Consider the following 68,205-nt stretch of genomic DNA (forward strand, 5'->3'; position numbering starts at 1 on the left):
ACTATAGCTTGCATTTTCATAGCTACACAGATGATACTCAGCTTTAATTATCAATGAAGACAAGTGATACAAATCCATTAATTAAACCATAAACATGTCTTAAAGACACAAAAGTGTAGATGAGCTTTGATTTCATAATTCTAAATATAGACAACACTGAGATTATTATATTCAGAACTAAATATCATAAAAGATCATGTTAGATACTGTGCTTTGAAGAAACACAGTATCTAAGGAGATACTTACTCTAAATCACATTTCCTTATCTGCCATAGTATCACTGTGAGAAATCTTGGAGTTTGGTGTGCATTCAATCTGAAAAAGATATCCTTCTGTCTGCACAATAAACCTGTTATGGCAGCAAAGGCCAGTGTGTGAAAATGGACCAAAATGCAGATGCAGGCAGAGGCAAAAACTGGTAGGTTTTCAATTAGACTTTATTTATAGAAACACAGCCTTTTTGAGTGCTAAAAAGAAACTTGGTAAGAAAACTGGGGTTCCTATTTTCTTCAGTCACTGATGAATAGTAAGATGACCTAGCTTTACGGAGCTTTTTATAGTGTAATAAACTCTTTACAGGTTGCAATGAAAATCTCCCAAATTAGCTAGATACATTTTTGTGAATAATTAGTTAATTTGGAAGCTCTGGCACTGTGCTTAAAACTATACGCAATGTTCATCATTCCGACTTTCCAAATAAATTAACAGTTGTAGCAGTATCTTTGCAATCTGTTTTAATACTCTGGTTCAAACATGTTGCTAGAAATCCGCTACCTGGTACATGTCTTGCCAAAAAGGGTCGAACCTACAGTATTTACTTATTTAATTAGAGGTGGAAAAACTCCATGTGCTGACAGGTAGGCAAGAATAAATAGTTATTAGTGTTAAAACTGGTCTTAATTACCAGCTATACAAACAGTGCTCCCTGCCTCCAGAATACAATTTTATTCAACTATGCAATCAGGAGATTATTAACAGCAGATACCCAATTTATACATTTTCTATATTGTTTCTTGAGATTGTGCATCAATTGTGGAAAGCCTCAGTCTGCCAGACAGAAGATTGGCTTGAGTGAGTCCTGCAGAAGCACAGACTGCAACTGAGCAGGCTGTTATGATAGGCTAGAAAGAGGCTAGCCAGACCACGGAGACAAAGGGTGCCACTGAGGCGCACCCAACACCCACTCCCAGAACAAGAATCTTGATGCCATACTCAGGCAGTAGCCCTGAGAGGGCTCCTGCTCCTTCATGAGCGAAGCAAGTGAGTGGAGGCAGCCAGTAACTCGAGAGGACCAAAATGGATGACAGATTGGGTAGAAGGCCTGAGTAGATATGGCCCTGTGCAACCTAGCCAGAAGCAAATCTTAGAGTCCCTGTGGATGCAGCATCTTGAACACTGTGATTCAAACATGTAAACAAATCTAACCAGGCAAATCCCACAGGATGGAGCTAAATGAAAATCAAGGACAATTTCTTTATAATTTTTTTTTTTTTTAATTATTGTTAGAGAGAGGGATTTTTACCAACCCTCTGAGGGTGGTGATTTCAGCAGCGAGTGTTTCTGCCTGCTTCTGACTAAATCTTTCTAAAGAATTTCCAAGAGTGTCGGGTACAGGTTTTTAAGGATTTTAGGGATTACCAAATCCAGATTATTAGGGTTTTAAATAGTAAGGATGGTAAAATGAAGCTTTATGAAGCACTGAAATGTGTAATGAAAAACTGTTCATTAATCAAGGTTTTCAACACAGTCGTCTTTAGTGCCATCTTGTGACCAAAAAGACAAAGAGCAGTTTGAATCTACAAATGAAAAAGGACTGCTTCATTGTGGTTGGTAACTCTACCAACAGCTACTGTTTAATATCATGTGACAATTCTGTGTGATATCCAGTGTTGGGACTAACGCGTTATTGAGTAACGCATTACAGTAACTACGTTATTATTGCGGTAACGAGCACGGTAACTAGTTATTATGCCAAAATCAGGAACGCGTTACTCGTTACTGGGATTTAGATAGGGTCGTTATTCGTTACTTTGTGTGTTGCGTTTGACTTACCTCGGAAACGGAACACGAACCTGGGAATAATGTCACACTCGAGTGAACGGCGTTCTGGTTAGCCTCGTTGGAGAAGTCTGGATTCCAATATGGCGACACCCTCAAAAATGCTTGTTTTGCTAGCCCTCTACAAAAACAAATTACTACTAAACACATATGCAGCTCATCTGCAGTCCCGAATTTCCGAGTCCCAAGTACAAAGGAAAGCACCACGACTGCAGTTTCCGTGTTGGACGTAAAAAGGGCATGTGACACTGTGACGTAAGCTACAATCATGGCGGCAGTCGAAGATGGTCCAGGCATGGGTTTTCTGTCCTGGAAATATTCACATTATTTCTCCTTTCTGGTGGTAAAAGACAGGAATATTGTCGTAAACTGTACTCTCTGTGGAGGTTCTAAAACTCTTTCGACATCAAAGACTAGCAATTCTAATCTGATGAAACATCTTCAGAAACAACATGCATCTACCAACTTAGTTGGAAAAGAACCCGAAGGCAACGTCGGTGACTCTAGCTCTGTTGACGCTATTCCAGCAAAACAACGAAAGCTTGATTTTGGACAGCCTGCTGCACAGTCCATCACCCAGCCCCAGCTACACAGGCTGATTGTCAGGTATGTTGTGGAAGACATGAAACCCATCTCAACGGTTGAGTCCCATGCTTTCAGACAACTGATTAGTCATATACCTGTGCGAGGGAGAGCTGGGAAGGCACCATCCAGAAAGACATTTTCCAGTTTCCTAGACCAAGAATATGCCAACATGGAGTCAGAGCTCAAAAATACACTTGACATGGTAGAATACATCTCCACAACAGCAGACATTTGGACTGTGCATAATAAAAGTTTTCTTGGTGTGACCGCGCATTGGATAAATGCACAAAACATGAAATGTGAGAAAGCAGCGCTGGCATGCAGGCGATTTCTGGGTCGACATACGTATGACAGTATTGCATCTGAGCTGGACAACATTAACTCATCTCATGGCCTATCGTTTAAAATCACATCAACTGTAACGGATAATGGCTCCAATTTTGTCAAGGCTTTTAAAGTGTACCAGCCACCACCTGAGTCAGATGACTCTGAATATGAGGAGGATGAGGTGACTTTTGTTTCGATTGGGGATGTGCTGCAGAATGGTGCTGATGATGCTGATGATGCAATTTCTTTACCGCCACATCAGAGATGTGCATCGCACACAATGAATCTTATCTCTTGCACTGATGTGGAGAAGTGGCTATTGTCTGAAGCTGCAACAAAAACCATCTACAGAAGTGCCACCACAAAATGTGCAGGGCTGTGGAACATGGCCAGTCGTTCCACAGTGGCTGCTGAGATTGTGGAAGGCATTATTGCAAAGAAGCTACTAGTACCTTGCACAACAAGGTGGAACTCGTTCTATTATGCTCTGGAGAGAATTTCAAAGATACCTGTGGTGGAGCTGAACACAATCTCATCCACATTACAGTTGAAATGTTTCAATGAGAGGGAGCATCAGTGTATCAGAGAGTACTGTGCAGTCATGAAACCACTTACTGTGGCACTGGACATTCTTCAAGGAGAAGACCATTGTTTTTATGCCACACTCCTACCCACACTGGAATCGCTGATGACCAAGACTCTGGCTATAAAAAATGGTCTGCAAATTCTTGTTGGGCTACCAGATACAGTTGTCCAGGTAAGAGATGATATTTTCATTTGTGTTTATCTTTAATGAAATGTTTTACTCAATTGCTTTTTATATTGTGCTGTGCTGTTCACATGCAAGTGAATGCTGTTACAGTTACAGATACTTAACCCCAATAAATAAATAAAATAAATACAGCGTAGTAAAATACACACTATTTACAAATTAAAATACATTCTATATAAAACTACAGCATGCTGTTAATGTTTAATTAATTTAATGTTGAAACAATGCATACTTTCTCATGCAAAAATGTTTTTTGCACTTTTACTGTGTCGTTATTACTGGCAGTCAAAACAAGGTTTGCACATGTCCTTGGAAGTGAAGATGCTTTGCTGGCTGCTGTGACACTACCAAAATTTAAGCTTCGTTGGCTACATGACCAGGCGCGGAAGGACCTCGCAAAGGCACGTCTGCTGGTAGAGTGTCGAAAACCTCTCCCTGAAAGCTCATCAATGTGGCTGAAGTAAAAGAAAGAAGAGTGGGCCAAAATTCCTCCACGCCAATATAAAAGACTCAGAAGATTGCTGTTCTTGCTCCCAAGGGTGGCACAACCAGTTATTACATTTAGGGCTCAATTGCTTTTTCACACAGGGCCAGGTAGGTTTGGATAACTTTGTTCCCTTACTAAAAGAAATCATTATTTAAAACTGTATTTTGTATTTACTTTATTTTTGCAGGAAAGAGGGAAATACATATTGGTAAGGTTCTCTTAGGGAGCCTCTGATGGCGCTAGACCAGCTGTTTCTAGTTTTTGTTTCAAGAAACATTTTTTAAGAAACATTTTTGCTGAGAAAAAACAGTCCATTTTAAGTCTAAGAAGAAAGAAAACAGCATTACTTTCCAAAATACCAGTATATTTTCCTTAATTATTACGCAGCACAGCTGTGTTAGCTCACCTTCAAGCAATTCATAATGTCAGGTGGTTTAAAGTTCACATACACATAGAACAGAACACATACATGCCTACAAGCAATGTGAAGGAGAGGGGTTCATACTGTGAATTACTTTACTGCTCAGCAAACATAACAAAACTCGTAAACTTCAATATGCACACACACTCATGAAGTCTAAACACTGTAAATTAACCTTTAAAAGGCCAATTCTAGCCCCATAGCTATTAGACCTTTAAACACTGCTACCCAAGCAATACACACACGCACACCCACCCGCGCACACACTCACACGCACACAAACATGAATAAACATAAACACAGAAAAGCCATGATTGCGAGTGAAATTCTATTTATGTAACACACACACACATGCACAACCACACTATGTTGTGTAATGGAAATATTCTTTCTGCAAAATTGGGTAATTAACTGTAAAATGAACTGATGTGGATAAAGAAGGTTACTGACTACTTCACTCTGAAACTTACCTTCAATATGGCACACTCCTGCTCCGGGCCATCTCTAAGTGAATGTGTGTGCATGTGTGCATTATTGTATTTATAATGAAATTCAGTGTTGGGGAGTAACGGAATACATGTACCGCCGTTACGTATTTAAAATACAAAATATGAGTAACTGTATTCCGTTACAGTTACCGTTTAAAAAGGTGGTATTCAGAATACAGTTACTTTGTTGAAATAAATGGATTACACTGCGGTACTTTCCTGTTTCATTTTGTCGCGGGTCAGGACTGTTTGGGTTTTGTTTGACAGCTACGTTCTGTTGTTCCAGGCGGCAGCTCTACGGTTGCCATGGTTACAGGGCGACGCTCTCTCTCTCTCTGCGACTGTGTGTTTCCTAGGTGAGAGAGCGCCTTTTCGTTGTTGTTGTTGTTGTTGTTGTTGTTGTTGTTGTTGTTGTTGTGCTAAGCTAACAGGCAGAATGCTACAAGCATAGCTCTAAAGAATGTAGCATCATGGGCAGTGTAGTCCGTGTTGCAGAGAGAATGGACTGCCATACACGTTATGGGTCTGTGAGCGCGAGGAGGGAGAGAGAAAAAGGGGAGTGGAAAGGTAGGAGTTGTCATCGAGGAAAAACGGGAGCTGGAAGCAGGTAAATATAATAATAACCACTTCAGCCAAGCTATCAAGACTCGACTGTACGTTCGTTTTTTCCTCCGAAAACAATAAGTTCCGTTGGAGCAGTCTTTCAACGCCTCTCTCTGTCTCTCGCAAGAAAAGTTGACCCACACAACAAAGTAAAGCTAGTTTTCGGCTACGAGCCGACAGGGACCCCGCCGTATTAGTCAGAGGTCCCTTTACTACAGTTCGGAGTCGCGGACCTTCAGTAATAGTAATAAATCACACGGCAATAGTACATTCACGTTGTTGTAAAAAGCATGATAATATATTAAGTAATCCAAAGTATTCAGAATACGTTACTGTCATTGAGTAACGTAACGGAATACGTTACAGAATACATTTTGGGGCATGTATTCTGTATTCTGTAATGGAATACATTTTAAAAGTAACCTTCCCAACACTGATGAAATTAAAAAACACTGTGGTAGGAGTAAGAAAAAGGTAAAAAAAAAAAAAAAAAAAAAAAGGAAGCCTAGAGTAATTTGGGAATAGTTTTAACCTGTACTCATTTATATACTGTAATGCCAAGTATTCACAAGTCTGCCTTTACACACATATGAACATGAGTGAAATCCCATTCTTAATGCATTTGGTTCAGTATGATGCTGGCCCACCCTTTGTAGCTCTAACAGCTTCAACTCGACCATTCTTCCAGAAGTGCATTTGTGGGGTTGAACACTGATGTTGGACGAGAAGGTTTAGCCCACAAATTCCACTGTAACTCATCCCAAAGGTGTTCTGTTGGGCTGAGGTCAGGACTCTGTGCAGGCCAGTCAAGTTTTTCCACAGCAAACTCGCTCATCCATGTCTTTATGGACCTTACTTTGCGCACTTGTGCACAGTTCTGTTTCAACAGAAAGGGACCATCCTCAAACTGTTCCCACAAAGTCAGAAGCATGAAATTGTCCAAAATGTCTTGCTATGATCAAGCATTAAGAGTTCTTTTCACTGGTACTAAGGGGCTGAGCCCAGCTCCTGAAAAACAACCCCACACAATAATCTCCCCTCCTTTACACATGACACAGTGCAGTCTGAAAAGTACCGTTCTCCTGGCAACTGCCAAACCCAGACTCGTCCACCGGATTGCAAGCCACAGAAGTGTTATTCGTCAAAAAAAAAAAAAAAAAAAAAAAAAAAGAAAACCTCTCCCTGAGCAAGATCAGCTACAACCAGGTACCAGCGCCACCAACACAACACAGCACGCGGATTCTAGCAAAGAGGATGAGTTCTTCTCCTTTGAAGAAAATGAGGACATATATGCCACTGCTGAAGGTGAGGTAGCCGAGTACCTCAAATCAGGAGCAACAGGGTTAGACTCTCTGAATCATTGATAAAGAAACTCTCTCTTAAACTTAATGCAGCTACTCCTTCAAGTGCCCCAGTTGAAAGGCTTGTCAGCCTGGGAAACCTGATTCTCACTCCAAAGAGGAACAAGTTGTCTGATCAGAAGTTTGAGAAGCTTCTCCTCTTGAGGTACAATCGTTGGTTTGATGGAACCAAAGTTGAGTAGTGCTCATATGATGATGATGTGTTGCCTTCAGTGGTGCTCTACAAGGTAAATTATTTCCAAGTGAAACTTGGGCTTCTGAAGCACTTAAAATACCATTATATTTTATTTATCTACATGGCCTGTATGGAGGCAATATTATTTTGGTTTGACTGTTTATGAAGCTGAAAATACTTATTATTTATTTTATTTCTGTTTGTGGGGCTGAACATACTTGTAATTAATTTTATTTCTCTTCTCTTTCTCTGAAAATACTTTTATTACTGAACATGAGGTCTCCAGTTGGTGCAATTCAGCAGTTAAGTTTACAAAGAATGGACAAACCTCACCGTGTTTATGTTAAATCATTTTTTGCACTACATGTTTTTGCACTTTGATACCTACTTTGATACCTACAGGTCCTAAATTGTCTGAGGTACAGTTTAATGTTGGCACTGCTAAAAGCATACTTTCTGTCCATTTAAATGGCAAAAATAAATATCTTTCAAAAGTTTCAACACACTGTATGTTGTGTTTTGTGATCCACTGCTTCTTCCTAGTGATACTACGTACAATGATTAGACACTGCTGTAACAACCCCAGAATGATGAGTTTGCATTTGTAGAGGGTTGAAACAATTGAAATAGATTAAAACAAACAGATACAAAAATGACACATAAAACAAACTTTGTTAATTTCTAATTTAGTTTCATTCATTTCATCATTAACTTGCACTCGCACTACTACACTGCCATTTTAACCATTTTAGGTTCAGGCCATTAGGTGGCACAGTGTACTTGTGGCAGGATAGTGCTAACATGTAAGCAAGCTAGAAGACTGGCATCCTTGCTGGGTATCCAGTTAGGGAAGCAACACATTAATAAGAGAATTCTGGGTAAAACCAAAGTTACTTTCCCTAGTAACTAGTTACTTTGAAAGTAATGAGTAACTTGAAGTAACTGAGTTACTTTTGATAGGAGTAACTAGTAATGTAACTAAGTTACTAATTTAAAGTAACTTACCCAACACTGGTGATATCGGACTACTATTAGGGTGCTTTGAACAGCAATCAGTCAATCAATCAATCAATTTATAAGCACATTTATAAACTACACAAGTTGACCAAATTGCTGTACAGAGTAAAAAGTAAAACAAACACAAACAAAGAGAACAAAACAAAACTCAGTCACAATTAAAAGCTAGGGAGTGAAGATGTTTTCAGACAGGATTTAAAAATGTCAAGTGTTGGAGAGGTCCTAATTTGAAGAGGCAGACTGTTCCAAAGTCATTTTTAAAAGTAAAAAGACCACTTTTGAGCCGTGTCTTTCTTGGCCCTAAAGAATCCAAAGAACCGGAACTTAATAGGACATAAGGCTTACCCATCTTTACCAGCAAAATGAGGTGGTCTATGTGCACTAGTGAATTTGTCTGATCATGTTTTCTTCATGGAGAGAATTAAACACCATCCAGGATCAAAGACAAAGAGAGACATACAGAGTGCAAGCACAGGGCTCACGGATTTGAGCGAGGTCTATGGGCAGAAATCTGTGCCATCAGAAACTGAATTTGAATAAGTTAAATTTGAATTTGAATTGCTCAGATTGAATCTGAATTGTAACTTGAATAAATGCTTTTGAAAACCAAATTTGAATTAGTCTAATTTGAAATTGAATTTATGGTTTGAAAATGATCATCACTAAATTGAAATTGAATTTTATATTTTGAAAATGAATTGATTTGCTTTGAAACTGCATTTTATCCTTTAAAAATTCAGCTCTCGAATAATTTCAGTTTCACTTCTCACCATTCAGTTTCAGTTCTACAATTCAATTTCAGTTCCAAAATTCAGTTTTTTGGAACTTACATCCGGTTCCGGTTCAAGCGCAGATTAATAGAACTACATTTTACTAGCGGACCGAAAGTGTTACCGACGGGAATCTACAGCGTCTTGAGCTGAATTAAGACTTCAGAAGTCATTCGTCATGTCGAATGACCAGCGGATGAACTCTCAGGTTGGTAATAAATGTACTACATGTATAAGAACAAGTAGAGCAGGGCGATATGGCCAAAAATATTTATCACGATATATATTTGAAAATTTGCGATAACGATATAACCGACGATATAATTGATGCGAGACAAAATACAACTCCACAACATTACTAGCGCAAAAAGACAACCTTCCATTTATTTTCACTTAAACAAGAAGCTGGTTTTTATGTACATTAAAGCTTTATAAAAATGTAACAGTGCAAATGCAAATTCCTTGCTGAAAGTTTAACCAAAAGGCATTTCCAGTAGAAATGGGCTGACATATCCTGAGCATAACCATGTATAATATCCACTGAAGTTAAAAAGAGGTGCTTTGCAACATTAAACTGCAGTGTGCAGTACGTATTTTTCGGACCATAAGGTGCATGGGATTATAAGGCACATTAAGCGAAACAAAGCAGTCAGACAAATCAAACTTTATTAAACTCATTCTTCTTGCTTCCTCCACTTCTGTAACATTGATTCATTAATGTTGAATTCTCTGCAGCTGCTCTATTCCCATGTTGTTGCAGTATATTAATAACTAACCTCGTATTGTGGATGGATTATCTCAGTTGTTCTCCTGACTGAAGTTTGGTCCGTTTACAGCATCCTGCCATGCGATTGCATTTGTCTCTAACCATGAAGAACCTTCACATTAACTTTTATAAGTGGAAAAGTGTTAGTGTTCGTCCTCCAGCTTCACTGTTTATGTTATGCTAACATAGCTGTGTCGCTAGCGATCACGTAGCACATCATTATATACCAGCTAGCCCAACTTCAGTAACCCTACAAACGTCACTGCTGTTTAGTTTCCTGTCTTCATTTATGTTGGAAGTGATAGCAGAGCTGTACGTTTGATTTTTTTCAGAAATCTCTCTGTCAGAACATGCTATATCATGCTTAGGTAACTAGCGAAACTAGCGAGCTAACTTCCGCTAGCTTCCTGCTAACTTCTAACTCCGTTAAATGTAATAACTTTTGTTTTCATGGATGCCTGGAAGTTAAACTTTATAGTTACACCTGGTAAAGCAGCAATGCTGATCGTTTTATTAAAGATGAAAGAATTTAGACAGTTTTTAACTCTAAGTGATGCTGCAGTGTTGTTTGACCTGAAGCATACGGAGTTTAGGACCCAGATTACTCCCAGATTTAAGAGCATCTTAGTCCGACAAATACGACAATAACAACGGCCGCTTGCATGTTCTGCAAAAAAATGTGCTTTGTTGTGTATCTGACGGACAAACACCAAACCAGTTCCACATCACTGAAGTTGCACCATTTTTACAAACCAATTCTGGTTCATCTGTTTCACTCAACGACCGGCCATGTGCGTATGAAAACAAAGGCACTGCGCATGCGCGTTTTACTCCCATTCTATCGCGATATTTCATTTTCCTATCGTTGCCTAACATTATACCGGTATTATCGTGAACGGTATAATATGGCCCAGCCCTAAGAACAAGCGTCATGTTAACAAATGATAGCCGTACGGTAACTTTTATGCTTATTGTAGCTCCTAGCTAAAAACGCTAATTTAGCGTAGTTTGCCCTGAATTCAGCTTTGACAACAAATATGATCGACTGTTTCTAGTAGAATTCCAAAGTTGTCATCTTGGACCCTCTCAGAGTACCCCCTCTGTATGCTTGCAGAGACCCCTACAGTAGGGAAATATGCAAAACGGTGTCCAAACCTTTGTATTTTAGCTTTATTTATGTCTTACACAGCATCCCAACTCTTTAGCTAACTTAATAACTTTAGCTAAAGTGAATAGTTAGTCTAATTCATTAGTGCAGCATTACTGGATCACCTCTGTTTGAAGTGATATAATATGATATACAACTATCACTGTGTTTAACTACCATAATAATTCTACTTAATTAGATTATTATTATTTTTTTTAACATACTGCTCCATTAATATGTTTGACAGGCTGAAGTTGTCGGGTCACCTCCTAAATCGACCATCTTTTAACTCTCCTGGTTTTAATGGCACTTTGGATTTCCTTACTTTCTGTTCCACTCCCAACCCCAAATAGATGCTGACAAGCTGCCACAGTAACATGGAAGAGGGAAAGAAGTTGGAAAGGACTACTACAAATAAACCTAATGCCTAACAATGTAAAATAAGAACAATAATAAAGATAAGATGAAGTAACAAGTTTTTAGTATTTTGTTTATTCCAAATGATCATCCAGATGTCTGTGACATGTGATGACAAACACCATAATGGAAGGCCTTAGTCATCACATGCTTAAACTCATATATTTTTGCATATGCTGAACAGGCAGTCAGACATGCTGTAACTGTGGGGTAGAAAACAGCATAAATACCATACGGCAGGGGTCTCAAGCTCCAGTCCTCGAGGGCATGGAAAAGTTGCATGACACTGGCCCTTGAGGACTGGAGTTTGAGACCCCTGTCATATGGAATATGACAGGTGTGGTTGAACTGCATGAAGACTCTGAAGCTTCTCTTCTCTTCTGGCAGGACAGGAATGTAGCCTTGTCCTGTGAGCCACTGTAAGGATGTACTTAGAGTGGAACTGGACTGTCACCGGCCTCAGGCTCTTCACCCTTTTCAAAGACAAAGCAGTCAGATAAAATATTAGATATTGTTTACACTGAAAAAAATATGTTGTTGGATTTACTTAATTCAATGGTGGACATTTGTTGCACACAGATGTTTTGCTTTGGCAGCAACTTAAACAATTGAGTTAAATTAACACAATTTATTCATGTTCAATAAACCTGTGCAATTTGTGTTGATAAAATGTGACTTAAACATGTTTTGATGAAGTAATTTGAGCTCTTGGAATATTTTAATCCTTCACAATTTTTTCACTTTATCCCAACACCATTCAATAACTTTTACCCAATACTACTTGGTCACTTAAATACTACATGTTATCTTCAAATTACATTTTGCTATTATATTCTAGTATCAAATACACAATTTTCAAATGGAGGCCTTATAACAGATTGTATTGTTCTCTTCCAAGATGGTTGCTGGCATCCACCAGTAACCTTTAAAAACAAAATGTCTAATTTCACTGCATTGACAGTAGGTAAAGAATTAAACTGACATTACTCCTCCACTGAATCTATATAAATCAACAGTTAAATAATGTCAGTTCTTCCGTGTTCTCTGGAATCAATCACAGCAAAGAAATTAGACTGTTTCTTTTGAAAAATGTTACAGGACAATACAAAACATTCTATTTAAGGCCTCTGACGTCAAGATTCAGTTAAACAACAATTATAACTAAACAATTTGAGGAAATGTTAGTTTCCATTAACATTAAATTAGGTTACTGAATTGGCAAACACCTTCCTATTAACATTACCCATTTTACCCCAATAACTAAAGAAATTAGCACTTGCAGGTCAAAAACTTTATTCAAGAGACGCAAAAATAACATTGATACAGTGACTGTCAAAAATTACAGCACTGATCATACTGTGACATCTTGGTTCAAAACAGCATACTTAGAAATATTCAACGTTCTTTACTTCAACTGAATGAAACTGAAAATACCATTTCACACGACCCATATGGGATATTTAGACTGTATAACTGTTCACGCTACATCTCTTCACTAGTAAAAAAAAAGAAAAAATACAAACAGAAATTGAAAAATGCTGCCAAACAGACAAACAGAGAACTTGTACAGAGCAAAAGGAAAAACAAACAACAACAACAAAAACAGCTTGTCCTCATGGCAGTTGCAGAGTATATAAAAATGAACCCTGCGATCTGCTCCTGGAATTGAGCTTCAAAAATGCAGCAGAACAAGTGTGAGATTTAAATGTCCTCTCACCTAGAGCTGATCACCTTGCATGCATAACAGTGAGCTTTCCTTGCAGGAGCAGTTTTGTCTTAGTTGTGAGCTTTTCTTGAGAGCTGAGTTGCATCCAACTCCATTACCACCCATTGAATCACCTCAAAAGTGTAGCAGAGCTGTGATGGGTAACTCATATTGAAGGAATAAAAAAGGTCCAAACAGCATGGCTACTGCAAAGGTCACGTTATCCAGATCTTGAAGAACTACTATACCCTCGATGATGATGCCAACATCAGAAAAGTCATTGCCTGGCGCATCTCTGGAGACAGATGTTCATTGTGGTTTTCTCAATCTGTGCAGTGGCCTCAGTCAAGTCCTGGTTAAACACAAAACATTTTTTTAAGATTCCCTTTTAAACTCATCTCTTTTGAATCTACCAGTTCTAATGTTAGAGTAATTTAAACCATAGTAAATAGCTATAGCCAAAGAGTTGCCTGCCATGCTGCCATTCATGGTCTAACAGAGTTTCTAAGAGAGAGTGAAAAACATAATAATTTCAAATGCTTTACATTAGTTTTTGTTAGAAAGACACCGGCCCATCAGAAATCCAGGTTATGTCACTCAGAAGATGTTAGAATTTAGACTTTCAGCCCCACAATTTGGTTAGCTGTTGGTCAGTTGGTCTTTTTTTTTTTTTTTTCCAAACAAAAGCTAATGTAAATATTGGGGGGATTTTTCTTTGTTCACTAGAATGACAAATTTAAAGTTTTTTCACACTGATGTGACCCCTAATACAGGGGTAGGGGTGGGGCCTCAAGGGCCGGCGGCCGAGTTCACTACTAGGCCTCATGTGAACTTCAAATTATTAAAGAGGACTACTGGTCCTAACCAGTCCAATGAGGATCAAGTGGATAACTAAATGCATTTTTAAATGTTGCAAAGCCACAATCTACTCATAAAACACTCACCATGAACTCCTGCACCAAGATGTTGCAATTGTCTTTCACACAGATGCGGAGCACTTTGATGAGACTCCCTTTGAGCATTAATGTCATCCTAAAGTATTATAACAAAGAAAACAGAGATTTGTGAACTTTTCAGTAGCACAGAAGAAAATGATCCCAGACAAAAACTTGACTTTTTAAACCAGTCAACATGCAACACCAGCATCTACAAAGCAATATCAAAAGTTCCTGTTTGACATCAACTTTATGGATATATAGTTTCCAGAACATATATTTTTAAAAAAAGATAATTTTTTCTCAGTGGGCCAGTAAATGCATGACAAAAAAGAATGGCATCCTTTCAGTGGAATCAGTACTCACAGGTAATAGTTGACTGTTTCAATGGATGCAGCATAAAAATCTTTTACTGACCTAATGCAATACATATACACTTTGTAGTTAAAGAATTTTAAAGTTCTTACTGTCATCATGGCAGCTACATCCTTTAGCTTTGTGCACTGTTCCCCCGATCACTTTGCAAACACTTTCAGCAGACTGTCAGAGAGAAACTCAGCTCCGTCAGAAACCTTGACTGTAAAGGCATGGTTGGGATGCACTGGAATGCTGCATTTTATCTGAAATAACATTTTGAAATTTTGAAATAACAGCAGGCACTGTGCTTGGTTAATCAGTAATGTTTTGTTGAATAAAAACTGTGTTTCCAGATCTTATGGGATTAAAAAAATCCAAAGATGTTTGTTTCTGATTTGCAACCCAAGAACCCACAAGTTACAACCTCATTTTAGTTCAAGTGTGCATTAATGTGAGTCCAGTAATCACCTTTCTGACAATACATACAGGTATAAGTTAAACCTATGGCAGATTTTGGATTTCTCAGTTGTTTTAATAGGGTGGTCTATTTGTGTATGCATGCACCTAATAATTATACAAAACCTATTATAATTAAGTTACAGAAACCTTAAGCGAAAATAGAATATACTTTCTTACCATAACACCTTGAACCCACAATCCATCAGCTGACTCCTGGTGAAATGCAGAATAGATGTGGTCTCTCAATGTGCAGCAAAAAAAACAAAAAGAAAAGGACAGCAGGTGAGGGCAGGAGGGGTAGGGATGTAAGCTAGCATAATGCCGCTAATGATATTAGCTAAAGCTGTTCAATGTCCAAAATCTCACTAACACCACGGTGCAGTAAATACACAATGTAACTGAAGAGTCAGTTGGCAAATCTATTCACACAGAAAACCAAATTATGTTATGAGTGCCTCATAATTAGGTTTAATGTGATATTACGGCTCTTGTGCCAAAGACAAATTCAAATGAAAAAGCGCCAATTCTTTGACAACAGATAAAACAGCAAATAAGCTAATGGCTCTTTTTTAGCATGTTACATGGCGACACTCTAGACGTTTAACTACATTTGGCTGAAATATGGTAAATATTAATTCAAAAAATCAAGACATACCAAAAACGTAGAGTTGGCTGCTCGACTTGACTGAGATGGATGCCTTTTTTGAACCACGATCCAAAGCCCGCGAGATGAAATCACGCGTGGTTTCACGAGATTTAACGTTGCTATCTTATTGACTTACTTCACCTGAACATGATATGAACAATTTAATACACCCTTTCTGCATATCATGTAGTTTTTACACTATATAGTTACATTTATCTTTAAAACATGAGGTAATTGTGTTAAATACATGCAAGATGCTTACATAAATCCAAGAGATGGCCAGTCCCTTTTTTTCAGTGTACCTGTAAATGCACAAAGTAAATTTAGAAATGTAATTATTGTTAAGAGTGAACAAGCACTGATAGTGTAATCTACAGCTGTGGCCAAACGTTTAGAGAATGAGAAGTGTTGTTTGCTTATTTACAAAGTTTGCTGTTTCAGTGATAGTTGTATATCATATTATATCACTTCAAACAGAGGTGATCCAGTAATGCTGCACTAATGAATTAGACTAACTATTCACTTTAGCTAAAGTTATTAAGTTAGCTAAAGAGTTGAGATGCTGTGTAAGACATAAATAAAGCTAAAATACAAAGGTTTGGACACCGTTTTGCATGTTTCCCTACTGTAGGGGTCTCTGCAAGCATACAGAGGGGGTGCTCTGAGAGGGTCCAAGATGACAACTTTGGAATTCTACTAGAAACAGTCGATCATATTTGTTGTCAAAGCTGAATTCAGGGCAAACTACGCTAAATTAGCGTTTTTAGCTAGGAGCTACAATAAGCATAAAAGTTACCGTACGGCTATCATTTGTTAACATGACGCTTGTTCTTATACATGTAGTACATTTATTACCAACCTGAGAGTTCATCCGCTGGTCATTCGACATGACGAATGACTTCTGAAGTCTTAATTCAGCTCAAGACGCTGTAGATTCCCGTCGGTAACACTTTCGGTCCACTAGTAAAACGTAGTTCTATTAATCTGCGCTTGAACCGGAACCGGATGTAAGTTCCAAAAAACTGAATTTTGGAACTGAAATTGAATTGTAGAACTGAAACTGAATGGTGAGAAGTGAAACTGAAATTATTCGAGAGCTGAATTTTTAAAGGATAAAATGCAGTTTCAAAGCAAATCAATTCATTTTCAAAATATAAAATTCAATTTCAATTTAGTGATGATCATTTTCAAACCATAAATTCAATTTCAAATTAGACTAATTCAAATTTGGTTTTCAAAAGCATTTATTCAAGTTACAATTCAGATTCAGTCTGAGCAATTCAAATTCAAATTTAACTTATTCAAATTCAGTTTCTGATGGCACAGATTTCTGCCCATAGAGGTCCCCTGGGAGTTTCGAATCTGGGGACCCAGAGCCAAGTTCCTACAAGGATTGTTCCCATGGATTGGGGTCGGGAAAGTTGGAACTCATGTAGAAATCAACAGATATGCACTACTGAGACATAAATTGGACCCAGACCCTTGGGACAGCCTTAGCAGAGGAGCAAAGGGCCATAAGGACAATGGTATTGCAAAACAGACTGACTTTGGACTTGATAACTGCATCGCACGGAGGAGTATGCAAATTGATAGGAGAAACATGTTGTATGTTCATACCAGATAGATATACAAGTGAAGGAGACATTTATGAAGCACTGCAGAATTTAACCACATTGCAGAAATACATGATGAATCGCACACCAGGAGGAGATACACCACAAAGCTGGATAGCTTGGTTAATGTCTGGTCCTTGGTGGCATCTTCTTTTGAAAATATTAACTCCTGTTTTTGGACTGTTGACATTGATTTGTTTATGTATATGATGCATTTTACCTTGTATAAGATCAATGCTAACTAAAATGATTTCTAATACATTTGTTAATTATGTACTTTTGCAACAATTTGAAATTAATGAAATTAATGACATGACAGAAGCCTGTGTATAAATGACGCCTGCGCTGAAAATGTCAAGCAAGTGGTGCATGGCTGAGAACATACTACACGGGAATAATTTGGAGCATAAAAATAACAAAACAGGAGGGAAATGTTAAAGTGAATTGTTAAATGTCATTTTTATGCTTACCATCTCTACATTGTTTCAAACTCTGTGATCAAAGGCATTCCTTTGGCCCCCTCCCCAGCGCGTCGAGATTGCGAGGGAGGCTGTAGTGTTTTATCACAAGCACATCCTGTCATGGTCCTGGGCCATGTGGGCCCAGTATTCTTAGTTTTCATGTATTTTTGTATTTTGTTCTTTATTTAGGCCATGCTTCCTGGGTTGATCTGTTACGTTGTTCCTTATGTGTTTTCCCTTCGTGACTCTTACCCCCTGTGTGCCCCTCTGTGTATTTATGAGCCCTCGTCTCTCTTTGTGCTTTATTCTATGTTTTCCCCAGCCCGTTATGTCTGCGTTCTCCCCGTGCTCTCTCTCCTCCTGTTTGAACCTCTGTGTACTTCCTGCTTTACTTTGCCCATCTCCCATCAGTGTTACGTTCACTCCTGCCGTGTCTTGTTATGATTATCAGTGTCACCTGTGTTACCCGTGTGCATCCACTTCCCCTGATCATCCCTCATGTGTATTTAGTCTCTGTGTTTCGTACAGTCTGTGTCGCGTTGTCTGTGTTCCCACCCTCCGTGTTTCCATGCCTGGTCTGTTGTCTTCCAAGCCATAGCCTCACCATAGTTTGTTCTCAGTTTAGGTTTTTGTTTAGCCACACCATCCCTGCTGTATTTGCACACCTTGTTTTCAGCCATATTAAAGGCTCGCCTTTTGTTAAAACTCACTCCCGTCTGCTCACTTGTGTACGCACCTGGGTCCATTACACGCATTCTCCACTCGGTCCGTCACAGCGGACTGTGACACATCCCTTGTGAAGGTTTGTTTGATGTTTGGTAAGCTTCCTGCCCTTTTATGACTTCACTGTGTTGTGTATGGTGAACCAATACAGGAATTGAACCATATTTTGGGTGTGGGGGAGATTACCCCTTTATGACTAAGGATGTTGTGATCAGGAAGTCACGCACACAGAGAGAGACACCCCCACACACACCACCACATACACACACATTCTTGCACACATGCTTACACGTGCGCACACACACAGTGCCTTGTCTTTGTAACCAAGGGGGGTTTTACAAGGGGAGGTGCTTGAGTAAACTATTGTAAACTATTGTTTATTGTAACAATTTTTTCAATAAAAGGCAGCGAGCGGAGGCCAGAGTCGGAGCCATTTTGTGGTAGGATTTGAAGTGCGTTCCTAAGATACCGACGAGGCCTCCCTTGCACAAGTAAAATACTGTAGATCGACCGCTGTTGCCCTGCTTTTTTTCCTTCATGGGAATAAGTCTCTGAGTCAGCGAGGTCTGAGTTTAGACCCGACACAGAAGTTGCGGGTAGATCAGTGAACAAAGGCAAGTTATGGCAATGTAGAGTAACAACATCTGGATGTTTACTGTGAGCAGAGAAAGACAATAATTACTAATTCATTATTAATTACTCACAGGTGCCAGTCTGTGAAAGTGAGGGGACTCCGCCCAGGTGTGGAGACCCCAACAACACAGAAAGCCTCAGAACTCACCCAGACAAAAGGACCATGGAGCTGTTCAGGCCCTGCAAAACAAACAAGCCTTAAACAAGACAAAAGAGGAGGAAGAAATTAAAATGTTCTGTTCTAAATCTGCTGTGTTCTGCAAATTAGTTTGAGAATTGTAGGAAAAGACATGATTTCATAATTTCTTTTTTTTTATTACTATGCCAACCCTTTTGCAATTTTGTAAATACTGGCTATTTTGAGAAGTCTCATTTTATTCTTACTTCATTTTTCAAATTTATTTGAGAATTAGTCTATCCAATTAAGATAAAAAAAAATGTTGGCTGTAAAGATCTAGATAGATATTTTATTTTTTTAATTCTATTTTGCAGTTTTATTTTTAAAGTCTTGGTGAGTGACTTATTTTTTTTTAAATAATTTGGCCTACCCTTTTTAGTTTTCTTATTATTGGCAATAGTGAGAAGTGTTATTTTTGGGTTAGAATATATCTGCTATAGGCAATCCATTAAGGTAAATGACATGTTGTTACTTGTTTTAATCTGATGAGTAGCATTTCATTATTATTATTTTTTGTTTTATTTTTCAGTTTTGCCCATGAGTGATTGACATATTAAGGTGGTCAAGGGGGTTTGCATGCCTCAGTGACCCTAAGAGCTAGACTAGCAGAAGCTTAGCCTTCAGATGAGACATCCTGTCACGATGGCCTGTGGCCAGCATGGAAGGGAAAGACTCAAACGCAGATGCAGTAAGCTCAGAATTAACACAAGTGATTTATTTGGTGAAACAGCGACAGCATGGTTCAAGTACAGTGAAACGAATTTGCAGTTAGTGCGATAACTACTATTTACAACCAGTGTTGGTCAAGTTACTTGAAAAAAGTAATCAGTAACTAATTACTGATTACTTCCCCCAAAAAGTAATCCAGTTACTTTACTGATTACTTATTTTAAAAAGTAATTAATTACTTAGTTACTTAGTTACTTTTTAAAAACACGATTTACAACCTGAATAGGTAATAAAGCGATAGATCTTTCAGCCCAATTCTACTTTTTCTGCATAATCATCATACAAAATGTGATGGAAAAGTCCCTTTTTAAAACTTGTTTTATTAGTTTTAATCTTTTAACTTTATGCATCAAGCAAAAATTTTATTATATGCAACATTCTCTGACTGGAAGAAATTTATTTAATATTTAAACCTATTTTCTGCACATTCCAGCACATTAAATAATTTTTTGTGTGTGTTTACACTCACTCTTTCAAATAGATGCAAGTAAAACACAGCAGAAAATAAATAAAGTCAAAGAGTAGCGGTCCTTTTGCTCTATTTTCACCTGTAAAGCAGGAGCGGGGTAGGCGGAGGTTTATCCTGGTGCAGGTGTGCCGCAGCAGTCAGTTGAAAGAATCCGCGAGTTTCTCTGTGAGTTTCCCATTACGTGGTAGCGCACTCGGTGCTTGCTTGGACGTTTAGGGGGGATTTTTTTGCAGTAAAAATAAGTTTTCTTCCCACGCACAATGCTAATGGACGCTAATGTTTTTGTCACTTTTTATGGAATCAAACTCAAAATAAGGTCAGTACTTCCACACTTTAAACGCTGCACGCTCATACTCTCTCCCGCACTCGATATATGATCCATTGTTGCTCTGCACACAGCTGTTGTCACGAACGTCGCACTTGCTTACGTCACTGTCATGAGACATTCTTGCAAAAAAAATCACGGTTTTAGTAACGCAGTAACGCAGCGTTCCTACGGCAAAGTAACTGTAATCTAATTACCGTTTTTGCAATAGTGATCCCTTACTTTACTCGTTACTTGAAAAAAGTAATTGGATTACAGGTAACGCGTTACTGCCCATCTCTGTTTACAACTCTATACAACACAGGGGAATGGTACAGGGCGACGAAGGGTCTCAGGAAAGGGGTCACTGGGGAAAACTTGGGAGCTGGTGGTTTCCCAGGGCAGGACGACACAGAGCCTCTAGAGCACAGGGAAAGTGGGGTTAGTTATTGAGCATGAGCTGTTTGACAGAGGAAAATGGCAAACTTATAACTGGGGAGCAGAGAGAAACTATATTCTGAAACAATATCCTGAATCTTTCCTTGAGTGTATTAGGGTACCTGGGTCATTGACCCAGTGTTTTCAGTTTGGTACCTTTATGTGTTCTCATTTTTGATTTATGTTGGGTAGATAGCTTGTACTGGGAGGACTGTAAGGTGCTAGTTCAGGTTTGCAGCTACCACTCCCCGGAGTGTCGGCCAGAACACTGCTCAAGGCCCGGATGAATATTCAGAAGGGAGACAATGAAGACACCGAGGATAGTGCAGACTCTTGTATTGACTTCACACAGTTGAAGGTAACAGGGATTGTCAGAGGAGCAGGTATTGCATACAGGTTTAGGTGCGTGGGCATGGGTGTGTGTGTGTGTGTGTGTGTGTGTGTGTGTGGTCTGTTGCTCATTAACGCACACTTCTCACGGAATAACCAATTCTCTGCCGGTAATCTGGAGCAGAAAAGCTCAGGTGCTTTGCCCACGTTTCTCCCTGGACATAGTCTCTCTCATACAAAGCGGCGGGGTAACCTCTACTGGCCACTCTAAAAACTACAGGTGAACTAACAACTGAACAGAATAAAACCATAACTACGGGGCCTTTTGTACAGCCGCCCCCAAATGTATGAAGTACATTTGCTCACAACAAAAGGCAATTTTACAAACAAAGTCACGGTGATTGTCCTTTGTCTTCGTCCGGGAGGGCAGGCAGTACCACCAGCCTCGCCACAGGTCAGGTGAAGGTCCGGTCCTTCACCTTGATGTCAGCAGACCTGATGTGCCCGTCGGGACTGGGGTGGACTTTGGAGATGCGGCCCACGAGCCAGGAAGCGCAAGGCAGCTGAGGATCTACGATCATCACCACCAAACCTTGTGTGATATCTGCGGGGGATGACCGCCATTTCTGCCGAAGCTGCAGGCTTGGAAGGTACAGCCGGACGAATCGAGACCAGAAGTGGTTAGCCAGCACCTGGGAGTGCTTCCACCTCCGGCGACTCAGGAGCTCTTCTCTGGGGTAAGCCACTTGAGGAAGTGCTCCGTCAGGCCGCCCCATCAGAAAGCAGTTGGGGGTCACTGGATCAGGATCACTGATGTCAGACGGGACATAACCTAGTGGTTTGGAGTTCAAGATGCCCTCCACCTCCACAAGGACCGTGCAGAGGACCTCTTCTTGAAGGGGTTGGGATCCTACTGTAGTGTAGAGTGCCATCTTGACAGACCTAATCTCCCGCTCCCACACTCCCCCCGAAATGAGGAGCCGCTGGTGGATTGAAGTGGAAGACAATCTTATGGGGAGCCAGGAGCTTCTGCAGGTCAGAGGTCATGGCTGCAAAAGCTGCTTGGAGTTCCCTTTCTCCCCCACGGAAGTTGGTCCCTTGGTCTGAGTACAGCTCAGCTGGAGTTCCTCTTCTGGCAATGAAACGTCAAAGTGCCATTAGGAAGGCATCTGTATCGATGGAGGTTAGGACATCAAGGTGGACCGCTCTGATAGTTAGGCACTTAAAGATGATGCCCCACCTCTTCACCACATGGTGCCCGATTTTCACCTCAAAGGGTCCAAAACAGTCCACGCCTGTCGAATAAAAGGCAGGTTTGTAAAGGCGGAGGCGCGCAACTGGCAGGTCCGCCATCTTGGGAAAAGTTGGTCGGGCTCTCCATCTGCGGCACTCAAGACAGGTCCTTTGAAAACGCCTAACTGCTTCCCGGCCTCTCAGGATCCAATGAGTGCGCCGAATCTCCGGGAAGACCCTCTCTGGCCCTGGATGATGCAGGCGACTGTCGACGTCCTGGATGAACAGGCGGGTGACTGGATGTGTCGGATCCAAAACTACAGGGAGTGCAGAATTATTAGGCAAATGAGTATTTTGTCCACATCATCCTCTTCATGCATGTTGTCTTACCCCAAGCTGTATAGGCTCGAAAGCCTACTACCAATTAAGCATATTAGGTGATGTGCATCTCTGTAATGAGAAGGGGTGTGGTCTAATGACATCAACACCCTATATCAGGTGTGCATAATTATTAGGCAACGTCCTTTCCTTTGGCAAAATGGGTCAAAAGAAGGACTTGACAGGCTCAGACAAGTCAAAAATAGTGAGATATCTTGCAGAGGGATGCAGCAGTCTCAAAATTGCAAAGCTTCTGAAGCGTGATCATCGAACAATCAAGCGTTTCATTCAAAATAGTCAACAGGGTCGCAAGAAGCGTGTGGAAAAACCAAGGCGCAAAATAACTGCCCATGAACTGAGAAAAGTCAAGCGTGCAGCTGCCAAGATGCCACTTGCCACCAGTTTGGCCATATTTCAGAGCTGCAACATCACTGGAGTGCCCAAAAGCACAAGGTGTGCAATACTCAGAGACATGGCCAAGGTAAGAAAGGCTGAAAGACGACCACCACTGAACAAGACACACAAGCTGAAACGTCAAGACTGGGCCAAGAAATATCTCAAGAACGATTTTTCTAAGGTTTTATGGACTGATGAAATTAGAGTGAGTCTTGATGGGCCAGATGGATGGGCCCATGGCTGGATTGGTAAAGGGCAGAGAGCTCCAGTCCGACTCAGACGCCAGCAAGGTGGAGGTGGAATACTGGTTTGGGCTGGTATCATCAAAGATGAGATTGTGGGGCCTTTTCAGGTTGAGGATGGAGTCAAGCCCAACTCCCAGTTCTACTGCCAGTTTCTGGAAGACACCTTCTTCAAGCAGTGGTACAGGAAGAAGTCTGCATCCTTCAAGAAAAACATGATTTTCATGCAGGACAATGCTCCATCACACGCGTCCAAGTACTCCACAGCGTGGCTGGCAAGAAAGGGTATAAAAGAAGAAAAACTAATGACATGGCCACCTTGTTTACCTGATCTGAACCCCATTGAGAACCTGTGGTCCATCATCAAATGTGAGATTTACAAGGAGGGAAAACAGTACACCTCTCTGAACAGTGTCTGGGAGGCTGTGGTTGCTGCTGCACGCAATGTTGATGGTGAACAGATCAAAACACTGACAGAATCCATGGATGGCAGGCTTTTGAGTGTCCTTGCAAAGAAAGGTGGCTATATTGGTCGCTGATTTGTTTTTGTTTTGTTTTTGAATGTCAGAAATGTATATTTGTGAATGTGGAGATGTTATATTGGTTTCACTGGTAAAAATAAATAATTGAAATGGGTATATATTTGTTTTTTGTTAAGTTGCCTAATAATTATGCACAGTAATAGTCACCTGCACACACAGATATCCCCCTAAAATAGCTAAAACTAAAAACAAACTAAAAACTACTTCCACAAACATTCAGCTTTGATATTAATGCAGGATTGCTCTCCCCCCGCTTCAGGACACCTACACCAGGAGATGCCGGACTAGAGCAGCGCAGATACTGAAGGACCTGTCCCATCCTGGCAACAAACTGTTCCAACTTCTGCAATCTGGTAGAAGGTTCCGCATCTTCCGGGCAAGGACAGAGAGACTCAAGAGGAGCTTCTATCCCCAAGCCATCCGTGCCCTAAACACACACACCCGCCCTCTCACATCATCTATAATTGACTGAGACAGGACTCTTCCAGACACTAAACCAAGGCACAATGTACATTTCAATTCCTTTAATTTTAAATATGTTTATATTGTCTATCCTATAAAATAGTCAGATGTCTATTCATATTAATGTACAGAATTCACCTGCTTGCTGCTACTACTGCACATTCACCCAATGTATATACTACACACACACACATATATATATATGTATATATATATATATATATAATGTCCTTCCTCTACACACACACCCCCAATTTTTTTGCACATGTCGAGGAGCGTGTCAGGCTACATTTCACTGTGTGTTATACTTGTATAACTATGCATGTGACAAATAAAGAACCTTGAACCTTAATGAGTTTTTTGGGTTCATTGAGAACATGGTTGTTGTTCAATAATAAAATTATTCCTCAAAAATACAACTTGCCTAATAATTCTGCACTCCCTGTAAAGGATGGGAGCTGGTAAAGGCGAGATCTTCAGAGCAGCGAAGACGTCCACCTACACGGATGACCTCATTCTCGTGGTCGAACTCAGGGGATAGTGCAAGGAGACGACTGCTGCGACTGATAGATTTCCCCTGCTTAAGGAGTCGATACTCCTCAGGGAATCTCTCCTGTTGAGCTTCTCTCAGGACGTGCATCTCTGCTTGAACATAGTCATAAGCCGATGAAGTTCCACCGCCTTTGGCCGCCCCATGCAACTGCGTAATAGCAGCTTCCAGCAGCTGTGTCCAGGTGTCATATTTGCTGAAGTTCGAGGTGGCGGGGTCAAAGGTGGTAGAAAATCCACAAAAGGACTCTTTATGGAGCTCAGATGGGCCTGGAGGCTCAGCCAGGGTGCCGCTTGGCTCTGGAGGCCACTGTTCTGGACCTAGGAGCAGGAAAGGAGGCCCTTGACTCCATCTATTCGGTCTGGTCATCTCGGGAAGGGACTTCCCACGGGTTATATCATCTGCGGGGTTCTGGGCTGAATCCACGTAGCGCCAGGTGTGCGAGTAAGTTACTTCCTGGATCTCAGCCACGCGGGTGCCGACAAAGACCTTGAAGTGGCATGACTGGGACCTCAACCAGGTGAGTACAGTTGTGGAGTCAGACCACAGCACTATTCTCTTTATGTCCAGAGTGAGCTCATTTCTAAGGAGACGGGAGAGATGAGCTCCGGAGAGGGCACCACACAGCTCGAGTCTAGGCTTGGAGAGAATGCGTTTAGGGGCAACATGGGAGCGAGCCATCAGGAAGGCCAGATGTGAGCTGCCATCACCTCTCACTGTTCTCATGTAGGCCACTGCGCCATAAGCCTGCTCTGATGCATCAAAGAATATGTGAATCTCTCTCTCACTAACTGACTCCGTGATGTGCTTTGGGAGATATGGGCGAGGAAGCAGGACTTGTGCAAGGAACGGCAATTCCTCTTCCCAGGTTTTCCACTGCTGGAGTAGTTCTGGCGGAAGCTGTGGGTCATCCCATCCCCTCTGTTGATCCCAAAGGCGCCTCACCAGCATCTTGGCTCGGGTGGTGTACGGTAGGATAAAGCCAAGTGGGTCGTATTGGCTTGCGAGAACCTTATAAATATTCCGCATAGTGGGGGCGCCATAACTGATTTTGCGGTGTCTGTAACCCAAGGTGTGCGTGGGGAAGTGCCAGCTAAGGCCCAGAGTTGGCTCAGAGGTGTCTGATTTGTCTTGAGTGAGCCAAAGTTCTGCACTTGTGGATCTGAGGTCTTCAGGTAGATGGCCAATGGTGCTGGGTTCATTACTGGCCCACTGACGAAGGACAAATCCAGCAGAAGACAGGAGGGTTCTTAGCCTGTCCACTAGGTCCCGGGCTTCTTCAGGGGTCGGCACACTCTGGAGAAGGTTATCAACATAGAAGCACTGTCCCACAGAGTGACGTAGTGGATCAACTCCTTCCGTGTGGTCCCTGGCGTGGCGCTGCAGAGCGAAGGTTGCACAGCATGGGCTGCAGGTTGTACCGAAGGGGAGGACCTGCCATTCATAAACAGCCACCGGTTCCTCGGGGTGCAGATCCCGCCACACAAACCGCAGGAGGGAACGATCCTCGGGAAGAAGGCAAATCTGGTGGAACATACCTTTAATGTCACCACTAATGGCTACGGCATGCTCTCGAAAGCGAAGGAGGACACCAAGGAGCGATGCGCTCAGGGTAGGCCCAGGTAGAGGATGTTCGTTGAGGGCTTGGCCTTGGAACTGGAACGAACAGTTAAACACAAGGCGATCTTTGCCGTTGTGGCTAACAAGGTGGTGAGGGATGTACCATGACTCATCTGCTTGAGCAACCTCAGAGGGGGACACCTTAACCACCGAACCGGCCTGGACCAACTTCTCTATCTCCGCCCAGTAGATCTTAGCTCGTTCTGGATCTTTCTGGAGCCTTCTCTACAGACTTCTCAAACTGGGAACGACAGCGTTAGGGCTAGCTTTAAGGTGTGGCATGTTCTCGCGGCGAAGGAGGGGGGTGGCATAGCGTTGGATGCCCTCGACATCTACATGAACTGTCTTCTGCTCTAGCAGGCTAACTGCATAGTTATCTTCTCTTGAACGGGTAACCACCTTGCCTTCTGGCACCGGGACAACATCTACCTGCCATAACTTTTCTACATGTTTGAGTAGCTCACTCACCTGGGGAGGAATGGCGGTCGTGAAGAGGCACTGTTGTGGCAGCGAAGAGGAACCTATAAGGCTGGAGGGACCCTGTAGTGTCCACCCTAACCTGGTGCGCATAGCAGCGGGACCACACGGTGGACCAAGACGGACAGCTTCAGTTGGAGTGATGAGCTGTGGGTGGTCACTGCCAATAAGAAGGAGAGGTTTGACCTTCTTGAAGGACTGGAGAGGCAGGCCTCGGAGGTGTCTGTACTTCCGCTGCAAGGACTCCACCGGGTAGCTGTGCTCGGCTAGGTCGATACGGGTGGCGGTGAAGGTGTTGCGGACTTTGTACTTCAGCTTAGGTTTGCCACCAGGGGAGATCTCGAATGAGACACATGATCCATAAAGAGTTTGCACATCTTGCCTGATAGTGTGCAATGGAAGTGTCTCTGGGATGCCTTGAAAGTCAAGCTTCTGGGCAGCGGTGGGTAGCAGCATAGTCCTCTCTGACCCATCATCCAAAACTGCGTGAGTGCTCAAAGTCTTGCCATTATGGCGAAGGATGACTGGGACAACCTTTAACAGGACTTGGCCGCTCTCTGTAGGACGATCGAGGTACAGGACGCCCGTAGGATTCTCACCTTCTCGTAGGGGAGCAGACACTGGGCCATGTGTCTTTAAGGGCTTAGAATTCACGTCATGAAGGACCTGCAGATGACGACCCTGACACAGGCTGCAGGGTTTCTTGAGGGTACACTGTGCTGCCTGATGGGAGCAAGCGCAACGCCAGCACCTCTTGTTGGTCTTTATCCAGTCTGTGAGCTGTTCGCGACTCAGCTTGATGACCTCCTGACACTGACTCAGGTGATGGGCACGGTTATCGCAAAAGGCGCAGTAGGGTTGCTGCCTAGCTTTGTTTGGAGTGGTACCTGGTGACCTGGGTGAGCTCTCTGCACTGTGAAGAACTGCAACAGAGCGTCTGCTTGGTCTGACATCAGGCTTCTCTCTGGTGATCGCTGGAGTGGGCAAGCCGTCATAGTCCTGACACCAGGATTTGTACTTTAACCAGGTAGCCAGGTCGTCCAGGGTGTAAGCCTGACCAGAATGGTTGTACATGCACCGACGGAAATCAGCTCTTTGCTCTGAAGGAAGCTTACTAAGGAGTCGAGCCACATGGGAGCCACACTGGAGTTCGACCTCCCCATCAGGGCCTAAAGTCTTCAGCATGCCCACGAGCGACTGAATGTGGAGAGAGAATCGCTCAAATGCGGCTGCATCCCCTCGGCGGATGTCAGGTGAGTCCATGACAGCAGCAATTCTTCTCAGGGAAAGCTGGTGGGGCTGCCCAAGCCTGTCGTTAAGAGCGTTCGTAGTGTCACTGAAGGGCGTGGCAGAATGGAGGTAAGCGTCCGCTATCAACTTTGCTTCCTCCAGGTGTAGGTGATCTAACAAGACTTGGTACCTGAAGAGCTCTGAACTCTCCAGGGGCAATAAGTTCTCTAGCGCCATCTTTAGACGAGTAAAATTCCCCAGGATCACAGCGTGTGAGCTTGGGAATGCTTGGACGAGGCCCCCTGTAGGTCAAGAAAGGAGTAGATGAGGACGGAGGTGGAGCTGGCAGTGGTTGGAATGGAGGGGGGTGTGCTCTCGGAGGCGGCGCTGGAGGGTAGGTGGTCCTTGGCTGAGGAGAAGTGAACCCTGGCTTAGATTCATGTGGGGGGATGATCTGACTCTCCTGTGCAGCCATAGACTCCCTCTTCAGATCCCGGAGCTCTTTCATCATCGTATCGATACGGTCTGCAACTGGACACTGGCTGGAGACAGACTCCTCCTTGAACACAACAGGAGGAGGTGGTGGAGGCCAGTCCTCTTGCTCTTCAGCAGGGGGTGGCTGGAGATGAACAGCAGGGGCTCTGGGCGGTGGACTGAGCTGCAGACTCTCTGCACGGTCCAGCAACTGCAGCAAACTAGCATGAAGGGCCTGGAAATTAGCCAGCCCGGCTCTCATCTGGTCATGCGACTGCTGGAACAGGAACCTTTCACATTGTATATCTTCTAACTCTGCTCTCAATGATGTGACATGGCCATGTGAGCGGTCATCAGAGGGGTCAGACGGAGGATGGTGGGAAGAACGGGTGTCGCCTCCTGTCTCACCTTCCTCCTGGTAACATGCACCAAGCCCGGAGAAGTCAGTCTCATAAGCTTAATAGCAGAGGGGACGACGTACATTACGCCGTGGGCGCGCACCAAGAGCTGAGAAGTTCTGACTATCATCCATCTTGTTAGGGTAGAAGCAGATTACATCCGGCTCGAAGGACCATTAATGTTGGGTAGATAGCTTGTACTGGGAGGACTGTAAGGTGCTAGTTCAGGTTTGCAGCTACCACTCCCCGGAGTGTCGGCCAGAACACTGCTCAAGGCCCGGATGAATGTTCAGAAGGGAGACAATGAAGACACCGAGGATAGTGCAGACTCTTGTATTGACTTCACACAGTTGAAGGTAACAGGGATTGTCAGAGGAGCAGGTATTGCATACAGGTTTAGGTGCGTGGGCATGGGTGTGTGTGTGTGTGTGTGTGGTCTGTTGCTCATTAACGCACACTTCTCACGGAATAACCAATTCTCTGCCAGTAATCTGGAGCAGAAAAGCTCAGGTGCTTTGCCCAGGTTTCTCCCTGGACATAGTCTCTCTCATACAAAGCGGCGGGGTAACCTCTACTGGCCACTCTAAAAACTACAGGTGAACTAACAACTGAACAGAATAAAACCATAACTACGGGGCCTTTTGTACAGTTTATTACTGTGAAGGTTTTGGTTTCTGTTTTGCATTTCTCTTTCCCCAGTTCTTCTTGGTGTGTGATTTTGTAGTTCTTAAGTTTGGTTCCATACTTCCCTCTGTTCTGTGTCCAGTCGGTGTCTGTGTCTGCCCTGGTCTCTCGTCTCTGTTCCTTCTGTTGCAGTGTCTGCTTGTGAGTCTGTCTCTGTAACAGTGTTGGGGAGTAACGGAATACATGTACCGCCGTTACGTATTTAAAATACAAAATATGAGTAACTGTATTCCGTTACAGTTACCGTTTAAAAAGGTGGTATTCAGAATACAGTTACTTTGTTGAAATAAATGGATTACACTGCGGTACTTTCCTGTTTCATTTTGTCGCGGGTCAGGACTGTTTGGGTTTTGTTTGACAGCTACGTTCTGTTGTTCCAGGCGGCAGCGCTACGGTTGCCATGGTTACAGGCATCAATTAGTGCACAAATATACAAAAACCATTAAGCTCTAGTTAAAATACATCAAAATCATTCAAGCTGCGCTCAAGCTGCGGTCAACAGAAAGTTTTGCCTCATGCTCACCCTACCTTTCTGCTCATCAACATCAGGTGCCGTGAACAGGTGAGTGCAACCACATTTATCATCTACCACAATCATGAGACACACCCCACACCCGTGCACCAATACAGTGAGTCTATTTAAACCAACCCACTTAATCAAAAATGAACAACTCATATGGCTCCTACATACCAGCCCCTAATTATTTTAGAGCAATAATTACATCATACTTACCATGTAGGAGACATTGAGAAACATGATCTATCCTTTATCAAACATTCAAAGATACAATTTTAATTCAAAATAAACAAATATACATTAATACAAATAGACATTTGAAAAAGTCAATCTTCATGACTCTTCTGCTTCCTGTAGAAGACACACTTTAGTGATCGGCCTGTCCAAACAACCAGTCTTTGTTTTAACACGAACCTGACGTACAAGTCCTTTACTGTCAGAAATTGCTTCCACAATCCTTCCAGTCACCCAAGAGTTACGAGGCGCAGAATAATCGACAACGATAACCACATCCCCAGGAATGAAGTTCCGTCCAATTTTCTGCCACTTCTGATGCTCTTGAAGCTGGGGCAGGTACTCCTTAACCCAGCGCTTCCAGAACAGGTCAGACATGTACTGTACTTGCCTCCATCGACGTCGTCCATACACGTCCCCCTTCTGAAACACTCCTGGTGGTATCAATGGCTTGGTCTTAAGCAGCAACAGATGGTTAGGAGTCAAGGCCTCCAAATCATTAGGATCAGTAGAGGCTTTGGTTATTGGTCTACTGTTCACAATAGCCTCTGCCTCACAAAGAACTGTACAAAGGCCTTCTTCGTCCAAATTCTGCACTTTCAAAATGGAATTTAACACCTTCCTGACAGACCTTATGAGACATTCCCAAACACTGCCATGATGGGAACCAGCAGGGGGATGAAAAATCCACTTTATGCCCTTTTGCAGCAGCATCTCATGAATCTGTGCCTGATTCCATCCTTCCACTGCCTCTTTCAACTCACATTCACCACCCACAAAGTTCACAGAGCACACTTCTTCCAGTGTAACATCCTGGTCCAGTATTATGTCATTTCCTCTGGGAATATTCCTGTCCTGTTGCTGTCGGTTGCCACCAAACATGAACCCAAAGTCACCAAAGAAACTGGAGAAGATATCACTGTGAGAGCTGTGGTGACCCTCTTTGAGCCTGTACTCTCCATACATGTCATACTGTTTCCTTTTCTCCTTATCGGAGAGGACCTCATAGGCTGCCCCCAAGTCTGCGAACTTGTCCAGGGCTTGCGGGTCGTCTTGGTTTCTGTCGGGGTGTAACTGCAAAGCCAGCTTTCTGTAGGCCTTCTTGATGTCCCTGATTAATGCACTCTTGTATTCATTTGCATCAACAGCATCAACTAAATTGGCCATTTTAATCTCTGGATCATTCGAAGAGATCTTCCCAAAATCAAGGTTCACTGGCCAATTAATTTCTGGTTCAGCAAGAAACTTTGGCCCTGACAACCAGGAATCATCCTTTATAAACATCCGTTTAAGGCTCATAGCTCGCTGTTCTACAGCCTTCCTATTATTTGGCATGTTTACCTGATTGCACCTAAAAGGTAAACCAATGGTGTAATGACCATCAACCAACTTAACAGAGTCCATCACTGACTTCATAAACTGCTGATCTTCTCTAGACAAAGCAAACTGCTCATCCTGAATACATTCTGGAAAATCAGCCTTCATTTGACGTTCCCACAGCTCATCCAATCTTGCCACGGAAATCCTATTGACACTCACATCAAAAATGTCAGTCTTACGATCCTCTCTGAGAGGACCAGTCACCGTCCAACCCAGCATAGTTTTTACTGCATAGGGACCTCCATCCTGACTTCTAACAACCTCCCATGGCTCTAAAGCCTTGGGCACATTGGTCCCCATCAACAGGTCTACCCCGGAATGTATCTTAATAGAGCGCAAATGTGGCCATTTATCGAGATCTTCCTGTCGGGGAATATTACGTTGATGAACAGGCATGCTTTTCTGAGTAAATAAGTCAGGCAAGTCACAGTAGTGATCTAAATCCAAACCAGCTACTTCCAAATCTGAAACAACATAACTACTGACCATTTTCTCCTGACCCATTGTCCGCAAAAAAAATGCCAGTTTTCCTTCCTGAAAGATTCAGTCTATTCATGAGCCCTTCAGTACAAAATGAAGCTGAGCTCCCAGGATCTAGAAAAGCATAGGTTATCAGTGACTGATTACCTTTCTTGGCCTTCACTCTAACTGGTATTACGGATAGAGCACTATTTTGCTCACCGGCCCCAGTAACACCACTGCTTTGCACCGCACATGAAGGACCTTCATCTGGTGGTTCTCCCCCTCCTATAGTTTGCACTGCAACACCTTCCCTCTGCTTGGAGTGGCTATGTAAGAGTGTGGGGTGTTTCTGATTACAGACTTTACACAAGAGACGTTTCCTACAGTCCTTGCTTCTGTGCCCAATGCGCAGACAACCAAAACACACACCAATAAGATGGATGAGCTCATGTCGCTAACCTGGTCACAGAGGGAGTACCGGCAATGTAGCATCATGATGCTAACGGAGTCGTGGCTAACATCGCTAACTCCGGACACAAGCGTGACACTACCGGGATTCCAGCTGCTGCGAGCGGACAGGACCAGAGACAGCGGTAAGAGGAAAGGAGGGGGACTGGCAGTTTTTGTGAACGACAGATGGTGTAACCCTGGGCACATCACTGTAAAAGAGCAACTCTGCAGCAGAGACATTGAGCTGTTAGCCGTTAGCATGCGTCCGTACTACCTGCCCCGGGAGTTCTCGCATGTTATCGCGATAACAGCGTATGTCCCCCCCTCGGCCAACGCGGATGCAGCCTGTGACTCTCTCCACTCTGTGGTCAGCAGACTGCAAACACAATCACCGAGAGCCCTTCTCATAATATCAGGGGACTTCAATCATGCCTCACTGGACTCCACACTGCCCACCTTCACCCAGTATGTGACCTGCCCAACCAGAGTCAATAAAACACTGGACTTACTGTATGCCAATGCAGAAGAGGCATACAGTTCATCACCTCTCCCTCCCCTGGGCAGATCTGATCACAACCTGGTGCACCTTGTCCCTGTGTATGAGCCCTTAGTGCGCAGGGAGCCACCAGCCACCCGCACAGTACAGAGATGGTCAGAGGAGAGCGAGGAGGCTCTTAAGGATTGTTTTGAGTCGACTGTGTGGGAGGTGATTTGTGATGACCACGGAGAGGACATCGACAGCCTTACTACATGCATTACTGACTATATAAACTTCTGTGTGGATAACACTGTACCTACCAGGACTGTACGGTGTTTCTCCAACAACAAACCTTGGATTACCCCAGAAATTAAAACCGTCCTCAAGCAGAAGAGGAGGGCCTTCAAATCCAGAGACAAAGAGGAGTTGAAAAGGGTGCAGAGAGAGCTGAGGGGACTGATAAGGAATGGGAAGGAGAGCTACAGGCATTAGATGGAGAACCAGCTTCAACAAAACAACGTTGGTGAAGTCTGGAGAGGCCTCAGAACCATCTCGGGCCACAAACAGCAGAACTCTCTGCCTGGGAGGGATGTGAGATGGGCAAATGAACTGAATCATTTCTTCAACAGATTTGATTCAGCCATGAGGCAGTCTGCAACATCGGCTGCAGACTCACCCACCCCCACTGCTGCTGTTCCACCTCAGACACTTCACACCTCCTCTATTCACCCTGCTCACTCCCCCCCACCCCCAACTGCAGCATCCAATACACACTCAACACAAGGCTCCAGCCTGTCTCTCTCAACCACCCAGGTTAGGAGGGAACTGAGGAGGATTAATGGCAAGAAGGCAGCGGGTCCAGATGGCATCAGCTCGAGGGTCGTCAGGTCCTGCGCGGACCAACTGTGTGGGGTGATGGAGCACCTCTTCAACCTGAGCCTGAGGTTGGGAAGAGTCCCACAGCTCTGGAAAACCTCCTGTGTTGTACCAGTGCCAAAGACTTCACGCCCCAAGGACCTCAACAGCTACAGGCCGGTGGCTCTGACATCCCACCTGATGAAGACCCTGGAGCGGTTGGTCCTGGCTCAGCTTCGGCGCCTAATAAGCTCATCACTGGACCCACTTCAGTTTGCCTACCAGCCTGGCATTGGAGCGGATGATGCCGTCATTCACCTCCTACATCGTTCCCTCGCTCACCTGGAGACCGCTGGAAGCACTGTGAGAATCATGTTCTTTGATTTCTCCAGTGCCTTCAACACTATTCTTCCCTCGGTTCTAAAGGACAAGCTGGTGAACTCTGGAGTGGACCATCACCTCACTACCTGGATCCTGGACTACCTCACCGACCGACCACAGTATGTGAGGACTCAGGGCTGTGTGTCGGACAGGGTCGTCTGCAGTACGGGGGCCCCACAGGGAACGGTTCTGGCTCCGTTCCTCTTCACCATCTACACTGCAGACTTCTCCCACAATTCCACCCAGTGCTTCCTGCAGAAGTTCTCTGATGACTCTGCAATAGTCGGCCTCATCACTGATGGGGACGACAAGGAGTACAGAGGTCTGACCCAAGACTTTGTGGACTGGTGCCAGCTGAACTACCTCCAGATCAACGCCAGTAAAACCAAGGAACTGGTGGTAGACTTCCGCAGGCACAAGCATTCTCCACTGCAACCACTGAACATCCAAGGTATGGACATTGAGGCTGTGGACAGCTACAGGTACCTTGGTGTTCATCTGAACAATAGACTGGACTGGACTCATAACTCAGACGCCCTCTACAGGAAAGGGCAGAGCAGGCTGTACCTGCTGCGGAGACTCAGGTCGTTTGGAGTGGAGGGCCCACTCCTGAAGACCTTCTATGACTCTGTTGTGGCTTCTGCTATCTTTTATGGCGTGGTCTGCTGGGGCGGCAGCATCTCTGCTGGGGACAGGAAGAGACTGAACAGGGTGATCCGAAGGGCCAGCTCTGTTCTAGGATGCCCTCTGGACCCAGTGGAGGTGGTGAGTGACAGGAGAACGGCGGCTAAGCTGTCATCCCTGATGGACAACATCTCCCACCCCATGCAGCAGACTGTGACAGCACTGAGCAGCTCCTTCAGTGGGAGACTGCGGCACCCACGGTGTGGGACGGAGAGATTTCGCAGGTCTTTCCTCCCCACTGCTGTCAGACTCCATAATAAAGACTTTAACTGATCAAGCACACACATCCATACATATGCAATAATACTAAGTGCAATAATCCTTTCTGTCATCGTTGTATTTTTACTCAGTTGTATATAGTATTTGTATTTGTATTCTATTTTTATCTTATTGTATATTTATTTTATTTTATTCTACTGTATATAGTATTTTATTTTATTCTATTCTGTACAGTTGTGTACTGTATTTATTCTTATTGTATTCTAATTTTTGCCTCATAACTTTTGCACTGTCCACTCCTGCTGTGACAAAACAAATTTCCCACGTGTGGGACTAATAAAGGTTATCTTATCTTATTCTCTTTCAAAAAAGATAATCTTTCACAGTGCAACTTTCTTTCAAACAAAGGACACAAATCCAACATATGCCCTGCTCCACAAAACAAGAAAACCTTGGTCACAACTGAACCACTCTCTTGCCTCAACACTGGCCCAATCTTCCCTTCCACCTTGGCCACTGCAGCAAAACTACTCTGCTTAGCCTTAGGGTAAAACTGAGACTTACCATTCCTAGCCTCCTTTCTGATGGCTGTCGGAGGATCCTGTATATCTCCAAACAATGGGTCACTTGCGATCTTAACTTGCCTTTCGACAAACTCAACAACATCGCAAAAAACCACTTTACGTTGAAACCTCTCCTGCAGATCGCAGACAACATTCCTCCACTTATCCCTGAGCTTATAAGGCAACTTTTTTATAACTGCTTGCATATTAGCAGAGACATCCAACTCATGCAAGGACTCAACGTCTCCCATTGCATTACAACATTGCCTTAATAAAAACCCATATTCCTGCAAAGCCTTCACATCATCAGATTTTATAGGTGGCCATTTACTGACCCTTTCAATGTAGGCAGCAGCAATTTTCAGCGAATTGCCAAAGTTCTCCTGGAGCAAAGATTTAGCTTTAGCATATCCATACTCAGCAGGCATATACTGACAGCTTCTGACCATTTCTCTTGGATGGCCTCTAGTGTATTGCTCGAGAAAATATAAACAATCCTTAGCACTGTGAGCTTGACTCTCCACCATGTGCTCAAAAGCTCTCATAAATGTTTGATATTGTAAAGGATCACCATCAAAGAACTGAATGTCACGCCTTGGTAACAAAAGCAGAGACTGCTGCTCAGCCAATAAAGTTGTAATTTCATTCTGTTTCTTCAAAACTGTGACTAGATGATCATGACCCTCACCACCTTGCACTGTATGTGTAAGAGGTTTTGATTGTGCGTGAGACTGCGACATCATCTGAGTAGTTGAAACTGCACCTGGAAATACTTGTGGCTTCGTCTCTGACTGTTCCAATGAAACGACCTTAGGCTGAGAAATATTTTTAACCTTGGGCCTTACATCCAATACATGCGCTTGATGATCACTTGCATCAACACCCTGATATGGTCGCTCTGGCAACACAGGTTTGAACGTCGGAGCATTAGGATTTAAGACACCTAAACGCCCCTGCTCTCGTTCTAAATACGAATTCATTCCATCAGATTCACCATTAACAGCACTTGAGACTCGGGACATTTCAGAAGCTTTTAAAACATTCACCTTTGCTGCTGAGGCTGCTATTTCAGTTTCTAAGTCAAGCAGCTCTTTTCTTTTCTTAAGCTGTATTTCTTGTTCTTCCAAAGCATGCTTTTCTTTCAACAACCTCTGTCGAACAAGAAGGGCAGCCATGTCAGCTTCTGCCATTATGCGTGCTGACAAGGCAGATGAAACCATTGAGCCACTGAGTGATGATTTGCTTTTCCTACAACTTTTGTTTGCAACATTAGAGATGCTATCACTTGGATTAACATCATCTATCGCAGTACCTTTACCAACATTCCCTGCGTGCCTAGAAGCACCAGAACCATTTCCAGCAGGTAATACATCAGAGGAATCAACACCAGGTGGATTTAACTGTGGCAAATCAAGCTCAGACACCTGGTTTTTGCTCTGAGGGTTTCCCTTTGCATCTTGAAGCCATTTCTTTATCTCTTCCATAAACTCGGTATTATGTGCTTGCACACTTATGAACCAAGCAATTTACTTTTTCTTGCTCTTCTTGAGGAAGCAAAGGAAGCAAGGTTTCATGCAGATGAGTTGCCTCATTAAGCAACACAGACAAATTCTCTAACTGAGCCTGAACAGTGGAAACATTATCTTCAGATTGCTTTAACTCTTTAATAACCTTTATGACCTTTTTAATTTTATTAATCTTAGTGTGATGTTCTGTTTGAAGCCTTTCAATCTGATTCTCCAAAGCATTAGCAGTTGGTTTTGGCTGTCTTTTCTTTCCATCCACATCACCACATTGTATTAATTGGTGTGTCTCCATTTTTTTCAAAACATTACAAAATCCAAACGCTGAACTGCACCTATGCCACGCAGCCTCATTCCAACACATCAACTTGATGACATTCCCTTCAATAAACCTTGGACACACACAATTAACAGGAGCAATATCCCCTCTATCTGCCTATTAAACCTAACTAACTCAACCTAGTCTTCCGTACATACTAGCGGTGGGTATTTATGTACCTCCATACCGTCAGCTGTGAGGAAGACAAACTGGATGCGTCTAACAGCATCACCATCAACACAGGAGCACCACAGGGATGTGTCCTCTCGCCACTGACCTAAGTTGAAGAGCCCCCGAGTTGGCTTGATTTCTATATTGCTTAGAATTAAGATTATTTTTATTTTTCCAATTAATGAGGACTTTTTTTTTTTTGGCAATGCATAGTGCAGTGAAAACCATGTGGGCTATATTCTTTTCTAATCTAAGTTGCCCAACAAACACACTAAAGGGGAAGTTGGAATGTTACATTTCAGACACTTTGATAAGTCTTCACATATCTCACTCCAACAATTCTGAGCTGGTGGACAGAATCAAAGAGTGTGGATGTAATTGTCCGGTGTATTGGCTTGACAGTGTGAGCAGTTGTTGGAGGACAAAAAGACCATTTTGAACATCCGATAACCTGTATAGTGTACTCTATGTAATATTTTGTATTGAATTAACTGAAGACCGGGCTTTGTAATTAAATGAAAGGTTTTTATGCATACCTAAGTGTAACCATGATTTACATCAGCCATTGGAATGTGCTTGGTGCATTGGTAATCCTCTGTGGCATCCAATTAAACTCCCAGAATGCTAATGGGCAGACAAAGGCAGTCTTCGCTTTATCCTTCTCCTCCATTTCAATTTGGTAGTATCCTGACTTGAGGTCTAGCACTGAGAACCACTTTGATCCTGCAAGTGCGGAGAAGGTGTCTTCCAGTTTAGGCAGAGCATAAGCATCTTTGATTGTTTGCAGATTGAGTTTGCGGTAGTCAATACAAAGACGTACACTGCGGTTCTTTTTGTGCGCAACCACAATTGGAGAGGCAAATGGTGAGTCGGATTCTCTGATAACTCCGGAGTCAAGAAGTTCTTGCAGGTGTTTCCTTACAGCATCAAGATCTTGAGGATGAATTGGTCGTGGTCTTTGCTTGAAAGTGGTTGGATCAGACAATTTGATTTGGTGTTTAACTTTGTCGGTCCTGCCAAAATCCAGATTGTGTTTGGCAAATACTTCAGGAATACTGTTGAGCTTTTAAACAATGTGTTTTCTCCAGTCTGAAGTTAAAGGGGAATCTCCAAAGTTGTATTGTGGTTGAGATGGAGGTAACGACTCTGTAGACTGGTCTGAATAATGGATGTGACTTCCTGGAAGGCACTGATTTCTGCAAAGATAGCTCGAGCTGGAATGTGGATTTCATGGTCAGACTCATTACTCACTACAACAGTCAGAAAACATGGCCAACGTTGAGGTAAGTCCACAAGGCAGGTTTTTACCATGAGTCCACCAGGCAGAGAACTGGAGGTGGGGTGTTCCAGAATAACTGCTATCTCACCTTGGAATAGCCTTGTGATAAGGCATCCCTCAAGGACAGTGGTTTGGCCGGGAGTAATGGTATGTGGTTGGTCTGACTTTAAGATTACAGGAGCATACTGGTCATTTAAATTCTGGACATGGCGGAGAATTTTATAAACTGCAATGTAACCGGAACCAGTTGGCAGGAATGACTGCTCAGGGTGGGTATCACAGTGTTTGCTGTAAGCAACATCAAGAGTGTTGGTGCCAACAAGTATCATTGGGTATGATTGCTGGACATCAGGCACGACAAGGACAAGTGTATCTACATCAATGGATGAACCAAGAAAATCAGCTGGGAACGTCATGTTAATCTCAATGTATCCCAGGTAAGGTACGGCTTGTCCATTTGCTCCTTCTACTTCCAACAGATCATTTAGTGGTTTCATTGGGTGGTCTGAAAGATAAGTATTATAGAAGGCATAAGGAATGGTAGTAACCTGAGAGCCAGTATCAAGAAGACAGTTGAAATGGTTGCCCTTGATTTGAATTTGTCCTGTGCTTTTGGTCCCCACAAGCCCTTTTGGCAGCAATGGAAATTTGTTGTTCATTATGGTATCCCAGAACGGTTGCACAGTGACCAAGGCCCTGACTTTGAATCCAGAATCATCCGAGAGCTTTGTGAAATGGCTGGGATCCACAAAATAAGAACCACTCCATACCATCCAAGAAGCAATCCTGTTGAACGGTTTAACCAAACATTACTGGATATGCTAAGAACACTGACAGCTCAACAGAAATGTCATTAGAAAGATTTTGTAAAGCCCCTGGTGCATGCATACAATTGCACAAGAAATTATGTTACAGGTTTCTCACCATATGAGCTCATGTTTGGTCGCCAACCTCGCTTACCGGTGGACTTAGCCTTTGGACTACCCCTTGCCAAAGAAGGATCAACATCCCACACACAATATGTGGAAAAACTAAAGTCCCACCTGGAAGAAAGTTACAAGCTGGCCATTGAAAACTCAGAAAAAGTGATGAAACGTAACAAAAACAGATTTGATAAGAATATCACTGCATCACAGCTGAATGTTGGAGACAGAGTTCTTGTGAGGAACGTGCGGGTAAGAGGCAAACACAAGCTTGCAGATAAATGGGAGTCATCTGTGTACATTGTAGTGAAGAAAGCCGGCAATCTTCCTGTGTATACAGTTCGACCCGAAGGCCAAGACAAGCCCCTGAGGACTTTACATCGAGACCTCCTACTGCCCTGTGGGTATTTACCACCTTCTGAAAATGAAATGCTTACTAAGCAAAAGGGGAAAATGCCTGTGTTACCTGTGTCTCCTGTACATGCTGCTGCTGCTGATGATGATGACAATGACAAAGGGGAACTCATCTCATACCTACCCGTTCCTTTCTTTGCTGAACCTGTCACATTCACAACAACCATTGACTTACCCAATACTCCGCAATCTGTTCAAGTTATCGACCAGCCAGATGACCCTGTAGTATTGGCTACAGAGGAAGCGAACACAGAGGAACCTATACCTGTACCTGTTGAAGAGGAACAAGTTATTGATAACGAAACCTTGGAAGCTGGCTTTGAGCCAGTTGAGCTTGCAGAAACCTCTCATGATGAAGAAAGTCTATCTTCTGATCCAGTTATTCCAGAACCATCCAGTAATAACTTGTCACAACACTCACCTACTGAATCAGAGCCTCTGAGTCCTGAGGCAGAACCGCCCTTAAGGCACTCAACCTGCACCAGGAATCCTCCTGATCGGCTGCAGTACATCAAGCCTGGTAAGCCTCTGTTAAAGAGCGTTCAGACCTTTCTGCATGAGTTAAGTTCTGTCTTCTCCTTCGCTCTTCAAGACGATGAAGAAGAGGATACGATGCCTTCACACCTCAGCCAACCAGTCATTCACTGCCAGCCTAGTCCATGTACAAGGACGTCCATGGGATTGAGGGGGGGGAGTGTAACCATGGTACCATCTGACCCCACAAGACAGAAACCTGTCTTTGGGGGGGGGGGGGGGGGGGGGGGGGGGGGGGGGGGAGTGTAACCATGGTACCATCTGACCCCACAAGACAGGAACCTGTCTTTGAGTGAAGATTTAAGGTGACAGGAAATATAAATAATATAAATAAATGCAGCTTGAATCTTTACTGAAGCTCAGTATTTGAAACAGAGTTCATTCACTGTTGTAATAATGATTGAAATTATAACTTTAATATTGGCCATATTATATGTACATTACCAAAGGGAGATGACTTTAGTCTCATGAACAACATTAGCTAATTGTTATTTACTAGCTAATCTTAAATGACTGTTCAGTACAGAAGTGAAGCCCAATAATCATGATTTTTCCTTCATTTCTGTCAAACAAAGCTGTATGAAACGTTTCCAGCTGTTAGTGTCATGGTTGCTAGGCAACCTGGGCAGACGGAGGCTAGACCGTCCCATTTCACAAGCCTCGCACTTCCGGCCTTAGCGGTCTTTGCGTATGCGGCCCTGGTGGACCGTTAAGGCTGCGTACTTTAAGGCTGCAGACCCTGAATTGGGATACAGCCCTGGTTGGCGTTCTTGTCAGATATTGACAAATTACAGACTACATACCAGTTGACAGCGTGCAATAACCCGGCCGATTCATTCACCTTTACACCCTCTCTCAATCGACTCAACGGTGAGTTATTTGTTTGTTTTGTTTTGTCACAATTAATGAAAATACGGAGCCGCGGTCGCGCATTCTAAAACGCCGGTAAGCTAATGCTAGGCTAGTGACAGTAAGTGCAATTACTGGTTTGATTTATTGAATATTGTTGTTTTTGTTTATTTCACTATGGCCGAATGTTGAATTAACGTATCAAGAGTTGAGCGAGTGATTTTATTTTTGTAGTTTTGTCCGTTTTGGATGTTTTTTGTTACTTTTCTGATTAAATGCCAAAACGGCCTATGAGACTTTTGAATTGAGTTGAACTCCCTTTAGATTATTGAACTTGTTGCGCAACACCTGTGATTAAATGTGTTAATTGATTAATTTTGGATAATGTTTATTAGCTTTGATGGGACCCATGAGAATGTTTTTGTATAATAGTATTTTGAATGGAATTCATTATAAGATGACTATAATATGTTATGATTTGTTTGGTTATTGGTTTATTGATTGTTGTATAAAATATGGCATTATTTGACTTTGTTATTTATGGATTTATGGATTTTGTTTTATCATGGCAGTCGAACGCTGTTAAAATTTAATATTGAATTTTAACAGCCTGTTGGCTAAGAAGTAGTGTTGAAACCATATCCTGGGTAGGGTGAACGCAGTGGCGTGTCTAGAAAATCTTTTTTGGGGTGGCCAGGTAGGGGCACAGATTTGGAGAAGGGTGGCAGATGTAATTGGCAGATAATGTTAAACAAAAATTCTACCAACCGTTAACCATAATTCAATAATCCTATAAACCTAATAACTGGATGCGCTTTTAACTTTTATTAGAATGAGATTTTCACCACTACAGTGAAAAGTGTTTAGATACTGTGTTGATAAAGTACAAGAGATACAATCAGTGCTTTGTCAGTTTATTCAGCATTCAAGGACAAGTATTTTTACTGACATATAGTGCACATATGTTTTGGGCTAAAACATTTTTGAACATTAAACTACAAACATTTTTAACATACAATTGGCAAATTAGCCAATGCAATGCAAAACTTATTTAAACTTATTAAAATATACTGAACTTTTAATAAGACTCTGTTACATGTTAAGAAGACAAGAAGTACAAAAACATTTGTGAACAGCAGCACTTGTAGTTGCAAAATATTTATGTTTTGAAAGAGAACATTTACTCAAGTACCTACTCTATGCTTCATTAAATATTATCAATGACTTAGAATAGGTAGATCCGCCTGTTACGGTGACGGGTGGCAAAACGTGTTACAAAGTCATCCAGGCTTAATGATCTTGCCCTTTTCCTCTCAATACTCAAAACTCCAATATTGCTAAGCCTCTCATCAGTCATAGTTGTTCGTAGATGATTTTTTCTAAGCTTTAGCACTGAAAAGCTACGTTCACAAGTAGCACTGCTGACAGGTAAAGCTAAAGCTATTCGACATAAATGAAAAAGCTGATGAAACACCTCTTTGTAAGGCTCTAGGAAGGTAGTAAACCCCAAAATACTGGAGAGTTCATTCCCACACCCTGCTCTCCTTTGAACAACCTTTCTAGCTTGATACAGCTCATGTTTGAGGTCTTCAATATCACAGTCATACAGACCAGCCAAGCTTACAACTATTTCCTCTGACAAAAAGCTCTTACTCTTGGGGTTTAGTGCCTGTATACCCCGCATAATATCACAATTGGTCTTGTTGAAGCGCTTCTCCATCTCTGCATGTACATGGTTAAGAATGGGGTAAAATACTTCCCTCTTAAACTTGTCCTTGTCATCCTCCTTACACCTGTGTTGCCCGATTGGAGAATCTACAAAATAACCCTTTAGCCTGAGGCTCTCTCTCTGCATCCTTCTCTTAACTGTCTCAGAGGCAACAGTACACTGTTCTGCAATATCCATTGCGTCTTGCCACAGCTCATCAAAACAGGATTCACTTCTATATTGGTCCAAGGTGTCTTGAAGTGCATGAATTAGGTCTACAGCCTTTGCTAGATCAAGAGATGGAGACTGAAGTACATCAGAAAGCAACTTAATTTCCCCTAGAATTTTTCTAAATGTGGATAAATTGCCAATAAATGTGAGGTCAATTTGTGCCAACAGACCCCGTGCCTCCACTGATCTGTCACCTGTCACCAAATAATCCCCAAACACCTAGTTGTGCACAAGTCTGTAAATGATTCTTTAAATCAGCTGTGTTGAAGTATGGAAACATCTGAAACCAGGAGGACCAGAACTGCACATCCCTACATTGAACATGGCACAAACTTTGGTAATATTGATGTATAAAGAACAACACTGGCTGATGATGAAATGCAGTCAGCTGGCATGGCGACACTGCCAGTATTAACCTGCAACCAAATCTGCAGCTCCACACAGCAATGTTAACTTGTGTCAAGCCAGCCTCCAATTCGAGACTTGCAGTCAAGCCAGCCTCCAGTTTGTTTTACGTTCCCTGTGTATTCAAAGTATTACGGGAATGGATGTGGAAACCGGATTTCAAAATAAAAGCCAACTTCGAGTGAATTAACAGATATGTTAAGAACATAATAACATATAATTTAGGCTTTTTTTTTTACAAACTCTAATGTTAGATCTATATGACACAGCCTTGTACCCTAATTGTGCCCTGTCACTATCAAGGCCAGCTTATTTTGGATTTCAAAGTAAAAGCCCTGTGAATCTTCATTTTTGAACTACTCTTTCAATGACTTAATAATGCTCTTAAAAGCAAAAGTCGTATTTCCAAATACTATTTGAACTTTATATCAACACTTTCCAACCACAGTCTTTTTACAGTGATACCATATCAATATCAAGTCAGTCTGATTTTGCCTTTCATAGTAATGGCCCTTTGAAATTGTCCATAATTGACTTAATCTTCTAACGATTCAAAATGCTCTAAAATGAAAAATTCTTGTTTCCACAGGGTAATTCCACCTTAGATCAACAGTATACAGCCCCACAGTGATACCATATCAATATCAAGTCATTCTGATTATGCCTTCCAAAATAAACGCCTTTTTAAATTGTCCATAATTGACCTAACTTTCAGTGATTTCAAAATGTTTTAAAATGGAAATTTCCTGTTTCCACAGGGTAATTCCACTCCAGATCAACAGTATACAACCTCACGATGTTACCATATCAATATCAAAACATTCTGATATTGCTTTAAAAAATAAAAGCATTTTCAAACTGCCCATATCTGAGTTGCTCCTGGAACAATTTCAAAATGCTCTAAAATGGCACATTCCTGTTTCCACAGGGTAATTCCACTTTAGGTCAACAGTATACAGCCCCACAGTGATACCATATCAATATCAAGTCATTCTGATTATGCCTTCCAAAATAAAAGCCTTTTCAAATTGTCCATAATTGACCTAACTTTCAGTGATTTCAAAATGCTCTAAAAAGGAAAATTCCTGTTTCCACAGGGTAATTCCACCTTAGATCAACAGTATACAGCCCCACAGTGATACCATATCAATATCAAGTCATTCTGATTATGCCTTCCAAAATAAAAGCCTTTTTAAATTGTCCACAATTGACCTAACTTTCAGTGATTTCAAAATGCTCTAAAATGGAAATTTCCTGTTTCCACAGGGTAATTCCACTCCAGATCAACAGTATACAGCCCCACAGTGATACCATATCAATATCAAGTCATTCTGATTATGCCTTCCAAAATAAATGCCCTTTCAAATTGAGCATATACGGCCTACTTTTTTGACGATTTCAAAATGTTCTTAAACAGAATTTTGCTGTTTCCACAGGATAATTTCACTTTAGGTCAACAGTATACAACCTCACGATGTTACCATATCAATATCAAGTCATTCTGATTATGCCTTCCAAAATAAAAGACTTTTCAAATTGCCAAGATACGACCTACTCTTTTAAAGATTTCAAAATGCTCTAAAAGTGAAAATTGCTGTTTCCACAGGATAATTTCACTTTAGGTCAACAGTATACAACCTCACGATGTTACCACATCAATATCAAGTCATTCTGATTTTGCTTTCAAAAATAAAAGCATTTTCAAAATGCCCATATCTGACTTGATCCTGGAACAATTTCAAAATGCTCTAAAATGGAAAATTCCTGTTTCCACAGGGTAATTCCACCTTAGATCAACAGTATACAGCCCCACAGTGATACCATATCAATATCAAGTCATTCTGATTATGCCTTCCAAAATAAAAGACTTTTTAAATTGTCCATAATTGACCTAACTTTCAGTGATTTCAAAATGCTCTAAAATGGAAATTTCCTGTTTCCACAGGATAATTCCACTCCAGATCAACAGTATACAGCCCCACAGTGATACCATATTAATATCAAGTCATTCTGATTATGCCTTCCAAAATAAAAGACTTTTCAAATTGCCAAGATACGACCTACTCTTTTAAAGATTTCAAAATGCTCTAAAAGTGAAAATTGCTGTTTCCACAGGATAATTTCACTTTAGGTCAACAGTATACAACCTCACGATGTTACCATATCAATTTCAAGTAATTCTGATTATGCCTTCCAAAATAATGGCCTGTTGAAAATGCCCATAATTGACCTAACTTTCAGTGATTTCAGAATGCTCTAAAAAGGAAGATTTCAGTTTCCACAGGGTAATTCCACTTTAGATCAACAGTATACAACCTCACGATGTTACCATGTCAATTTCAAGTCAGTCTGATTTTGCTTTTCAAAATAAAAGCTTTTTCAATTTGCCCATATATCACTTACTCTTGGAGCGAATTCAAAATGCTCTAAGATGGAAAATTGCTGTTTCCACAGCATAATTCCACTTTAGATCAATAGTATCCAACCCCACAGTGATACCATATCAATATCAAATCAGTCTGATGTTGCCTTCCAAAATAAAAGACTTTTCAAATTGCCGATATACGACCTACTCTTTTAAAGAATTCAGAACGCTCTAAAAATGAAACTTGCTCTTTCCACAGGATGTCATTCTAAATAAAGAAATTACAAAACAGCTTGCAAACCAACCATGACATCTTTCCACAGACTTAAAATATAAACGTACTATCAATTACAACCTAGTGGCAATTTCAGCTTCCTTTTACATCATCTTTATGATTCAATTCTGTCATAATCAATTGAGTCTGATTTTGCTTTTCAAAATGAAAACCCAATATGTGTTGAAACAGCAATTTTCATTTTTAAAACATTCTGAAATAATTGAAAGAGTATATCACATATGGACAAATTCGACGGGCCATTAATTTGAAAGGCGAAATCAGACCAACATGAAATTTACATGGTTTTACTGTCGGGTTGGATACTGTTGATCTAAAGTGGAATTATCCTGTGGAAACAGCATCTTTCAATTTAAGAGCATTTTGAAATCGTTAAACGAGTAGGTCGTCTACGGGCAATTTGAAAATACTTTTATTTTGGAAGGCAAAATCAGAGTGACTTGATCTTAACATCGTATCTCTGTGGGGTTGTATACTGTTGATTTAAAGTGAAATTATTCTGTGGAAACAGAAAATTTCCTTTTTAGAGCATTCCGAAATCACTGAAAGTTAGGTAAGTTATTGGCATTTTCAACAGGCCATTATTTTGGAAGGCAAAATCAGAATGACTTGAAATTGAAGTAGTACCATGGTGTGGATGTACACTTTTGATCTAACATGGATTCATCCTGTGGAAAGAGCAAGTTTCATTTTTAGAGCGTTCTGAATTCTTTAAAAGAGTAGGTCGTATATCGGCAATTTGAAAAGTATTTTATTTTGGAAGGCAACATCAGACTGATTTGATATTGATATGGTATCACTGTGGGGTTGGATACTATTGATCTAAAGTGGAATTATGCTGTGGAAACAGCAATTTTCCATCTTAGAGCATTTTGAATTCGCTCCAAGAGTAAGTGATATATGGGCAAATTGAAAAAGCTTTTATTTTGAAAAGCAAAATCAGACTGACTTGAAATTGACATGGTAACATCGTGAGGTTGTATACTGTTGATCTAAAGTGGAATTACCCTGTGGAAACTGAAATCTTCCTTTTTAGAGCATTCTGAAATCACTGAAAGTTAGGTAAATTATGGGCATTTTCAACAGGCCATTATTTTGGAAGGCATAATCAGAATTACTTGAAATTGATATGGTAACATCGTGAGGTTGTATACTGTTGATCTGGAGTAGAATTATCCTGTGGAAACACGAAATTTCCATTTTAGAGCATTTTGAAATCACTGAAAGTTAGGTCAATTGTGGACAATTTGAAAAGGCTTTTACTTTGGAAGGCAAAATCAGAATGACTTGATATTAATATGGTATCACTGTGGGGCTGTATACTGTTGATCTAAGGTGGAATTACCCTGTGGAAACAGGAATTTTCCATTTTAGAGCATTTTGAAATTGTTCCAGGATCAAGTCAGATATGGGCAGTTTGAAAATGCTTTTATTTTTGAAAGCAAAATCAGAATGACTTGATATTGATATGGTAACATCGTGAGGTTGTATACTGTTGAACTAAAGTGAAATTATCCTGTGGAAACAGCAAAATTCTGTTTAAGAACATTTTGAAATCGTCAAAAAAGTAGGCCGTATATGCTCAATTTGAAAAGGCTTTTACTTTGGAAGGCAAAATCAGAATGACTTGACATTGATATGGTATCACTGTGGGGCTGTATACTGTTGATCTAAGGTGGAATTACCCTGTGGAAACAAGAATTTTTCATTTTAGAGCATTTTGAATCGTTAGAAGATTAAGTCAATTATGGACAATTTCAAAGGGCCATTACTATGAAAGGCAAAATCAGACTGACTTGATATTGATATGGTATCACTGTAAAAAGACTGTGGTTGGAAAGTGTTGATATAAAGTTCAAATAGTATTTGGAAATACGACTTTTGCTTTTAAGAGCATTATTAAGTCATTGAAAGAGTAGTTCAAAAATGAAGATTCACAGGGCTTTTACTTTGAAATCCAAAATAAGATGGCCTTGATAGTGACAGGGCACAATTAGGGTACAAGGCTGTGTCATATAGATCTAACATTAGAGTTTGTAAAAAAAAAAAAGCCTAAATTATATGTTATTATGTTCTTAACATATCTGTTAATTCACTCGAAGTTGGCTTTTATTTTGAAATCCGGTTTCCATTACCATTCCCGTAATACTTTGAATACACAGGGAACGTAAAACAAACTGGAGGCTGGCTTGACTGCAAGTCTCGAATTGGAGGCTGGCTTGACACCAGTCAATGTTACGACTTGGATTATATCTTATAACTAATAACTCTTATGCTAGCTCCCCCCAGTAGCCTACTGAAATATTCGGCGGTTGCAATAATTCTTTAAGTGTTATTTTTTCCTTGGTATTCTAATTTCACCGAAGTTTACTAAACTCAACAAACTTAATATTACTTACCAGGACATTTATTCTCCATATTCTTTCGCTGGAAAATAGCTTTCTGTGGTGCCGTCTTTCTCCTTCCTTTGCCGATGCTGCATTCACTTACACTCGGATATCTGAGCTTCACTACGAAAACGTAATCGTACATTTGATATTTAATTGAATTTTATTGTTTTAGCTTCGGGGTGGCACCTGGGGTGGCCAGTCTGGTTGGGGGGGGTGGCCTGTGCACCCCCCAGGCCAGCACGCTGGACATGCCATTGGGTGAACGGTCCCCTCAATGGTCTTCTCATAGGGGTTTTCTGAATCGCTCTTTGTCTGGTCCCTTACCCAGGGCCAATTTGCCATGGGAGACCCTACCAAGGGGGCAAAAGCCCCCTGCCAACATAGCCCCTGTGATCCCTGGGACACACAAACCCCTTCACCATGATAAGCTTTATTTAAAAAATGTGATTCATTTACAAAACTACTGGTTTAAAATAACATAAAACAAAAATTGCAGTTAAAAATAACAGTTAATAACATGACAGCAAATGAGAGGGGCTATGATTGTGCTTGCCTTTCAAACACAAAGACAGGATTGTATTTTGTATTTTTTTTTTCTGTGTTTTTAGGTTCCTCACACCTTTCAAGAGCTACTAACATTAAATTGTATGTTCTATGAATGTTTTAGGGAGTCTGCCCCTAAGTCACCAGACACTTTGTCAGAGCTTGCATCACTGAATTTTCCTTCTCCAGATTCAGAAGAGTTCCACCTCCTTTGTGGCCTATTGCTAATGACCTTTTCTTTGTCAAAGCCATCCATCCATCAGCTGCTGACCTCTCTCCAGCGGAGTCTCCTTTTTGGTTTCCATAATGTTTAAATTATCAAATGATTACTATTAAATCACGTTCTTTTGAATTCTTTTGGCGAAAGAGAAAGACTGAACTCAGAGTGGTAAAGCTCAAAAAAATCTTTATTTTTTACATTTCTGGAAATGGAGACAGAACACACATGCTCAGGTCTGAATTTTCTGCAGCTTGTGTCTGGTTTCCTGTGCAGCTCTGCACTAAACTTCCCCTTTCTTTACTTCCCCTTTCTAAAGTCTGTTGCCAGATCGACCTGTCACCCTCTGACCTAGTTGTTTCTTATGCCTCTATTACAAAGTACAAAAGGCAATATAATCAGAAAATAAGCATTAAAAATATATATTTATATCGTAACATTACATAAAGTTTTATGTACTTAATTTTAAAAAGGGGGAAGCCATTCAAATTCTGAAGTAAAAAAAGCTAAATGAACATTCTCCAAGTGTGGTGATTTCATATTTATTTATCTGGGATGTTGAAAGACTTTTCTGCTTGGTTGCAAACCTGCCTAAATTCATATTAGTTATTACTTCCATTACAACAATTAATTTTGGTTCTTGTGACATGATATACTACTATGTGATCGATAAGCATTTAGGAAGCTTATTTCCAATCTTATCAACCACTCCAAGCCCTTTCGACTTTATAAAAAGAAACAAATAGTTAGTGCCTGTTAGAACCACTAAAGATCCGAGGACAACATAACTGAAACCTGATAACTAGAAACAGAGATTATATTCGTTTAAAAAGAATATATAATTCAACACATCCCCCTTCCTTTTCAATTATCAAAATATGTATATCTATTAGGGAAATGTACTGGTAGTTAGAAAAGCCAGCAAAAAAACATTAACTTTCTTAATAATGAAATATTGTTGAATAGTGTGAAATATATCACTTCATTAAAGAAACTTTGAAATATCTTATAGGTACGGTAATTCATGTAGAAAAACAATTGGTTGCATTAATAGTTTTATTAGGGTGAAGAGAGTAAAAGTCTACATTTAGGGGAAACCAGAGTATCTCATCTTAAATAACATATGGTTAATATATTCTGTAATTTTATAAATGTTAAAAGTGGGGCCATGTGTTACCATCAATATGATTGAGAAAATTCAAGAAAATAAGTGACAGTCGTGACAATCATAACATTATACAAAACAAATATACTGCCATAGCTTTCTTTATTCCCCTTGCCATCAATGGGATATTTCCAAAGCAAAAAAACTAATCCCATCATACTGTCTGTTGAAAACTTTATCATGGTCATAGTTGTAATCCTTTGGCTTTTTTTGGTGTAATTACAGTGACTAGTTTTAGAAATGCTGTCAGTGAATCACATATAACAAAAATCCCAAGTAACTAGTTTGGTTGTCTATTTCTGTATGTATATTTCTGTTCCTATTATTGCACTATTACATTTTTTCAAGACATTTGTATAATGAGTTTAATAAATAGATAAATATATTTGTGGGTAAATATTAAATAGATATTACACTTTATAAGTCACAAGGGTAATTGTTTGTTAAATAGTTATCCATGCTAAGGTTTACCCAGCAGGTTTAACCTTTTACTTACATCTGAAGTGAATGAAACTTAAATCCCAACTAAACAGGAAAAGAAGAAGTAAACAGTAAGATAAAACAAAAACATCATCCTTTCACAGTTTTAGTGTTTTTATGGGGTTTCCATCCATGATTTACCATTTAATAGATGGTAAAGACAAAGAGTGCCACTAATAGAGGGATTACATTCATTCTGACAGAGGATGCGTGACTTGTTGTCGTCGTGGATGTTATAGCTGTTGAAGTCAGTTTAGTGATTGTTGTTGCAGCTGTTGTCATGGTTGGAGCAGCTGTTGGTGGTGGTGGAGCAGCAGTTATTGTTGTTGGAGCAGCAGTCTTTGTGGTTGGAGCAACTGTTGTTGTTGTTGTTGTTGGAGCAGCAGTTGTTGTGGTTGGAGCAGCTGTTGTTTTGATTGGAGCAGCAGTTGTTGTGGTTGGAGCAGGTGTTGTTGTTGTTGGAGAAGCTGTTGTGGTTGGAGCAGCTGTTGTTGTGGTTGGAACAACTGTTGTTGTGATTGGAGCAGCTGTTGTTGTGGTTGGAGCAGCTGCTGTTGTTGTTGGAGCAGCAGTTGTTGTGGTTGGAGCAGCTGTTGTTTTGATTGGAGCAGCAGTTGTTGTGGTTGGCGCAGCTGTTGTTGTGGTTGAAGCAGCTGTTGTTGTGGTTGAAGCAGCTGTTGTTGTTGTTGGAGCAGCAGTTGTTGTGGTTGTAGCAGCTGTGGTTGTGGTTGGAGACGCAGTTGTTTTGGTTGGAGCAGCTGTTGTTGTGGTTGGTGCCGCAATTGTTGTGGTTGGAGCAACTGTTGTTGTGGTTGGAGCCGCTGTTGTTGTGCTTGGTGCCGCAGTTGTTGTGGTTGTAGCAGCGTTTGTTGTGGTTGGAGCAGCTGCTGTTGTGGTTGGAGCAACAGTTGTAGTGGTTGGAGAGGCTGTGGTTGTTGGAGCAGCAGTTGTAGTGGTTGGAGCAGCCGTTGTAGTTGTTAGAACAGCTGCTGATGTGGTTGCAGCGGCTGGTGTTGTGGTTGGAGCAGCTGTTGTTGTGGTTGGAGCAGCTGTTGTTGTGGATGGAGCGGCTGGTGTTGTGGTTGGAGCAGCTGTTGTTGTGGTTGGAGCGGCTGTTGTTGTTGGAGCCGCAGTTGTTGTGGTTGGAGCAGCTGTTGTTGTGGTTGCAGCAGCAGTTGTTGTGGTTGGAGCAGCTGTGGTTGTTATTGGAGCAGCTGTTGTTGTGGTTGGAGCAGCTGCTGTTGTTGTTGGAGCAGCAGTTGTAGTGGTTGGAGCAACTGTTATTGTGGTTGGAGCAGCAGTTGTTGTGGTTGTTGCTGCAGTTGTTGTGGTTGGAGCGGCAGTTGTTGTGGTTGGAGCGGCAGTTGTAGTGGTTGGAACAGCTGTTGTTGTGGTTGGAGCGGCTGTGGTTGTGGTTGGAGCAGCAGTTGTTGTTGTTGTAGCAGCTGTAGTTGTTGTTTTTTCCGCAATTGTTGTGGTTGGAGCGGCTGTTGCTGTGGTTTGAGCGGAAGTTGTTGTGGTTTGAGCGGCTGTGGTTGTTGTTGGAGCGGCAGTTGTTGTGGTTGGTGCCGGAGTTTTTGTGGTTGGAGCAGCTGTTGTTGTGGTTGGAGCGGCTGTTGTTGTGGTTGGAGCGGCTGTTGCTGTTGTTGTTTCCGCAGTTGTAGTGGTTGCAGCAGCTGTTGTTGTTGTTGGAGCAGCAGTTGTTGTGGATGGAGCGGCTGGTGTTGTGGTTGGAGCAGCTGTTGTTGTGGTTGGAGCGGCTGTTGTTGTTGGAGTCGCAGTTGTTGTGGTTGGAGCAGCTGTTGTTGTGGTTGCAGCAGCAGTTGTTGTGGTTGGAGCAGCTGTGGTTGTTATTGGAGCAGCAGTTGTAGTGGTTGGAACGGCTGTTGTTGTGCTTGGAGCAGCAGTTGTTGTTGTTGGAGCAGCTGTTGTTGTAGTTGGAGCAGCTGTTGTTGTGGTTGGAGCAGCTGTTGTTGTGGTTGGAGCAGGTGTTTTTGTTGTTGGAGAAGCTGTTGTGGTTGGAGCAGCTGTTGTTGTGGTTGGAGCAGCAGTTGTTGTGGTTGGAGCAGCTGTGGTTGTTGTTGGAGCAGCTGTGGTTGTTGTTGGAGCAGCTGTGGTTGTTGTTGGAGCAGCTGTGGTTGTTGTGGTTGGAGCGGCAGTTGTTGTGGTTGGAGCGGCAGTTGTTGTGGTTGGAGCAGCTGTTGTTGTGGTTGGAGCAGCAGCTGCAGTTGTAGTGGTTGGAGCGGCAGTTGTTGTGGTTGGAGCGACAGTTGTTGTTGTTGGAGCGGCAGTTGTTGTGGTTTGTGCCGCAGTTGTTGTGGTTGGAGCAGCTGTTGTTGTGGTTGGAGCAGCTGTGGTTGTTGTGGGAGCAGCTGTGGTTGTTGTGGTTGGAGCAGCTGTGGTTGTTGTGGTTGGAGCAGCTGTTGTTGTGGTTGGAGCAGCAGCTGTGGTTGTTGTGGTTGGAGCAGCTGTTGTTGTGGTTGGAGCAGCTGTTGTTGTGGTTGGAGCAGCTGTGGTTGTTGTGGTTGGAGCAGCTGTGGTTGTTGTGGTTGGAGCAGCTGTGGTTGTTGTGGTTGGAGTGGCAGTTGTTGTGGTTGGTGCTGCAGTTGTTGTGGTTGGAGCAGCTGTTGTTGTGGTTGGAGCGGCAGTTGTTGTGGTTGGAGCGGCAGTTGTTGTGGTTGGAGCGGCTGTGGTTGTGGTTGGAGCAGGTGTTGTTGTGGTTGGAGCAGCTGTTGTTGTGGTTGGAGCGGCAGTTGTTGTGGTTGGAGCGGCAGTTGTTGTGGTTGGAGCGGCTGTGGTTGTGGTTGGAGCAGGTGTTGTTGTGGTTGGAGCAGCTGTTGTTGTGGTTGGAGCAGCAGCTGCAGTTGTAGTGGTTGGAGCGGCAGTTGTTGTGGTTGGAGCGACAGTTGTTGTTGTTGGAGCAGCTGTTGTTGTGGTTGGAGCAGCTGTGGTTGTGGTTGGAGCAGCTGTGGTTGTGGTTGGAGCAGCTGTGGTTGTTGTGGGAGCAGCTGTGGTTGTTGTGGTTGGAGCAGCTGTGGTTGTTGTGGTTGGAGCAGCTGTGGTTGTTGTGGTTGGAGCAGCTGTGGTTGTTGTGGTTGGAGCAGCTGTTGTTGTGGTTGGAGCAGCAGCTGCAGTTGTAGTGGTTGGAGCAGCTGTTGTTGTGGTTGGAGCAGCTGTGGTTGTTGTGGTTGGAGCAGCTGTGGTTGTTGTGGGAGCAGCTGTGGTTGTTGTGGTTGGAGCAGCTGTGGTTGTTGTGGTTGGAGCAGCTGTTGTTGTGGTTGGAGCAGCTGTGGTTGTTGTGGTTGGAGCTGCAGTTGTTGTGGTTGGAGCAGCAGTTGTTGTGGTTGGAGCGGCAGTTGTTGTGGTTGGAGCGGCTGTTGTTGTTGTTGGAGAAGCAGTTGTTGTGGTTGGAGCGGCTGTTGTTGTTGTTGGAGAAGCAGTTGTTGTGGTTGGAGCGGCTGTTGTTGTGGTTGGAGCAACTGTTGTTGTGGTTGGAGCAGCAATTGTTGTTGTTGGGGCAGCTGTGGTTGTGGTTGGAGCAGCAGTTGTTGTGGTTGGAGAAGCAGTTGTTGTGGTTGGAGCGGCTGTTGTTGTGGTTGGAGCGGCTGTTGTTGTGGTTGGAGCGGCAGTTGTTGTTGTTGGAGCAGCTGTTGTTGTGGTTGAAGCTGCAGTTGTTGTTGTTGGAGCAGCTGTGGTTGTTGTGATTGGAGCAGCTGTGGTTGTTGTGATTGGAGCAGCTGTTGTTGTGGTTGGAGCAGCTGTTGTTGTGGTTGGAGCGGCAGTTGTTGTGGTTGGAGCGGCTGTTGTTGTGGTTGGTGCCGCAGTTGTTGTGGTTGGTGCCGCAGTTGTTGTGGTTGGAGCCGCGGTTGTTGTTGTTGGAGCAGCGGTTGTTGTTGTTGGAGCAGCAGTTGTTGTGGTTGGAGCAACTGTTATTGTGGTTGGAGCAGCAGTTGTTGTGGTTGGAGCAACTGTTGTTGTGGTTGGAGCAGCAGTTGTTGTTGTTGGAGCAGCAGTTGAGGTTGGAGCAGCTGTGGTTGTTGTTGGAGCGGCAGTTGTTGTGGTTGGAGCTGCAGTTGTAGTGGTTGGAGCGGCTGTTGTTGTGGTTGGAGCGACAGTTGTTGTGGTTGGAGCAGCTGTTGTTGTGGTTGGAGCGGCTGTTGTTGTGGTTGGAGCGGCAGCTGTTGTGGTTGGAGCGGCTGTTGTTGTGGTTGAAGCGGCAGTTGTTGTTGTTGGAGCGGCAGTTGTTGTGGTTGGAGCGGCTGTTGTTGTTGTTGGAGAAGCAGTTGTTGTGGTTGGAGCGGCTGTTGTTGTGGTTGGAGCAACTGTTGTTGTGGTTGGAGCAGCAATTGTTGTTGTTGGGGCAGCTGTGGTTGTGGTTGGAGCAGCAGTTGTAGTGGTTGCAGCAGCTGTTGTTGTTGTTGTTGGAGCAGCAGTTGTGGTTGGAGCGACAGTTGTTGTGGTTGGAGCAGCTGTTGTTGTGGTTGGAGCGGCTGTTGTTGTGGTTGGAGCGGCAGCTGTTGTGGTTGGAGCGGCTGTTGTTGTGGTTGGAGCGGCAGTTGTTGTTGTTGGAGCGGCAGTTGTTGTGGTTGGAGCGGCTGTTGTTGTTGTTGGAGAAGCAGTTGTTGTGGTTGGAGCGGCTGTTGTTGTGGTTGGAGCAACTGTTGTTGTGGTTGGAGCAGCAATTGTTGTTGTTGGGGCAGCTGTGGTTGTGGTTGGAGCAGCAGTTGTAGTGGTTGCAGCAGCTGTTGTTGTTGTTGGAGCAGCAGTTGTGGTTGGAGCGGCTGTGGTTGTTCTTGGAGCTGCAGTTGTAGTGGTTGGAGCGGCTGTTGTTGTGGTTGGAGCGACAGTTGTTGTGGTTGGAGCAGCTGTTGTTGTGGTTGGAGCGGCTGTTGTTGTGGTTGGAGCGGCAGCTGTTGTGGTTGGAGAAGCAGTTGTTGTGGTTGGAGCGGCTGTTGTTGTGGTTGGAGCGGCAGCTGTTGTGGTTGGAGCGGCTGTTGTTGTGGTTGGAGCGGCAGTTGTTGTTGTTGGAGCGGCAGTTGTTGTGGTTGGAGCGGCTGTTGTTGTTGTTGGAGAAGCAGTTGTTGTGGTTGGAGCGGCTGTTGTTGTGGTTGGAGCAACTGTTGTTGTGGTTGGAGCAGCAATTGTTGTTGTTGGGGCAGCTGTGGTTGTGGTTGGAGCAGCAGTTGTAGTGGTTGCAGCAGCTGTTGTTGTTGTTGGAGCAGCAGTTGTGGTTGGAGCGGCTGTGGTTGTTCTTGGAGCGGCAGTTGTTGTGGTTGGAGCGGCAGTTGTTGTGGTTGGAGAAGCAGTTGTTGTGGTTGGAGCGGCTGTTGTTGTGGTTGGAGCGGCTGTTGTTGTGGTTGGAGCGGCTGTTGTTGTGGTTGGAGCAGCAGTTGTTGTGGTTGGAGCGGCTGTTGTTGTTGTTGGAGAAGCAGTTGTTGTGGTTGGAGCAACTGTTGTTGTGGTTGGAGCAGCAATTGTTGTTGTTGGGGCAGCTGTGGTTGTGGTTGGAGCAGCAGTTGTAGTGGTTGCAGCAGCTGTTGTTGTTGTTGGAGCAGCAGTTGTGGTTGGAGCGGCTGTGGTTGTTGTTGGAGCGGCAGTTGTTGTGGTTGGAGCGGCAGTTGTTGTGGTTGGAGAAGCAGTTGTTGTGGTTGGAGCGGCTGTTGTTGTGGTTGGAGCGGCAGTTGTTATGGTTGGAGCGGCAGTTGTTATGGTTGGAGCGGCAGTTGTTGTGGTTGGAGCGGCTGTTGTTGTGGTTGGAGCAGCAGTTGTTGTGGTTGGAGCGGCTGTTGTTGTGGTTGGAGCAACTGTTGTTGTGGTTGGAGCGGCTGTTGTTGTTGTTGTTGGAGCAGCAGTTGTTGTGGTTGGAGCGGCAGTTGTTGTGGTTGGAGCGGCTGTTGTTGTGGTTGGAGCAGCAGTTGTTGTGGTTGGAGCGGCTGTTGTTGTTGTTGGAGAAGCAGTTGTTGTGGTTGGAGCGGCTGTTGTTGTGGTTGGAGCAACTGTTGTTGTGGTTGGAGCAGCAATTGTTGTTGTTGGGGCAGCTGTGGTTGTTGTTGGAGCAGCAGTTGTGGTTGGAGCGGCTGTGGTTGTTGTTGGAGCGGCAGTTGTTGTGGTTGGAGCGGCAGTTGTTGTGGTTGGAGAAGCAGTTGTTGTGGTTGGAGCGGCTGTTGTTGTGGTTGGAGCGGCAGTTGTTATGGTTGGAGCTGCAGTTGTTGTGGTTGGAGCGGCAGTTGTTGTGGTTGGAGCGGCTGTTGTTGTGGTTGGAGCAGCTGTTGTTGTTGTTGGAGCGGCAGTTGTTGTGGTTGGTGCCGCAGTTGTTGTGGTTGGTGCCGCAGTTATAGTGGTTGAATCAACTGTTGTTGTGGTTGGAGCGGCAGTTGTTGTGGTTTGTGCTGCAGTTGTTGTGGTTTGAGCAGCTGTTGTTGTGGTTGGAGCAGCTGTTGTTGTGGTTGGAGCAGCAGCTGTGGTTGTTGTGGTTGGAGCAGCTGTGGTTGTTGTTGGAGAAGCTGTGGTTGTTGTGGGAACAGCTGTGGTTGTTGTGGTTGGAGCAGCTGTGGTTGTGGTTGCAGTGGCAGTTGTTGTTGTTGGAGCGGCAGTTGTTGTGGTTGGTGCCGCGGTTGTTGTGGTTGGAGCAGCTGTTGTTGTGGTCGGAGCTGCAGTTGTAGTGGTTGGAGCAACTGTTGTTGTGGTTGGAGCGGCAGTTGTTGTGGTCGGAGCAGCAGTTGTAGTGGTTGGAGCAACTGTTGTTGTGGTTGGAGCGGCAGTTGTTGTGGTCGGAGCAGCTGTTGTTGTTGTTGGAGCGGCAGTTGTTGTGGTTGGAGCGGCAGTTGTAGGTGTTGGAGCAACTGTTGTTGTGGTTGGAGCGGCAGTTGTTGTGGTCGGAGCGGCAGTTGTTGTGGTTGGAGCGGCAGTTGTTGTTGTTGGAGGAGCAGTTGTAGTGGTTGGAGCAGCTGTGGTTGTGGTTGGAGCAGCAGTTGTTGTTATTGGAGCAGCAGTTGTAGTGGTTGGAGCAGCTGTGGTTGTGGTTGGGGCAGCTGTGGTTGTTATTGGAGCTGCAGTTGTAGTGGTTGGAGCAGCAGTTGTTGTGGTTGGAGCAGCAGTTGTTGTGGTTGGAGCAACTGTTGTTGTGGTTGGAGCAGCTGTTGTTGTTGTGGTTGTTGCCACTGTAGTTGTGGTTGGAGCAGCGGTGGTTGTGGTTGGTGCTGGAGTGGTCGAGGGTGAATTACAGGTTGGTCCTGTTGTTATCGTACTAATGCTCTTCATGAAAGGTAGAGATTTCAAGCTTGAGGCAGCTGCACACAGGTTTGTAGATGCACATCCGTAAGCTGGGAAAGTGCTGGTGCTGTCGGTCACTGCAGATGAAAAATGTTTGTCATGATGTCATTACATATCATATTTAAAGCATTAGTTAAGACATCTTAAAAATAATTTTTCTGATATCCAGTGTTAAATCCTCCCAATTCTTTTATTCTTTGGGCTGAAGGAAGGACAATACTCGGTGTATAAATGTTCAATCAACAATGTTTTATTCCATACAATTCAACATGAGCACAAACCATCCGGATGGGGAGACATGCATGCAGAGGGGCACAGCAAATCTCAAAATGGTGGAGCGTTACCCAAAGCTTTTATAGCCTCTGTTGACCCCCACCTAGTCTCAAAAAGCCTAAACTTACATACCCTCTAACTCTCAGTGAGCCTGTATTATGACCTTGGCTCCCTGTCTTTCTGACATAGAGAAAGGTGGGGGTAGAACTTCTGTGGAATGTGGTCTGTCTCCTCCACTATCAGAAAACAAGGTCTTCTGCACACAATATTCTCTTCTTAACTCAGCAGTATGACATGCAATGAAACAGTGTAAATCATTCACAGTAAATCAACAGTATAGGATAATATAGACATATCTAATAAATCTAATGATTTTCACAATTTCTTAATCCAGAGGTATAATGCAAATTAAAACTACATACTAATTATACTCTCTATAATATGGAGTAGGGTGTGGCTTACAGTAGTATAATGATTCACACAGTTCGATTATAGGGATAGGATAACATATGATAAAATAAGAATCTTACACCAGTAATATTCATTATTATGTTGGTTTAGTGCCTTTTGGTAAGTCATAAGTCATGGTAAATGGTAAAACAACTGATACATTTATTGTTGTCTTCTACTTTAATAAAGCCCCCAATTTAATTTTTCCACCAAGTCATATTTACCAGTTCAGACACACATTTACTTTTCCCTGCTCCAGTCTGTTGTCCCAAAATGTTTTAAGAGGGCCACCAGCATCCCTGTCCCAAGAAAAACTAATGTGAGCTGCCTAAATAACTATCACCCAGTAGCACTCACATCCATTGTGTGAGTGTTTTGAGCGCATAGTTAAAGCTCACATCACACCTTTACTCCCTGCTTCACTCGACCCCCTCCGTTTGCCTACAGGCCAAACAGATCTACAGACAACGCAATTGCATTCCACACTGCCCTCTCGCATTTGGACCAGAAAAACACATATGTGCGGATGCTGTTCATAGACTATAGCTCTGCCTTCAACACCATCATACCATCCAGACTCATCATGAAACTCCGTGACCTGAACATCAGCTCCTCCCTGTGCAGCTGGATCCTGGACTTCCTGACAGACAGACCTCAGGTGGTTCGGATCAGCAGCATCACCTAATCCACACTCACACTCAGCACAGATGCCTCCCAGGGATGCGTGCTTAGCCCCCTGCTTACACCCTGTTCACCCACGACTGTACACCAACACACAGCTCCAACACCATCATCAAATTTGCAGACGACACCACCATCATTGGCTGCATTTCTGATGGAGATGAGACAGCATACAGGGCAGGGGTGAGAGCCCTGACATCATGGTGCCATGACAACAACCTCCTGCTTAATGTCAGCAAAAACAAGGAGCTCATTGTGGATTACAGGAGACTACAGAGAAGAAGGCACACGCCCATTCACATCGAAGGAGCAGAGGTGGAAAGAGTCAGCTTCTTCAGATTCCTAGGCATCTACATTTGCAAGGATCTGAGTTGGTCACACCATGTTGGTGTGATCACAAAAGCAGCAAGACAGCAGCGCTTCTTCCTCCGGCGCCTGAGAAGATTTGGCATGAACTCTGCATGAAGAAGACGCAGCGGATACTCTCTGATCCCAAGCACCCCAGCCTTTTCACACTCCTGCTGTCCGGCAGATGGTTCAGAAGCATTCAGAACCGCACTAGCAGACACAGGGATAGTATTTACCCACAAGCCATCAGGCTTTTGAACTGCTGACATTCTTACACCAGCTGTCGTCATGGTGTAAGGCCAATAACCTCCTCCTCAACACTTCAAAAACCAAAGAACTCATAATAGACTTCAGAAGGAAAAAGGCAGAGACCCAACCACTATTCATTAATAGGGACTGTGTAGAAAGGGTGGCAAGCTTCCGCTTCCTGGGAGTCAACATAGAGGAGAACCTTTCCTGGAGTGCGAACACCTCCGAGCTGCTGAGAAAGGCCCAACAGAGACTGTACTTCCAGAGAATTCTCAGGAGGAATAACATCATACAGAGATTGCTGGTGTCCTTCTACAGAGCCACCATTGAGAGTGTTCTAACCTATTGCATATGCATCTGGTACACTAGCTGCACAGTGGCTCAGAGGAAAGCACTCCAAGGGATCATTAACACTGCCCAAAAGATCACTGGCTGCCCTCTCCCCACACTGGAAGATTTACACCCGCTGTCTTAAAAAAGCCCAAAACATCATAAAAGTTACCTCACATCCTGGCCACTCCCTGTTTGAACTGTTGCCCTCAGGCAGACGGTACAGAGCAATCAGTGTAAGGACTAATAGGCTCAAACAGCTTTTATCCAACTGTAATAACACGTCTGAATACTGCTACAAAAAACTGTCCATCACGCCACTCTTGTATTAATCTGTGCGCTGACTGAAGCATGTATGTGGGAATGTATGTGAATGTTTGTTGATACTTCTTATTAGTACTTTAAGCATTCTATTTATTTTATTATTGAATTTTATTGTTTTATTTATATTTTGATATTGTTAGGGTTGATGCATTGATTGGGAACCATTTTTAATTTTATTGTACCTGTGACAATGACAATAAAGATTCTGATATCTGACCATTACACACTCCCTACAATTACTAGACTTTACACACTGCCACTTTATATCCTCACTGCATACTTTTTGCACAACTCTAAATACGAAACTGTAAATTCTGAACAACTGTCTCAAATTCTGTTAACAAATAACAAAAAACTAAAGTATTAATATTATCTTTATTATTATCATTATTATTATTATTGCTGTTGTTGTGGTTATTTTCTTTTAAAATATAACTGCAGACTTATATATGTTCATATAAAGTTGAGGAGCACGAGCCAAAGAATTTCACTACAGGTAAATGTGGCTACACTGTTTATATGTACATGACAATAAAACTTGAAACTCAGACAGCAGTTTTACAGTTAGCCTTTTTTGTGCTCTCTAACTGTTGTGCGCAACACTTATAATGCATGAGGTTAATTTGATGTTCAGAATCTTTCATGTTGACATGTGAATTCTAACCAAAAAATGTATAAGAAGACAAACATGCCTGTGTAGTAGCCTGTGACAATCCAAACATGTACTCAGAGTATTATAATTAAAATGGTTTCCTTTTTTATGCACTAACACTCCTGTCACAGCAATTATTATTAAATATATTCTGTTACATTTTATTTAGAGCTTCTTATTATTTTTTAGTCAAAAGAAAATCATGAAGCTACACTGTAGATCAACTGTAGAGTTGTGGGCATTGACCATCATTATTGGTTTGCAAATGGTTAGGGAAATGCTTTGTACCTATCTTCAATATCTTTCACATAAAGAGTAATCTAAAATCTGTTTGTGTTCTGTTTGCTGAAACTCAAAATCTCACTGCAGTGACCCGAGAACACCACTAAAGGGTGTAGTTGTTTGTTTAACATTTCTAATGCCACTGGTAAACATTTTTTAATCAGAGAGAAGAACAGAGCCTGATTTTCAGTCAATTTTTATAGTGACTTTCACGTTTATGAAAACATGTAGTTACAATTTCAGAAGCCACTGTGATTCCCTTTTAGTGAATAGTGTACCTACACTGGGTGTTCTATTTTCGTGCGGGGAATACTTGTTAACTAATACATATATATAATTTCATGAACTAATTATCAAATCCTGACCTTCATCTTCAAAGATTTAAGGTACAAAATAAAATGTCTTACACATACTGATGAAATGCTTCATAATGTTGCCACTGACTAATTTTTTTTTAAAAAGAATATGTTTTGAATTTATTTTAGGTATAAAAGCCAATTTAAAGATGATCTTTGTTAAAGTATATATGATGAAGACTCACTCATTGATTGAAAGCATTGGTCCTCCACTCCCTGACACTGTATTGGAGTGTCGCACAGAGGGGTGGAACAAATGTTACATAGTCGGCCATTACTTGACTGAGGAGCAGGAGCTGTAAAAGAAAAGAGCATCATTTCATTTCAGAACTGAGAACATTTCAGCAAATATCAGAATATTGTTTCTTATTGCGTCTTTAATAAAACACTTATAGATTTGTACTTACCATCCAGAGTTTGTGAGTTGCAGTTATCTGTGTTGCAGCACGTGGCAGATGCAAGAGCACTTTGAACACCCATGTTAATTGAAAATATCTGAGAGCTCGTAACTGGACACAGGGAGGAAGATGCACATGCCTTGTAGATTTGTGTTGCCGTATTTCCAGATGAAGTAGCTGCAAATTCAAAGTGTATTTTATTAATGTTGATGGAAAGTACACATAATTTCAAAGTCATTGAAATTTACTGAAGTTTATTACATAATATTTGATTTGATATACCTTTAGTCCCACAAGGGGAAATTTCATAATATGAAGAGAAGATTACCTAAAATAGTAGCTGTAACACACATGGTCTCTGAAGAACATGGAAGTAGTGCTGTGCTTGAACACGTCTGATCTGTGCAGGTTTGACACTCAAGGGCTCCAGCTGCAATCAGGAGAGAAACAATAAAAGGATTGAAGTTATAATGAAAAATGAAAGGTTTTAAAATACCCCAGTATACTGGCATAATTAAAGAATCGTTATCTCTTTGATTTCTTTACACTGTTACACAGATTGATAAAATGCAGTTAATCTCTTTAACATGTGTGTGTGTATAAATATTTTTAATAAAGTCGACATGAAACACTACATTAAAGTTAATTTAAGGTTAATCTATTAAGGGTAATTTACACCATGGAGGCCTGCTCTAAAAACCTTCCAACATTTAACAGTTTGTGAAACTATATTTAAAATGTTATAATTTTTATGGCATGTGTAGCACCACCTAGTGTGAGAAAAGAATCTACCGCAATATGAAATCTTAAGGTGGACTTTAACTGCCAGTTATCTCTGGGTTAAACCTGTTTTCCCAATCACAAACAGTTGCTATTCTTGTTGTTGTGATGCGACACCATTGTTTCAAACATTTTGCCTTTATAGAGCCACTGTGATCTGCAAATTATAATGCAGATGTAATATCACTGGACTCATGGCTCACTTGTACTTTTGTTGTTCCTGCTAATCTGTGATGTTGATAAACCAGGTGACCGATCTGTTCAGTGAAATTATTCAGACAGATGCTTTATACTGCTGCAGCAAAACGTTATGTTTTGTTTTGTTTTTTCTTCTGAACTGAAGCTACTTAATGCTTTGCTATATCCAAGATGTATCCAATACAATGTATTGGGATTTATTTTCTGGTTTTTAAAGTGAGCTGCAGCACTCTTCATTTTGGGAAAAGCTCCCCTACGGTAAGATGATTGAGTGGCTCCAAGTTTTTTCCTGTGTCTCTTGCCTGTAGCTCCCCTCTAAAAGCAATCTTGCATCTACATATATTTGCTTATCTGAGTGTAGAACCTAAGAACACGTTCTGATTTTCCTTCACTCCAAACTTGAGAAAAGAGCTGTCTTCCCAGTTAAGGACACTATGAAGAGATACTAGTATCACATTATGCACACTTATATTACAATGAGCATAAAGAATGTAGTTACATAACACCTGTCATAATGCACCAGGAACCAACACTGCTCTTGTTTTCCAATTAGTGAATTTCCTGGAAAGTGTCTTAAATGTTTTCACTTTGTGAATAATATTTCTTAATGCAGAATGATAGAACTTGGTTTAATCCTTGCCAGATTTATGGACAGAAACAGTAAGACATAATATGGCTTATGTCTTTCCTCCTTGGCATTTTTGTTTTAACACACAGAGTGCATTTAGAAGTACCTCCTTTTCCTAACCTGACATTTACCTGACAAATATTCAAGGTTGGGTAGGGGAATCATTTATAAAAAAAAATTGAATCAAATTGAATTGAAACCTTTTTTTGTTAATAGGTTATTACTCGCTCCCTCAGCGACCCTACCTGGTCTGCTCATTTCTTTGAGATGTTAGTTTGGGCTCCTCCTGGCAGAACACTGTATATTACTGAAGTGAACTTGCTGGGTCTTTGCATCTAAATTACACCACACTGCTAGCAGATCACCCTGTGAATACTTCACCATAATAATTTGACCTGTGCAGGATAACTGCTCCATAGTCTATACATTAAATCTTATTTTCTTTTATTTACCTGCTGGATAGTTACTGAGTGTAACGCCTTTCCTCCACTTTGTTTAACGACTGAAGTAGAATTTCCTCTATCGATCACTTTATCCCAATCAACTCTAATTAGAAGTTAAAATAATGATCATTCTAAAGAAATTATAATTAACCTTTGGCTGGAAAAGTATAAGTGTAGCTTGAATTGGAAAATAACCACTACCTACTTTCTAGGAAGCATTTTCACAGAAATGTCCACTTCCCAGTTTTGCTCAGCATGAAGTAGAACTTATCCACTCAGTGAAATGATTTGGCGAAAGTAAAAGATTTCCACATCAGTTTGCCAAACAGATTCAGAAACAGAATTTATAAACTAAAACAAAATGTATGGCATATCTTTCTCAGAGCCTCTTGGGTTTTTTTGGTTTGGTTTTTTTTTGTTTGCTTGTTTGCTTTTTAATTGGGTGTATCACACTCATTGATCGGTTTTCTCTACATATATGCTGACAGATATTTGGTTTCCTGATAATGCTTTGAGAGAAAACTTAGTTATGTTTGTGGTGTGATGCTCATGTAGTTACCTAATCTTGTAAACTGTTTGGATGTTCTTGGAAAAGGACATTTAATATCTATATAAAATAGACTTTAAGGTTTTATTTTTCTTTTATTGTAAAATTTAGACTTTAAATGTTTAAATTAAATCCTGAATGATAAGGAAAAGAGCAGTTACCTGTGCTGGAGAGTGCCCAAAGGACAATTAGAGCAGTCAGCTTCATTGTGATGAACAGGTCAGTTCTGCAGATTAGTTTCCTTGGACTGTGATACTAAATCTCAGGAGCACTCCCACACTTTATATACTGAACAGGTGAGCTCAGGATTGGGTGTGTTTACATTTTTACAGCATGAACATTCAGACATTCATCTCCTCTTTTGTCAAATCATTCTGCTAACGCACTTTACCACACCCTGTGTTCAATTGTGCATTTAAACAAAAAGGGTACGCAACAGCTTTTTAATTTCTAAATATAAATGAATGAGTACGATTTCCTATGATGCGTCACTGAGCCTTCATTTTCTCTTTTGCAATGTAAATTTTATTTTTATTTTCCGTGTTTTGCATTTCTTTATTCACTAAATTAATATGAGTCCATGATTACTTGTCATAGTTGTAAAAACCTGTAGAGTAAGGAATGAATAGTCATGGTGAGATCTTTTCTACATCACACTACATGAAATATTGCACAGCATTATTTTAGAAATCCCTCAACACCTTTTGAAGATTTAATGTACATTTATGTACAGTTTAACATACAGATGTATTTATTCCTCACTACTGTTTTCTAAAGGCTTAGTACAGCAAACAAAGTTTTGGCTATAATGGCACTAGCCATGGATGCTTGTCTGTCCCGCTGTAGTTAGTGTAAACCCATAATCAATGCAAGTTTTTCACTGGAGCTACAAACAGTCAAAGCTTATATGCAAACACACATCCTATGTCTATAACTTACAGAGACAGTGTGAAATCAAGTTTCAATTATGCTCTTAATTTATCATGATGCTTTTCCCCCCTCGTGATTAAATGCACTGCTATTCTTGTTGTTGTGATGCGACACCATTGTTTCAAGCATTTTGACTTTATAGAGCCACTGTGATCTGCAAATTATAATGCAGATGTAATATCACTGGACTCATGGCTCACTTGTACTTTTGTTGTTCCTGCTAATCTGTGATGTTGATAAACCAGGACAGAGGTGTAAAACTACTCCAGCAGCAGATGTGGCAGCAGTTTCTCTTTGAGTATCACATTATTATTTGAAGGAACTGCACTTTTACTCCATTGCTGTAGTTAACTATATATTAGCTCAAACATTTCTGTTTTATTTTTCATAAACTGAAAAGTATATTTTGCACTTTGTTCATTTTGCTAATAACATGTTACTTTGACAGTTTGCACACATCACCAAGTACAGATGATACTGTGACTCTAATAAAAGCTTAAAATATTTGAAAGTATTTGGTGTAATAAGTTAAATAATAGCAAACACGGGAATTGTTATTCTCACAGCACAGTTCTGCTTTCTGATGACATTGCTGCACCCTCTCTTGTTGAGGTATAATCTATTTATATCTTAATAATAGCATGGTGGAAATCAAACATAAGATATTCTTTGTATCGGGTCTGCGTGTGTGTCACAGGCACACACACCCCTGACCTAGGCACGTCATGTTTTGTTTTGCTTTTTTCTTTTTTTAGATTTTGGCTTCTGTTTTGTGTGTGTTTTGTGCATCTGTAAAAGGACAACAAAGAGTGTTGATTTTCATGCAGAATGGTTTTATTTTAGATTCTGGTTGTTCTTGTTGTTCAATAGCTGTTTTCATGAAACTCTTTACTCTTTGAACTGAAGCTACTTAATGCTTTGCTACATCCAAAATGTATCCAATACAAAATATTGGGATTTATTTTCTGGT

General features: G+C 42.1%; 1 protein-coding gene and 1 long non-coding RNA gene across 3 annotated transcripts; both read right to left on the reverse strand.

Moving 5' to 3' along the window:
• Positions 1 to 11,926: 11,926 nt before the first annotated feature.
• LOC308399374 lies at positions 11,927 to 15,783 on the reverse strand. Of its 2 annotated transcripts, XR_013972146.1 has the most exons (4): positions 15,028 to 15,783; positions 14,502 to 14,654; positions 14,044 to 14,131; positions 11,927 to 13,451 (listed from the first exon to the last, which is right to left on the reverse strand). It is a non-coding gene; the product is annotated as an uncharacterized lncRNA (long non-coding RNA). The 2 variants fall into 2 exon arrangements; XR_013972147.1 differs by having other exon boundaries at positions 14,502 to 15,783.
• Positions 15,784 to 33,350: 17,567 nt separating this feature from the next.
• LOC308400344 (uncharacterized protein) lies at positions 33,351 to 59,666 on the reverse strand (the record flags this gene model as incomplete). The annotated part of the gene is made up of 3 exons (XM_080887989.1): positions 33,351 to 33,479; positions 57,189 to 57,835; positions 59,648 to 59,666. 3 exons carry the CDS (start codon positions 59,664 to 59,666, stop codon positions 33,351 to 33,353), a joined length of 795 nt encoding a protein of 264 aa, XP_080744115.1.
• Between the last annotated feature and the right edge of the window lie 8,539 nt (positions 59,667 to 68,205).

The sequence above is a fragment of the Rhamphochromis sp. 'chilingali' genome (genome assembly GCF_963969265.1).
Source record: "Rhamphochromis sp. 'chilingali' genome assembly, chromosome: 7".
NCBI lineage: Eukaryota > Metazoa > Chordata > Actinopteri > Cichliformes > Cichlidae > Rhamphochromis > Rhamphochromis sp. 'chilingali'.